The 60,948-nt window shown below is 46.3% G+C and overlaps 2 protein-coding genes across 2 annotated transcripts; one reads left to right on the forward strand and one right to left on the reverse strand.

The window, feature by feature from the left end:
* Nucleotides 1-4,360: 4,360 nt before the first annotated feature.
* Nucleotides 4,361-42,467, reverse strand: LOC132807918 (zinc finger protein 208-like). Its single transcript, XM_060821840.1, has 6 exons — nucleotides 42,459-42,467; nucleotides 38,069-38,804; nucleotides 35,983-35,990; nucleotides 26,599-27,386; nucleotides 18,306-18,678; nucleotides 4,361-6,020 (listed from the first exon to the last, which is right to left on the reverse strand). Exons 1-6 carry the CDS (start codon nucleotides 42,465-42,467, stop codon nucleotides 4,809-4,811), a joined length of 3,126 nt encoding a protein of 1,041 aa, XP_060677823.1. The 3' UTR covers nucleotides 4,361-4,808.
* A 9,588-nt stretch (nucleotides 42,468-52,055) lies between these two features.
* On the forward strand, nucleotides 52,056-52,745 carry LOC132807919 (gastrula zinc finger protein XlCGF49.1-like; the record flags this gene model as incomplete). Its single annotated transcript, XM_060821841.1, has 1 exon — nucleotides 52,056-52,745. A coding segment is annotated over exon 1 (543 nt), but the record flags the coding sequence as incomplete, so codon positions are not given.
* Nucleotides 52,746-60,948: the final 8,203 nt, after the last annotated feature.

A 60,948-nucleotide genomic window follows, 5' to 3' on the forward strand; every position in this document is an offset into this window, starting at 1 on the left:
TCAGTATTCTTCCTGCCACACCAGTGTCCAAAATCTTTCAAGCAAACAAAAGCAAACATGTCTTCTCGATGTGAATGGCTGCTGATATTAAAGTCCCAGTGAATCAAGTGGCTCTGCCAGAAGTTGATGTATCTTTTGGGTTCAGATTTCTTTCCCCATGTCTTCCTGCAAATAAAATCACAAAATAATTGATCACAGTCAGTCCAGTCAAATGAACATAACATCGGTGACAATTCCTGTAGATTGCCAGATACCTGCTGATCATATATTATCCATGACACAAAAACCCGAAAACCCTCATGCAGCCAGGTAGCGTGAAGTATATATTAAGAGGAAAACTTCATTTAGGTGACAATGACCTGGAACAACCTTCCTACAAAGGGGCTGGAAATGGAGCCGAGTCAAGGTTTTGAAAATGACATGTCAAGGATCCTTCAGAAAAGAAAGCCAGTAAAGTTGCTGAATGACTTCCTGCTGACCTATTAAATAAAAATTATTACAAGAAATACAGGATGTAATTCCATTACAACATTAGGTGAACATTCATAGCCATGCAGCCTGTACAACAGTGAATATCAGATATACACTATATGAAGCAATCATAAAATCCCTGCAGTGCAGAAAAGGCCATTTGGCCCATTGAATCCATTGGGTGTAGGAGTTGGGAGGTCACGGTGCAGCTGTCTAGGACACTGGTTAGGCCGCTTTTGAAATATTGCATTCGATTCTGGTTTCCCTGCTATAGGACAGGAAGGATGTTGTAAAACTTGAAAGGGTGAAGGACAGATTGATAAGGATGTCGCCAGTGTTGGTTAATTTGTGGTATAAGGAGAGGCTGAATAGGATGGGGCTGTTGCCCCTGGAGTGTCGGGGCTGAGGGTGACCGGGTAGAGGTTCATACAATCCTGAAGGGTGGGTAGAGTAAATAGGCCAGAGTGGTGGTGGAGGCTGGTACAATTACAGCATTTAAAAGGCACCTGGATGGGTGTGTGAATAGGAAGGGTTTGGAGGGATATGGGCCAAATGCTGGCAAATGGGTCACTAGACTTATATAGGATAGCATGGATGTGTTGGATCAAAAAGTCTATTTCCGTGTTGTATATTTCTATGTCTATTAGATAACAGACGTTTTATTTCTGTTGATGAAAGTATTGTTATAAGTCATAGCTGGGTACTAATACTTAGATGTAAGGGAGTGGGAATTCCACAAGTAGGGCATGATAAGAATCCTGGGAGACTCCAATTCTGGTTTACTATCTAATGAACAACCTTTAAGCATGAGCACCAAATGTGCATTTATGTCTAATTTTGTTTCATTTTTCTTGTTTTATCCCCTGCTATTGTTAAAGTACAGATTTGACATGGCCTAGGGAAGCCCTTATGGACTCAGACCCGTAAGCCTCTCTTTCTTGGTTCGTCCCAAAGATCATACTCTTTGGAAGTCTGGAATAAAAACCTCTTACAGACAGTTTAGTTTAATCTTAGTCATCCCCTTTATTCACTAGTAGCATCACTGTTACAATGTAACACTGATACCCAAACGCTAAACTAACTAGGTTCTAATAACCTAGGAGTGTAGGGTAGCAGCTCTTCAAGTGCCCCAGCAGGCTCCTCCAATGTACTGATACAAAGTGGCTTCCTTTATACAAAAGTTTATAAAAACATTGCATGTTCTTAATTAGACAGATAACAGTGAAAGACAATAATTCATAAGGAAGAGAAGTTAATTGACAGATCTGTGTGTGCTTGACTGATCACTCCTACAGGCCTTGAGCTATCCATCAGGTGGGAAAAACCTACCCAGCTGAGTTAGGCGTCTGGTGCCGAGATAAGTTCTTATAAAGAAGTGCCAGTCTAAACTAAGTGGGAGATGTCATAAGGTAACCTTGCACAGCTCGCATGTCTGATACAATAATTTTTTATTTCAAAAATATATTCATAAAATAATTTGATGGTCTGTACAGTTGGTCATGCCATACATATGTAAACATTTACATACAAAGATCAGAATTTATCATTTTTATATACAGGTCTGTACATTTTTCAATCATATGCCCATATATTTAGCTGAGGTGTCAGCAGAGCCCAAATGACTGCATGGGCCCCCTGTTCTTCATTAGGCAGGCAGACGTTACACAGTGGTCTTTCCCCACTGCGCCTTAGTGGCAGTTGCCCCAAGCTTCAGCGCATCCTTCAACACGTAGTCCTGGACCTTGGAATGTGCCAGTCTGCAACACTCAGTCGGGGTCAACTCCTTCAGCTGGAAGATCAACAGGTTTCAGACCACCCAGAGAGCGTCCTTCACCAAGTTGATGATCCTCCAGGCACAGCTGATATTTGTCTCGGTGTGCGTCCCGGGGAACAGGCCGTAGAGCACGGAGTCCCGCGTCACGGCGCTGCTCGGAACGAACCTCGACAAACACCACTTGCATTCCTCTCCAGACTTCATCTGCGTAGGCACATTCCAGAAGGAGGTGTGTGACAGTCTCGTTCCCCCCCCCCCCCCGCCACCCCAGCAGCCGCTTCGAGGGCAGCGTGCGGTGCGGCAGAGAGTCCGGGCGTGCATAAAGGATCTCACAGGTAGAGTCCTTCTCACCACCAGCCAAGCCATGTCTTGGTGCTGGTTGGAAAGTTCTGGCGATGAGGCATTCTGCCAAATGGCTTTGACAGTCTGCTCAGGGAACCGCTCGATAGGATCCACCCTCTCCTTTTCCAAAGGGTCTCAGGGACACTACGTGCTGACCACTTCCTGATGGACTTGTGGTCAAAGGTGTTTTTCTTCATAAACTTCTCCACGAAGGACAGGTGATACGGAACGGTCCAACTACTCGGAGCGTTCCGCGGCAGCGAGGCCAGGCCCATCCTTCGCAACACCGGGGACAGGTAGAACCTCAGTACGTAGTGACACTTGGTGTTTGCGTACCGGGGATCCACGCACAGCTTGATGCAGCCACACACAAAGGTGGCCATCAGGGTGAGGGTGGCATTGGGTGTATTTTTTCCCCCGTTGCCCAGATCTTTGTACAGCGAGTCCCTTCAGACCCAGTCCATCTTTGATCTCCATATAAACTGGAAGATGGCCCGGGTGACTGCAGCGGCACAGATTCTGGGAATAGGCCAGATCTGTGCCATGTATAATAGCAATGACAGTGCCTCACACCTGATGACCAGGTTTTTTTCCGTGATGGAGAGCGACCGTAGCTTCCATCTGCCCAGTTTCTGCCTCACTTTGCTGATACGCTCCTCCCAAGACTTGGCACGCGCCCCAGCCCCCCCGAAACAAATACCCAGCACCTTCAGGTGGTCGGTCCTGACGGTGAAGGGGATCGAGCATTGGTCGGCCCAGTTCCTGAAGAGCATGGCCTCGCTCTTGCCTCGGTTTACCTTGGCCCCCGAGGCCCATTCGAACTGGTCACAAATGCACATGAGTCTGCGCACGGACAACAGATCCGAGCAGAAAATGGCAACGTCATCCATGTACAGGGAGGCCTTAACCTGCAGGCCCCCGCTGCCAGGAATAGTCACCCCTCTCAGGCTTGCATCCTTCCTGATAGACTTGGCAAATGGCTCTATGCAGCACACAAACAAGGCAGGAGAGAGAGGGCAGCCCTGCCTGACTCCAGATCGGACTGGGAAGCTATCAGATTCCCAGCCATTGATTGAGACTGCACTGATGATGTTGGTGTAGAGCAGTCTGATCCAATTGCAGATTCCCTCCCCAAAGCCCATTTTGGAGAGAACATCTTTCATATACCTGTGTGATATCCTGTCAAAGGCTTTCTCCTGGTCCAGGCTGATCAGGCAAGTGTCCAACCCTCTGTCCTGCTTGTAGGCGATCGTATCCCTGAGGAGTGTGATACTCTCAGTGATCTTCCTGCCTGGCACAGCACAGGTTTGGTCAGGGTGAATCACCGACCCCAGAGCAGACCTGACCCGGTTGGCGATTACCTTTGACAGGATTTTGTAATCCGCATTCAACAGTGAAATTGGTCTCCAATTTTTGAGTTCCTCCCTCTCCCCCTTCCGCTTGTAGATGAAGGTGATGATGCCTTTCCTCATGGATTCACTCATGGTACCTGCTCGAAGCATACTGACATACACCTCCGCAGGTCCTGGCCAATCAAGTCCCACAGAGCGGAATAGAGCTCGACCGGTAAGCCGTAGCTTCTGGGAGTTTTATTCTTTTCGAAGGACTCGAGGGCCTTGGTCAGCTCGTCCAGAGAGTTCAGGTTACCTTCATTGCAACCCAACTTTGTTACAGCTCCAGATCACCTCAGCAAAAAGGTGTTGAAAAAGTAGCTGCTTTTTAAACAGCTCAAGATCAAAGCCCAACCCCCGACTTTCTTTACTATTGGTCACCACTGACTTGTCCCTTTGTAATTGGATCTTTGTTACAGCCTTAACCCGGAGGAAGTATTGCCTCACTCAGCGATTTCAACCCATACCCTGTCTCCAAGTAAGTTTCTCCCCGCCCATCTGCGGGGAGGGAAAGAAGTGGGTGGGAGCAGGTGGAGTCAACTACACTGCTGTAGGTCTGCAGTCACGTGTAGGCCAGACCAGGGAAAGGATGCAGCTGGGACGACTGAGAGAATCCTTTCCCACAACAGCAGTTTCCTTCCCTAAAAAGGATGTGAGTGAATCAGAATGGGGCTTCCCCCCACCCCGCTCGATGGTTTCATTGTTAGATTCTGACCTCCAGATTTCTGACCGAATTCCAAATCCGCGATCTGCTGCGGTGGGATTCAAACCTGGGAGTTCCAGAACTGGGTTGATAGCCCAGTCCATAATGGCACTCGGCAGTCGCTCCTTCAATCCCCCTGTGATGGCACATGAACTCCTTGGTGCCTCCGCAGGGTGGCTGCCCGGGTAAAGCCCTTCCCACACTCGGGGCAGCTGAAGGACCTCTCCCCCGTGTGGACCCGCCGGTGCTTCACCAGGGCGGAGGAATCGCTGAAGGCCTTCCCACATTCGTGACAGCTGAAGGGCTTCTCCCCCGTGTGGACACGCTGGTGCTTCAGCAGGTCGGAGGAATTGCTAAAGGCCTTCCCACACTCGGGGCAGGGAAACGGCCTCTTCCCCGTGTGGACCCGTTGGTGCTTCAGTAGGGTGGAGGAATCGCTGAAGGCATTTCCGCACTCGGGACAGCTGAAGGGCTTCTCCCCGGTGTGGACCCGCTGGTGCGTGCGCAAGTTGCCCTTCTGAGTGAATCCCTTCCCACACTCAGGGCAGCAGAAAGGCTTCTCACCGATGTGGATCCGCTGGTGGATCAGCAGGACGGACATCTGGGTAAAGCCCTTCCCACACTCGGGGCAGCTGAAGGGCCTCTCCCCTGTGTGGACCCGCTGGTGCTTCAGCAGGGTGGAGGAATTGCTGAAGAGCTTGCCGCACTCTGTGCAGGGGAACGGCCTCTCCTGCGTGTGGACCCACTTGTGGGTCTGAAGGGAAGAGGAATCGTTGAAGGCCTTCCCACACTCGGGGCAGCTGAAAGGCTTCTCCCCAGTGTGGACCCGCTGGTGCATACGCAACTTGCCCTCCTGAGTGAATCCCTTCCTGCATTCGGAACAAGTGAATGGCCTCTCCCCAGTGTGGACCCGCCAATGGGTCAGGAGGGTGGAGGAGGTGCTGAAGGCCTTCCCACACACAGTGCAGGAGAACGGCCTCTCCCCCGTGTGGACCCGTCGATGGGTCTGCAGGTCAGAAGAATAACTGAAGTCCTTCCCACAATCAGGGCAGCTGAAGGGCCTCTCCCCTGTGTGGACCCACCGGTGCCTCATAAGGGCAGAGGAATTGCTGAAGGCCTTCCCACACTTGGGGCAGATGAATGGCCTCTCTCCGGTGTGACTGCGCCGATGAATTTCCAGGGCAGATGGAGCACGGAAGCCTTTCCCGCAGTCACCACACTTCCACGATTCCTCCACGGGGTGGGATTCCTCAGGTTTCTCCATGGCCGCAGCTTCAGTTGTACACAAGTGCGTGTAGAGCCCCTCCTCACTGTGAATTCCTCTTTCCAGGCTGTAGAGCTGTTTCTGGCTTCACACTCAAGTGCACTGCAACAGTAGGGTCTCTCATCCAGTCCCACTGATGCTGAAAACGTACTTAAACAGGAACCAAAAAACTTTGCTCCTTCTCACAGAATCACAGTAAAAAATTATTACAGTCTCGATGGATTGAATGACTGTCAGACATTGACGACAAAGTGAGGATTGTAGTTACTGGACAGTCGGTGCTGGAAAAGCACAGCTGGTCAGGCAGCATCCGAAGAGCAGGAAAGTTGACGTTTCAGGCATAAGCCCTTCTTCAGTTAATTTTGAAACTTTTGTCCTCAGATCATCAAATACTCTGTAAAAAGAGATTACAAAAGTCATCAGCGTCAGTCCAGGATAGAAATTCAGAACAAGCAACTCTACTTTTGGGGGAACATTCGTTTCCTTCGTTATTCCGCAAAACTGAAAGCACCATCTCACTCTCCCTCCCGCTCCCCCTCTGTTCTCACATTAACGTCCCTGGGAAGTCGGGGGGGGGGGGGGTGGGGAGCATTAACACCGACACCAGAGAGAAACTGAACATACAGACGTGGCAAATGTTAGTAGAAAGCCAGATTCCGAGAGATAAACAGCACAGAAACAGACCCTTCGGTCAATCTCTTCCATGCCAACCAGATACTCAAAATCAATCTAGTCCCATTTGTCAGCACTTGGTCCATATCCCTCTGAACCCTTCCTATTCAAACACCCATCCAGATGCCTTTTAAATGCCGTAATTGTACCAGCATCCACCATTTCCTCTGGCAGCTCATTCCTTACACGCATCATACTCTGCATGAAAAAGTTGCCCCTTAGATCCCTTTTAAATCTTCCCCCCAACCCTGCCTTAAACCTATTACCCCCTAGTCCTGTACTTCCCCATCCCCAGGAAAAGACCTTGTCTATTTGACCCTATCCCTGCCCCTCATGCTTTTATAAAAAGTCTGTAGTGTCACCCTCCAGACTCTGGCGCGATGGGGAAAACAGCCCCATCCCATCCCTCCGTCCCTCCTCACCCAGGTAATTCAGACACATACCTGAGTTTGCAGAGTGTGCCCCCTCCCTGGAATCACTCCAGTTGCTTCAAGTGAACAGATGTTACCCCCACTCCCTCCCAGGATGAAGAGTTGCCCAGAGGGAGGGAGTTTCACTCTGAAACTGACAGGGCCACTTCCGCGTTGTGACGTCATAGATGAAGCGAGGGGGCGGGGAAAGGCCGACAACAGCTCCGCGCACTGCGCCTGCGCAGCCCTGCAGTTTGCAACAGGGTAATCCCTTCCTTGCAGAGAATTCCCAGAGTGTGGAAGCAGGCCACTCGGCCCAAGGTGTCCATACCGCCCCTCCGAAGGGTAACCCACCTACACCCATCCCCCTACCACTCTGAATAATGCACCTAACGTGCACATCCCTCAACACTACGGGTAATTTAGCTTGGCCAATCCAACCTAACCTGGACAAAGTTAAAAATCAAACACCCAACAGGTTTATTTGGAAGGACTGGTGTTAACAGCGCGGCTCCTTCATCAGGTGATTGTGGAGAATAAGATCACAAGGCACAAAATTCATGGAAAAAACATTACAGCATCCTGCCATTGAAATTACATATTGAACAGACCGGGATGAAGTCTTCCATCATTTCGAATGGGTTGCAGGTATCAATAATATGTAAATCCTAGAACATCCTGCCAATTACGTGTGTGCATGCATGCATGAGGGAGAAAAAAGTCTCTTTCTGTGCTGTATATCTCTGTGTCTATACGATAACAGATGCTTTATTTAGGTTGGTGTAAATATTGTTGTAAATAATAGCTAGTAGTTAGATGTAAGGGAGAGAGTATTCCTCAAGTAGGGCACTATAAGAATCCTGGGAAAGCTCTATTTCTGGTTTACTTCCCAATGAACAAACATTTGGGGGCAGCATGGTGGCTCAGTGGTTAGTACTGCTACCTCACAGCACTAGGGGCCTGGGTTCAATTCCCGCCTCAGGGAGTTTGCACATTCTCCCCGGGTCTGAGCGGATTTCCACCGAGTGCTCCAGTTTCTCCCACAGGCCAAAAATGTGCAGGTCAGGTGAATTGGTCATGCTAAATTTAGATTAGATAACTTACAGTGTGGAAACAGGTCCTTCAGTCCAACAAATCCACCACCGAAGCACAACCCACCCAGACCCATTCTCCTACATTTACCCCTTCACCTAACACTACGGGCAATTTAGCATGGCCAATTCACCTGACCTGCACATTTTTGGTCTGTGGGAGGAAACCGGAGCACCCGGAGGAATCCCACGCAGATACGAGGAGAATGTGCAAACTCCCTGAGGCGGGAATTGAACCCGGGTCTCTGGCACTGTCAGGCAGCAGTGCTATCTACTGTGCTACCGTGCCACCCACGATGCCCATACTGTTAGGTGCATTAGGTAGGGGTAAATGTAGAGAAATGGGTCTGGGTTGGTTACTCTTCGGAGGATCAGTTTGAATTTTTTTGGGTGGAAGGGCCTGTTTCCATACTATAGGAATCTAATCTAATTAAGCAGAAGCACCTATATATTTTTAACTTTGTTTCATTTTTCTTGTTTGATTCCATGCAATGACTACACTCTTGTGTCTGATTGGTTTGAGAGATTGGGAGACTGTTGGTTGGGTCTCAATTGACTGAATGTTTTATTGTTCCAGAAGTATAAAGGGGTGGGGGTGGGGGTGGATGGGGTCAAAGCTTCAGCAGAAATCCAGCAGAGCTGAGAGCAGACCCACATCTTACTAAATTGGAACAGGAAAATCAACAGAAGACAGAAACCAGGACCTGCAATCCAAGCTGACACCAGATTCCCCTGTGATCTGTGCTTTCATTAGCACCTCTCCCATTATCCTGCTTTCCATTTGACGACCCCCTCAATGTTCAGAATCCAATCCTTGTCATCCTGAAGCCATGTCTCTGTGAGGAATCTCAGATCATAATTATTCTCTTCAATGTGTGCAGTTGATTCATTCGCTTTTGTTACAATGCAGCGCACATTCAGACAAACCGTTTTTATTTTCAATTTTTGTGATCTTTAGAATCCAGTTTTGATTGCTGGTATATTTACTCTCGTTGTCCCTTTCTATCATTCTCTGATGTTAATTCTCCAGATCACGACATTGCTCACTGGCCTTGATTTGGATTGGCCAGGCTAAATTGCCCATAGATTGACTACTCTCCAGGAAAAGCAGTTCCTCCTCATCTCTCTCCTAAATCTACTCCCCCTCATGTTGAAGCCTGGTCTCATCTACCAGCAGAAATGACTGGATTGGGTAGGGCCTCATCCCCACAGTTCAATGAATTTCCACTTTCCAGGATGTATTCACTCACTCAGTTGCTGTCTCACACATGAAAGATTTCATTGTAACTTCTTCTGTTCCCAGTCAGGGAAAAACATCTTTGAAAGCTACTCTGAAAGTCCAGTCTTCACAACCACACTTCTGCTTTCACCACGGACGATTACAGTCATACAGCACGGAAACAGACCCTTCAATCCAACTCATCTGTGCCAACAAGTCGTCCTAAATTAATCTAAATCATTTGCCAGCATTTTGCCCATATCCCCCTAAACCCTTCCTCTTCATATTCCCATCCAGATGCCTTTTAAATTTTGTAGGAATTGTATCAGCCTCTACCACCCTCTGTGAAAAAGTTGCTCCTCAGTTCCCTTTCAAATCATTCCCTCTCACCGCAAACATATGCTGCCTAGTTTTGGACTCCCCTAACCTGGGTACTCACCCTATCCTGCCCCTTATAAACATCTATAAGGTCACCCCTCAACCTCCAATGCTCCACGGAAAATATCCCTGGCCTATTTAGCCTCTTCCTGTGTCTCAAACACTCCAACTCTGGCAACAGCCTTGAAAATCCTTTCTGAACACTTTCAAAGTTTCACAACATCTTTCCTGTAGGAGGGAGACCAGAACTGTACACAGTATTCTAAAAGTGGCCTAACCAATGTCCTGTACAGCCACTCCATGACCTCCTAAGACTCACTTTCAAGGAACTATGAACCTGCACTCCAAGGTCTCTCTGTTCTGTGACACTCCCCTTCACTGTGTCAGTCCTGTCTGGATTGCTTGACCAAAATGCAATACCTCACATTTCTCGAAATTAAACTCCATCTGCCACTCCTCAGCCCATTGGCCCATCCGATCAATTCTAATTTACAGCAAACTCTTTTTCCTCTCTAATTCCCTGGAAGCTGAAAATCTCCATCCCACGCAATCTCCCTCCATTCTCACTTTGTTGAACCTATTTCCTGCTGCATCCCATCCTGAAGGATCTGGTTCATGCTAATGAACAGGGGTCACAAAGCTAGTTCCTTTTTTGGACTAAAAGCTTTTCTCTGGCTCAAGGAGACGCTGTTCATGACTTTTTTCAGAGAGGTAATAAACCGGCCAGGTTCTGATCAGTCTGGTTTGAACAGAGATGAAAAGAATTTTGAGAGACCTTTTGCTTATATCTAAACAGATGTGACTTCAGGCCAAATTGGTCATGTTTTAGAAGTGACCTGAGCAGTTTTAGTTCAGTCTTGAACTGGTTGCAAGTTCAACAGGGAGCTGTGTGGAAACTCTCTCTCTCTCTTTCCTGTCTCTCAACTTCAACCTATAAGCATGTGTCCCATTTATAATGGGTTTCAAAGGGAGTTGGCTTATTGGGACTGTTGTGTATATTCAGAACAGCATAACTGAGTCTAGTTGGATAGGCTGAGTTCTGTAGGGGTTCTTAATTCTGATCTTTGTGTTGCATTGTATAATTTTGAGAATACATTTTTGACTGTTTTAAAATCTAGTAGTCAACTGAGCTCATTTACTCCAGATAATTTTCACTAGACACTGACTAAACCAAATTACAAAGTTATGGTCTGGGGCTGCCTGCTTAAAAATGTTTTGAGTGGTCTGGATTAGTCCTTAACACAGGCCCACACACTCACTCAGGGGAGATTTAATGGAAACATACAGAACATTGTAAGGCCTAAACAAAGTGGGCATTGGGAAGACGTTTCCATTAGTGGGAGAGACCAGGAGCTGAAAGGGACTAGAAAAGGGAAGACCTTTTAGAAGGGAGATAAGGAGAAACTTTTCAGCCTGAGACTGGTGAATCCATGGAATTAATTGCCACATGAGGCTGTGGAGGCCAGTTCACTGAGGATATTTAAGACTGAGATAGATAAGTTCTTGAGTATCAAGGGTTACAGGAAGGAAGTGGGAGAATGGGGTTGAGAAACATGTCAGCCACGATTGTGTGGTATGAGCAGACCTGATGGGCTGAATGGCCTATTTTCTGCTCCTCTGTCTTATGGTCTCTTGCTGTCTTGGACACAGAGTGAGAGAATTGGGAGCAGGAGGAGGCCATTTGGTATTTTGAGCATGCACCAGCACCGAACAGATCATAACTAGATATGAATATACCTACATCTAGGTGGATAGGCTGGGACATTTTTCACTGAAGCACAGGAAGTTGAGAGGTTACCTATGAAGTTTATAAAACCAAGAAGGGTGTCAATGAGGTGAGTGGCTGGTGCTGTTTCCTTCAGGTGGGGATTTCAAGATTAGGGAGCAAACTTTTAAGGAGAGAGGAGAAAAATTTTAAAAAAGACATGAGGAACACCTTTTTTTGAAAAAGAGTGGTTTGTGTGTGGAATCAATGTCCTGAGGAAGTGATGGATATAGGTACAGTAATAACATTCAAAAGACATTTGGATAAGTACATGAGTAGGAAAGGTTCAAAGGGATATGAGCCAAACTACGTGGGACTAGTTTAGTTTATAATATAGCCAGCATGGACTAGCTGGACTGAAGTGTCTATTTCTGTGCTGTATGACTCTGCAACTGTTCTGGTCTTAAAACCATTATTTTTGCCTTGCCCCATCACCATCCACTTCTTTGTTGTTCAGAAATCAGATGAACGCAGGCTTGAATATATTCAATGACTGCCTGATCACAGAAAGCCATCCCAACTTCTGAATTCCTGCTAATATACCACTTACCTTGCTGATTGCTTGCTACACCCTGTCTGACAACTGGCAGTGACTGGTGTGGAAGGTTGCTGAGACCCCATTGTACATCCACACATCATTCCTGATGAAGGGCTCGTGACCAAATCACCAACACTCCTGCTCCTCGGATGCTGCCTGACCTGCTGTGTTTTTCCAGCACCACACTTTTCGACTAATCTCCAGCATGTGCAGCCCTCACTTTCTCCACATCCCAGATTATAAGCATCTAAACAATGACCTTTTTTCCGCATTTTCTTCCACAGCAAAGGCAAAATCATCACATTGTGTTAATGCGTTTGCCAATGGAGACAGACCTGAACCAACATTTGCAGAGTCTGTTTCCAGAACCCCCCATTCACCCCATTTCCTTTCAGTTACTGCAAGTCAACAATTGAAGCTCAGAATTTAGAAAAGAAACGGAAAATGGGATGAGAAAAGAGAGTGCCGTACTCACAGATGTTGGACAGAGGAAGGAGGTTGCAATCTGGAGTGAAGTTCAATCTTCATTCAGAGAGAGGAGCAACAACAGCAACTTCCGAAGCTCATGTTCCAACTTCCGCATTCAGACAATAGGGGAGCTCTGATTGGCAGAAGGACCAGTCTCTTTCCGGTCCTCCAGTGCTTCCTATTGGTCCATCAAAAGAAGGGCGCGAGCCGTGTGCGCGGACACAGAGCAGCTGGTGCAATTTTTTCCTGACTCCGAGGAGCATGCGCAGTGCTTGCTGACAGAGAGGCTGGAGATCCTGGGAGCTGGTGTTACTGACAGGTTTGAAGTGTCCAAATGCCAGGAGGAGAAAAAAAGGCTGGAGCCACTTTCTTTTCCCCATCTGTTGCTCGACTTTTTAGCCCTTTTGCATTTGTTTGGCTACTCAACTTTTGTATATCTTTTCCCCAGGGTTGGGGGTCCTAAACTAGAGGGCAAATTGGGGAAATATTTGAGGGAGCTGAAAATGTGTTGCTGGTTAAAGCACAGCAGGCCAGGCAGCATCTCAGGAATAGGAAATTCGACGTTTCGAGCATAAGCCCTTCATCAGGAATGAGGCGAGTTTGCCAAGCAGGCTAAGATAAAAGGTAGGGAGGAAGGACTTGGGGGAGGGGCGATGGAGGTGGGATAGGTGGAAGGAGGTGAAGGTGAGGGTGATAGGCCGGAGTGGGGTGGGGGCGGAGAGGTCAGGAAGGAGATTGCAGGTTAGGAGGGCGGTGCTGAGTTGAGGGAACCGACTGAGACAAGGTGGGGGGAGGGGAAATGAGGAAACTAGAGAATTCTGAGTTCATTCCTTGTGGCTGGAGGGTTCCCAGGCGGAAGATGAGGCGCTCCTCCTCCAGCCGTCGTGTTATGTTCTGCCGGTGCAGGAGTCCAAGGACCTGCATGTCCTCGGTGGAGTGGGAGGGAGAGTTAAAGTGTTGAGCCACGGGGTGGTTGGGTTGGTTGGTCCGGGCGTCCCAGAGGTGTTCTCTGAAGCGTTCCACAAGTAAGCGGCCTGTCTCCCCAATATAGAGGAGGCCACATCGGGTTCAGCGGATGCAATAGATGATATGTGTGGAGGTACAGGTGAATTTGTGGCGGATATGAAAGGATCCCTTGGGGCCTTGGAGGGAAGTGAGTGTGGAGGTGTGGGCGCAAGTTTTACATTTCCTGCGGTTGCAGAGGAAGGTGCCGGGAGTGGAGGTTGGGTTGGTGGGGGGGTGTGGACCTGACGAGGGAGTCACGAAGGGAGTGGTCCTTGCGGAACGCTGATAGGGGAGGGGAGGGAAATCTATCCCTGGTGGTGGTGTCCGTTTGGAGGTGGCGGAAATGACGGCGGATGATACGTTGTATGCGGAGGTTGGTGGGGTGGTAGGTGAGAACCAGTGGGGTTCTGTCTTGGTGGCGGTTGGAGGAGCGGGGCTCAAGGGCGGAGGAGCGGGAAGTGGAGGAGATGCGGTGGAGGGCATCGTGGATCACATCTGGGGGGAATCTGCAGTTCTTGAAGAAGGAGGCCATCTGGGCTGTGTGGTGTTGGAACTGGTCCTCCTGGGAGCAGATGCGACGGAGACGAAGGAATTGGGAATATGGGATGGAGTTTTTACAGGGGGCAGGGTGGGAGGAGGTGTAGTCCAGGTAGCTGTGGGAGTCAGTCGGTTTATAGTAGATGTCTGTGTTGAGTCGGTCGCCCGAGATAGAGATCGAAAGGTCTAGGAAGGGGAGGGAGGAGTCTGAGACAGTCCAGGTGAATTTGAGGTCGGGATGGAAGGTGTTAGTAAAGTTGATGAACTGTTCAACTTCCTCGTGGGAGCACGAGGCAGCGCCGATACAGTCATCGATGTAGCGGAGGAAAAGGTGGGGGGTGGTGCCAGTGTAGTTGCGGAAGATGGACTGTTCCACATATCCTACGAAGAGGCAGGCATAGCTGGGGCCCATGCAGGTGCCCATGGCAACTCCTTTAGTTTGGAGGAAGTGGGAGGATTGAAAGGAGAAGTTATTCAGGGTGAGGACCAGTTCAGTCAGTCGAAGGAGGGTGTCAGTGGAAGGGTACTGGTTGCTGCGGCGGGAAAGGAAGAAGCGGAGGGCTTTGAGTCCTTCGTGATGGGGGATGGAGGTGTACAGGGACTGGATGTCCATAGTGAAAATAAGGCGTTGGGACCGGGGAAGCAAAAATCCTGGAGGAGGTGGAGGGCGTGGGTGGTGTCCCGAACGTAGGTGGGGAGTTCTTGGACTAAAGGGGACAGGACCGTGTCGAGGTATGCGGGGATGAGTTTGGTGGGGCAGGAGCAGGCTGAGACCATGGGTCGGCCGGGGCAGGCCGGTTTGTGGATTTTGGGCAGGAGGTAGAAACGGGCGGTGCGGGGTTGTGGGACTATGAGGTAGGAGGCGGTGGATGGGAGATCCCCTGAGGTGATGAGGTCATGGATGGTCCGGGAGATGATGGTTTGGTGGTGGGAGGTGGGGTCGTGGTCAAGGGGGCGATCCCTTGTCTCAGTCGGTTCCCTCAACTCAGCACCGCCCTCCTAACCTGCAATCTCCTTCCTGACCTCTCCGCCCCCACCCCACTCCGGCCTATCACCCTCACCTTCACCTCCTTCCACCTATCACATCTCCATCGCCCCTCCCCCAAGTCCTTCCTCCCTACCTTTTATCTTAGCCTGCTTGGCAAACTCGCCTCATTCCTGATGAAGGGCTTATGCTCGAAACGTCGAATTTCCTATTCCTGAGATGCTGCCTAACCTGCTGTGCTTTAACCAGCAACACATTTTCAGCTGTGATCTCCAGCATCTGCAGACCTCATTTTTTACTCAAATATTTGAGGGACCTCGAATTAGAAATAAAAACAGTGTGTAAGTTAATTGGCTTCAAGAAATGCCCTCTCTTACACCCCAACAAAAATAGATTGTTCACAGCCGATTGATCACTCAGTGGGAAGAATGTTGTGAAACTTGGAAGGGTTGAGAAACGAGTTATAAGGATGTTGTTAGGGTTCGAGCTCCTGGGAGAGGCTGAATAGGCTGGGGCTGTTTTCCCTGGAGTATTGGAGGCTGAGGGGGTAACCTTATAGAGGTTTATAAAATCATGAGGGGCATAGATAATGTAAATAGACAAGGTATTTCCCTTGGGGTGGAGAGGTCCAGAAGTAGAAGACATTAGTTTTAGGGTGAGAGGGAAAAACGTAAAAGTGTCCTATGGGGCAACTTGTTTCATGCAAAGAGTGGTGCGTGTATTGAATGAGCTGCCAGAGGAAGTGGTACAATTACAACATTTATAAGGCATCTGGATGGGGACATGAACAGGAAGGTTTACAGGGATATGGGCAAAGTGCTGGCAAATGAGACTAGATTAATTTAGGACATCTGGTCAGTCGGGACCGAAGACTTTGTTTCTGTGCTCTATAATTCGATGATTATTTTTCGACATAGTCAGAGCCAATTTACAAGACTAGGAATAGGCCATTCACCCATTACAGCCTGTCCTCAACTGTGGTCTAACTGCACATATTTCAATGCGTCTTTCAAAAGATGTCTGCAGCTTTTTTATGAAATTGAACATGCTTTAATAATGTTTCTGAATATATCACATTAGCTATGCTTAATTTTAAAAATAAGCCATTTCCCAGGTAGAGTCATCACCATCCATTCTCTCTCCCTCTTATCAGTTCCTGAATCCTGGCACCAGACAGACAGTAATATCATCTGGCCTCCTACTGGCAACTGGAGAGAACGGAGACAATCCCTGACCCAATCAGAAGGCTATCCTGAGGGGAATGACCGTCTCCCAGAATAAAGTGTCTGGTTAAGAACCCCCCACCCATCACCACCACCGTGTCTGCAGCCTGGCTTCCAGCTGAATCTGTCTGAGCCGAAGGTCCTCCAGCGTGTGTTTACCCTGGATGATAGCATCCAGAGCCTCCCGCCTTCTGCGAGACAAGTGCCACTCTGTCCTCTCCGATGTGTGTTGTATCACTGCTTAACTGTTTCCAGTGGCTGAGCAGAGGTTGATGGCCAAGTTCAGAATCCATGAGGATAACCTTGGGTGACCCCACTACACCCTACACTCTCTCACACTCACACAGACCCTCTCTCATACACATGGTCTCTCTCAGACACACACAAATCCACACACCCTCTCACAGGCTCATACTCCATTATACACACTCACACTACTCTCTCATGCACGCACATACATACAAGTCCATGGGATGAATTTGCATTTGCAGTGTTATATTTGCAGATAGATTCAATGTGTGCTTTTTGTGGAAACATTGGCAGGCAGTTAATGAAGGCAATCAATCCATGTCATATTTTATCAACTCGTACTTTGGAAATAGAACCAGTCTGATTCAAGATTGGGATACAGACAGACCGAACCTCTCACCTTTCATGCATTGTCTGAGCTGAGATGTCACCTATTTTTATAAAAGCTAAAGTCATCTTGAGAACATGAATTAAAAGTAGTTCTGAGATTTACATACTAATGAACAGAAACCTGCAACCCATTCTAAAAGATGGAAGACTTAACAGCATTCTTGGTTTGTTCAATATATCATTTCAGTTGCATGACACTGATCTTTTGCTATAAATTCTGTGTCTTCTGATCCTGCTCCACAGCTACCCGATGAAGGAGCAGCGCTCTGAAAGCTAGTGCTTCCAAATAAACCTGTTGGACTATAACCTGGTGTTGTGAGATTTTAACTTTGTGCACACCAATCCAACACTGACACCTCCACAACATTTCTAGTGAACACAGCCCACACTTCCACCAGGAAACTTTACAATGCTGATAAAACAACGCAATACCTGCATTCCTAACAAATTTACAATTTCTAATGATACTAGCTACTCATTCACTGCTCCATCTGATACATGACATTGGAAACTTAGTGCAGGAGGCTGAAAGAAATGAACAGCTTTAAAACAAAAACCTCTTGGAGCTCAAAAGCTTTCAATGAGAGTCTGAGCCCGGTGGTAAGTTCAGGTAACCCTTTATTGCAACCCAACTTTGTTACTGCTTCAGATTCCCCCAACAAAAAGGTGTAGAAAAAGTATCTTGTTTTTTAAAACAGGTCAAGGTCAAAGTGCACACACTTCTCCCCCCGCCCCCTCACCCCAACTTTCTTTACTATTTGTCAGCACAGAGCTGTCCTTTTGTTATTGGATCCTTGGTATAGCCATAAACTAGAAGAAGTATTGCCTCATGCACCAATTTAAACCCATATCTTGTCTCCAAGTAGGTTTCTCCCCCCTCATTGGCTGGAAATGGAGTGGGGGGTGGTGGCGGTGGTGGTGGTGTTGGCGGGGGAAAGAGAAGGAGTACGGAATATCGACCAGACAGCTGTGGGTCTGGAGTCACGTGTATGCCAGCCCGGGTAAAGGATGCACTGGGACGAGTGAGTGAATCCGTTCCCACAACAGCAGTTTCCTTCCCTAAAAAGGTTGTGAGTGAATCAGATGGGGGTTCCCCCTCCCCTCCCTGACAATTGTTTCGTTGTTAGATTCTGAACTCCAGATTTCTAACCGAATTCCAATTCCGCCATCTGCCTTGGCAGCTCCCGGAACTGGGCTGATAGTCCAGTCGATAAAGGCACTCAGCCATCACTGCTTTAAACCCCCTGTGATGGCATGTGAACTCTCTGGTGTCTCCGCAGGTGGGAGGAGCGGCTAAACCTCTTCCCGCACTGATAGCAGGTGAACGGCCTCTCCCCTGTGTGGACCCGCTGGTGCCTCAGCAGGTCAGAGGCCTGGGTAAAGCCCTTCCTGCACTCTGGGTAGCTGAAGGGCCTCTCCCCCGTGTGGACCCGCTGGTGCTTCAGTCTGTCAGAGGAACTGTTGAAGGCCTTCCGGCACTCTGTGCAGGGGAATGGTCTCTCCCCCGTGTGGATCCGCTGGTGGGTCAGCAGAGCGAAGGAATTGCTGAAGCCCTTCCCACATTCGGTGCAGAGGAACAGCCTCTCCCCAGTGTGGACCTGCCGGTGGGCCAACAGGGTGGAGGCCTGGGTAAAGCCCTTCCCGCATGCGGAGCACCTGAAGGGCTGCTCCCCCGTGTGGACCTGCCGGTGCCTCACCAGGTCGGAGGAATTGCTGAAGGCCTTCCCGCAGTCTGTGCAGGGGAATGGCCTCTCCCCGGTGTGACTGCGCCGATGAGTCTCCAGAGCAGATGGAAACGGAAGCCTTTCCCACAGTCTCCACACTTCCACGGTTTCTCCATGGGGCAGGATTCTTCGGGTTTCTCCATGGCCGAAGCTTCAGCCACACACAACACGTGTAGAGCTCTTCCCCTCCGTGAATTCCTCTTCCCAGGCCTTATAACTATTTCAGGCTCCACACTCAGTGCACTCCAACAGTTGGGTCTCTCATCCAGTCCCACTGATGCTGAAAACGGACTGAAACAGGAACCAAAAAGCTTTGCTCCTTCTCACAATCAGTCAAAAATTGTTGCGGTCCCGATGGATTGAGTGACTGTCAGACATTGATGTCAAAGTGAGGACTGCAGACGCTGGAGAGTCAGTATCAAAAAGTGCGACGCTGAAAAAGCACAGCAGGTCAGGCAGCATCTGAGGAGCAGGAGAGTCGACATTTTGGGCATAAGTCCTTCATCTGTTGATTTTGAAACTTCTGTCTTCAGATCTTCAAATACTCTGTAAAAAGAGATTACAAAATTCATTACTGTCCGTCCAGAATACAAATTCAGAACAAGCAATTTGTTTGTGTTGTTATTCCACAAAATTGAAAGCACTATCCCACTCTCTCCCGCCCTCCGCTCGAACTCATTCTCCTGAAGGTTTGATTCAGGTTCTGATAGGGGCAGAAAAGCAAAAACGTCAAGACTGACATCTCTGAGTTTTGGATAACTCCACCTGAAATTTAATATCTTTCACAACACTGGGATATTGCTGAGAGTGAGCAGGTCTGATTCTGGGAAGCAAAAAAATGTCAATTCAGGGTGAACCTGCAATGCAGGTTCTTGAAGAACAACCAGGCACAAAATGGTTAACATTCCCAGGAAGTGGGGATGGTGGGGGGGGGGGGGGGGGGGGGGGGGAGAGAGAGAGAGAGAGAGAGAGAGAGAGAGAGAGAGAGAGAGAGAGAGAGAGAGAGAGAGAGAGAGAAAAGCAAAATGAACCATCAAGGCATTGACACCGCCACCAGAGAGACTGAACATACAGACATGACAAACATTCGTGGAAAGCCAGAGTCATTGAGATGGACAGCACAGAAACAGACACTTCAGTCAAATTCTTCTCTGCCCAAACAGATATCCAAAATTAATCTTGTCCCATTTGCCAACGCTTTACCCATATCCCATTGAACCCTTCCTTTTCATACACTCATGCTGATGACTTTTAAATGTTGTCATTGTACCAGCCTTCACCACGTCCTTTGGCAGCTCATTCCATACGTGCACCATACATCCTCTGCGTGAAAATGTTGTCCCTTAGGTCTCTTTGCAGTCTCCCTCCCCCTGCCCTCACCTTGAATCTATTATCCTCGAGTTCTGGACTCTCCATCCCAAGGAAAAGACCTTATCTATTTACCCAATCCATGTCCCTCATGATTTTAGGAAAGTCTATCAGGTTACCCCTCACATTCTGACGCACTCGGGAAAACAGCAACACCCTATCCTTCCAACCCTCCTTACCCGGGTAATTAAGACACATATCTGAGTTTGCAGAGTCTGCTCCCTCCCTGGGTTCACTCCAGTTGCTACAAGTGAACAAATTTCCTCCCCCTCCACTCCCTTCCTGAACAGTTAACAAAAATCCTTTCTCTTCAGAGAACCCTCACTGTTCTAACAAGTCCACACCAACCTCCGAATGGCAACCTCACCACACCCATTCCCCTACTCCTATTGCTCTACATTTACCCCCGGACTAATACATCTAACCTGCACATCCCTGGGCACTGTGGGTAATTTAGCACCACCTATCCACCCTAACCTGCACATCCCTGGGCACTATGCGTAATTTGGCCTGGCCAATCAAACCTTACCTGGACAAAGTTAAAAATCACACAACACCAGGTTATCGTCCAACGGGTTTATTTGGAAGCACTAGCAAAGGAGCAGCGCTCCAAATATCAGGTGGTTGTGGAGTGTAAAATCATAAGACACAGAATTTCTGGAAAAACATTACAGTGTCCTGGCATTGAAATGATATTTTGAACAAACCTGGATCGTTAAGTCTTTCATCTTTTACAATGGACTGTAGAAATCATTAATATGTAAATCTCAGAACTTCCTGTAAGGCACCTTCCCAGGATAACTTTGAGGCTTTATAACAAAAGGAGACACCTCAGCTCAAACAATGCATTAAAGGTGTGAGGTCAGAATCTGTCTGTATCCCAGTCTAGAGTCAGACCGGTTCTATTTCCAATGTGAAATTTATAAAATATTACATGTATTAACTGCCTGCAGATTGTGCATTTTTTGAGGAAAATAGAATGCATATGCAAATATCCTTCTGCAAACACAAATTCACCCCCGTGGACTTGTGCATGTGTGTGTATGAGAGAGAGAGAAAAAGTCTGTTTCCATGCTGTATATCTCTGTCAATTTGACAACAGATACTTTTTTTTCTGTTGGTATAAATATTGTTGTAAATCATAGTGGGTACTAATAGCTCGATGTAAGGGAGAGAGAATTCCTCAAATAAGGCACTGTAGGAATCCTGGGAAAGTCGTATTTCTGGTTTACTTCCTATTGAACAATATTAAGCACAAGCACCTACTTATTTCTAATTTTGGTTCACAGTTCTTGTGTTATTCCCTGCTATGACTGCACTCGGTGTCTGGATGGTTAACAGGCTGGGAGATTGTGGGTCTGGATGGTTAACAGGCTGGGAGATTGGGGGTCTGGATGGTTAACAGGCTGGGAGATTGGGGGTCTGGATGGTTAACAGGTTGGGAGATTGGGGGTCTGGTTGGTTAACAGGCTGGGAGATTGGGGGTCTGGATTGACTTATTGTTCCAGAAGATGTTTAAAAAAACAGGGGGGTCAAAGCATCAGCAGAGATCCAGGAGGGGTGAGAAATCAGGACCTGAAATCTGAGCTGATACCAGATTACTCTGTGATCAGTGCTTTGATTACCTGTGCTAACCCTCTACCTTTATCTTGCTTTCCATTTGATCACCTCCTCAATATTGAGGATCCAATCCTTGTCATCCTGCAACTATATCTCTGTAAGGAGCCCCATATTTTAATTATTCCCTTCAATGTGTGCAGTCAATTCATTCGCTTTTGTTGCAATGCAGCACACATTCAGACATACCATTTTTAGATTCAATTTTTGTGATCTTTAGAATCCAGTTTTGATTACCGGTACATTTACTCTCCATGTCTTTCTGTCATTTTCGGATGTTCATTTTTCACATCACTGTATTGCTCACTGGCCTTGATTTGGATTGGCCATGCTAAATTGCCCATAATGTCCAGAGATGTGCAGGTTAGGTGGGTTAGCCATGGGAAATGCAGGGTTAGAGTTTCATAGTAATACAAGCAGGAGTAGGCCATTTGGCCCGTCGAGCCTGCTTCGCCTTTCATTTAGATCATGACTGATCTCTCCAATGTCTCAGCTTCCCCTCCCTGCATTGTCCCAACTACCCTTAATACCTTTACCATGCAAAAACCCATCTAACTGTGTCCTGAATATACTTAATTAAGCTGCCTCTACTGCTTCCCTGGGCAGAGAATTACATAGATTCACTATTCTCTGGGAAAAACAGTTCCTCCTCATCTACTCCAATTAATCTTGAGGTCTGGTCTCACCCACCAACAGAAATGACTGGATAGGGTAGGGTTTCATCCCCACAGTGCAATGAAATCCCACATTCCACCAAAATCTCAGATGTACTCACTCACTCAGGTGCTGTCTCATAAATGAAAGATTTCATTGTAACTTCTTCTGCTCCCAGTAAGGACAAAACATCTTTGAAGGCTGCTCTGAAAGTCCAGTCTTCATAATGGTACTTCTGGTTTCACCAAAGACCCAGAGAGTCATACAGCACAGAAACAGGCCCTTCTGTCCAACTCGTATGTGCCGCTCAGATATCCTAACTTAATCTAGTCCCAGTTGCCAGCATTTGGCCCATATCCCTCTAAATACTTCGCATTCTTGTACCCATCCAGATGCCTTTTAAATGCTGTAATTGTATCAGGCTCCACCTCTTCCTACGACAGCTCATTCAATACATGCACCACCTTCTGTGTGAAACAAGTTGCCTTTCATGTCCCTTTTAAATCATTCCCCTCTCACCTCAAACATATGCTCTCTAGTTCTGCATTCACCCTATCCACGCCCCTTATAAACATCTATAAGGTCACCCCTGAGCATCTGACGCTCCAGGAAAATATCCCTGACCGATTCAGCCTCTCTCTGTAGATCAAACCCTCCAACTCTGGCAACAGCCTTTTAAGTCTTTTCTGACTCCTTTCAAAGTTTCACACCATATTTCCTGTAGCAGGGAGACCAGAACTGAATGCAGTATTTTAAAAGTGGCCTAACCAATGTCCTGTACAGCCACAACATGACCCCCCAACTCCAATACTCAATGCTCTGACTAACAAAAGAAAGCATTCAAAATGCCTTCTTCACTATTCTGTCTACCTGAGACTGCACTTTCAGGGTTTCTTTGTTCTGAAACACTCTCTTAACTGTCCTGCCTGGATTGCCTTACCAAAATGCAAACATCACATTTCCCTGAATTAATCTCCATTTGCCACTCCCTGGCCCATTGCCCCATCCAATCAATTCTAATTTATAGCAAACTCTCTGTAATTCTTATTCCTGGAAATTCACAATGTCCATCCCACACACACCCTCCATTCTCACTTTGTTGAACCTAATCCCAGCTGTACTTCATCCTGAAGGGTCTGGTTCATGCTGATCAACAGGGCCACACTCAGGGGAATCTAACTGAAACAAACATAATACTCAATGGCCTGGACGAGTTGATGTTGGGAAGATGTTTCCATTGGAAGGAGAGACTAGCAGCCGAGGGCACAGCCTTAGAGTAAAGGGAAGGCCTTTCAGAACGGGGATTAGGAGAAATTCCTTTAGCCATGGAGTGGTGAACTGTTGGAATTCATTGCCACAGAAGGCTGTGGAGACCAGGTAACTGAGGATATTTAACACTGAGACAGAAACAGTTCTTGAGTATCAAGGGGATCGAGGGGTTAACCATCCAGATACTTATCAGCCGCGATTGAATGGTCTGGGCAGACCCAGTGGGCTGAATGGCTTAATTTCTACTCCTATGAATAGGAAAGGTTCAGAGATATATAGGCCAAACAAGGTAAGACTAGTTTAGTTTATGAATATAGTCAGCATGAAATTAAGTATCTGTTTCTGTGCTGTACGATTCTGTAACTTCTTAAAACCATTTCTTCTGTTCCCTCATAACCATCCACTTCATTGTTGTTCAAAGATCAGATGAACTCATCCTTGAATATATTCAATGACCCCCTAACCGTAGGAAAGCCCTACCCCACTTCTGAACTTAATTCCTCTTGCTAATACACCACTTGCCCTGCTGACTGCTTAGTGCACCTGTCTGACAACTGGTATTGACTGGTGTAGAAAGACACTGAAGCCTCTTTGTACATCCACATAACATTCCTGATAAACGGCTCGTGTCCAAAACGTCGACTCTCCTGGTCCTCGGATGGTGCCTGACCCGCTTTTCGTTTCCAGGGCCACACTTGTCAATTTTGATCTCCAGCATCTGCACTCCTCACTTTCTCCATATCCCAAAATATCACCATTCAAACAATGCACCTCCTTTCTGCTTTTGTTTTCCCACAGCAAAGGCTATATTATCACATTGTGGTCATGCATTTGCCACGTATTTGCCAATTGAGACACAGATCTGGACAAACATTTCTAGACAAAAAAGTGAGTACTGCTGATGCCGGAGATTAGAGAGTGTGGTGCTGGAAAAGCACGCAGGTCAGGCAGCATCCGAGCAGCAGGAAAATTCCTGATGAAGGACTTTTGCCCGAAACGTCGATTTTCCTCCTCCTCGGATACAGCCTGACCTGCTATGATTTTCCAGCACCACACTCTCGATCAATGTTTCTACACTCTGTCCCCCTCCCTGAATTCACTCCCTTTCTTTTCAGTTGCTGCAAGTCAACAATTGAACGCCAGAATGAAACAAACGGTGGTGAGAAAAGAGAGTGCTGTACTCACAGATGTTGGACAGAGGAAGGAAGTTGCAGTTTGGGGTAAAGCTCAATCTTCATTCAGAGAGACAGGAGCAGCAGCACCTGCTTCAGAAGATCATTGTCCAACTTCCGCATTCAGACAATAGTGGTGCTCTGATTGGCAGGAGGACAAGACACCTTCCGGTCCTCCCGAGGTTCCTATTGGTCCATCAAAAGTAGGTTATGAGTCGTTTGTGCGTACAACCAGGAGCATGTATAGCCTTTTGCTGACACCAGCGAACATGCGCAGTGCTTGCTGACACCGAGGTGCATGCGCATTATGCTCTTCAGAGATGCTTACGTTCCTGACAGGTTTGAAGTGTCCAAATGCCGACCACAAACTGGAGGGCATAAGTTCAGGTTGAGTGTGGAAAGATGAGGGATGAAAAAGTGTTGCTGGAAAAGCGCAGCAGGTCAGGCAGTATCCAAGGAGCAGGAGAATCGATGTTTCGGGCATGAGCCCTTCTTCAGGAATCAGGAGGGAAAAATCTTTAGGAAAGATGAGGGACCAAAGGATTATAAAAAACGTGTGACATTTAATTTGCCTCAAGAAATGCCAGAACTAGAGGACATTAGTTTAGGATGAGTGGGGGGAAAGTTTAAAATGGACCTAAGGGGTAACTTGGCTCAGGACTGGGAGACAGACAGACTTGAACCTCACACCTTTCTTGCATTGTCTGAGCTGAGATGTCACCTAATTTTATAAAATCTTAAGTCATCGGGAGAACGTGACTTAAAAGTAGTTCTGGGTTATACATGTTAATGAACCGAAACTGCAACCCATTCTAAAAGAAGAAAGACTAAATTGCAACTGGACTTGTTCAGGAAATCAACTGCACGACACTGTAATGTTTTGCGATAAATTCTATGTCTTACGATCCTGCTCAACAGCTACCCGATGAAGGAGCAGCACTCCGAAAGCTAGCGCTTCCAAATAAATCTGTTGTTACTGTAACCTGGAGTTGTGTAGATTTTAACTTTATCCACCTCAGTCCAACACCAGCAACTCCACATCATTTCTAATTAACACAGCCCACACCTCCTGGTGCTGCCAGTAAACTTTACAATGCCGATAAATTGACACAGTACCTGCACTCCTGAAATATTTGCAATTTCCAACAATACTCATTCACTGCTCCAACTGATACATGACACTGGAAACTTAGTGCAGGAGGCTGAAAGAAATCAACAGGTTTAAAACAAAAACCATTTGAAGCTCAAAGCCTTCAATGAGAGTCTCAGCCTGGCGGTAAGTTCAGGTAACCCTTTATTGTCACCCAGCTTGGTTACAGCTTCAGATTCCCCCCAGCAAAAAGGCGTAGAAAAAGTAGCTTTTTATTTGAAAACAGCTCAAGGTCAAAGCGCACACACTCCCTTTCTTAGCCTGTAGGAAGTATTGCCTCACTCAGCAATTTCAATGTATACTCTGTATCCAGGTAGGTTTCTCCCTGTTCATTTGCTGGGGAGAGGGAGGGGCCTAGTGGGGGGGAGAACGGGTGGGGGGCGGTTTTGCAGTGTAGGGTCAACCATCAGCCAGACAGGGTAAAGGTTGCAGCTGGGACGACTGAGCGAATCCTTTCCCACAATGGTAGCCTCCTTCCCAAAAAATGACGTGAGTCAATCAGATGGGGGGTTCCCCCCGCACCCCCCACCTCACTCCTCCTCCCCCCAACTCCCACTCAAAATTGGCTTCATCGTTAGACTTGGAACTCCAGATTACTGACTGAATTATTCCAATTTTACCATCTGCCTGGGCAGGATTCAAACCCAGGAGGCCCCGGAACTGGGTTAATACTCCAGTCGATAATGGCACTCAGCCGTCAATCCTTCAATACCCCTGCTATGGCACGTGAACTTGCTGGTGTCTCTGCAGCTGGGAGGAGCAGGTAAACACCTTACTGCACCTCGGGCAACTGAAGGGCCTCTCCCCCATGTGGACCTGCTGGTGTTTCTGAAGTGTGATGGCCTGGGTAAAGCACTTCCCGCACTCAGGACAACAAAAGGGCCTCTCCCCCGTGTGGATCCGCTGGTGGGTCTGGAGGTTGGAGGCCCGGGCAAAGCCCTTCCCGCACTCGGGGCACCTGAAGGGCCTCTCCCCAGTGTGGGACCGCTGGTGTCTCAGCCGGGCAGAGGCCTGGGTAAAGCACTTCCCACATTCACAGCAGCTGAAGGGCCTCTCCCCCGTGTGGACCCGCTGGTGGGTCTGCAGGGTGGAGGAATCGCTGAAGCCTTTACCGCACTCTGGGCAGCTGAAGAGCTGCTCCCCTGTGTGGAGCCGCTGGTGGATCAGCAGGGCAGAGGCCTGGGTAAAGGCCTTCCTGCACTCGGAGCAACTGAAGGGTCTCTCCCCTGTGTGGACCCGCCGGTGGGTCAGCAGGTGGGAGGAATCACTGAAGGCCTTCCCGCAGTCGGGGCAGGAGAGTGGTCTCTCCCGCTTGTGGATTCGCTGGTGCCTCAGCAGGGCGAAGGAATTGCTGAAGGCCTTCCCACACTCTGGGCAGCTGAAAGGCCTCTCCCCCGTGTGGACCCGCCGATGGGTCAGCAGGGCGGATGCCTGGGTAAAGCCCTTCCTGCACTCGGGGCAGCTGAAAGGCCTCTCACCGGTGTGACTGCGCCGATGAGTCTCCAGAGCAGACGGGGCACAGAAGCCTTTCCCACAGTCGCTACACTTCCACGGTTTCTTTACGGAGCTGGATTCCTCAGGTTTCTCCATGACCGAAACTTCAGCCGCACACAAGCGTGGGTACAGCCCCACCCTGCCGTGAATTCCTCTTTCTAGGCCGTATAACTGTTTCAGGCTCCACACTCACTGCGATGCAATGTAGGGTCTCTCATCCAGTCCCACGGATTCTGAAAATGTACTCAAGCAGGAAGCTGGAGAGTCAAGAGTTCAAAAGTGTGACGCTGGAAAAGCACTGTAGGTCAGGCAGCATCTGAGGAGCAGAAGGTTCAATGCTTCGGGCATAAGGCCTTCATCTGTTGATTTTGAAATTTCCATCTTCAGATCTTCAAATACTCTGTAAAAAGAGATTACAAAAGTCATCACACTCAGTGCAGGGTAACAATTCTGAACAAGCAATTCTACTTTCTGCAGAATATACTTTTCTTTTGTTATTCCACAAAATTGAAAGCACCATCCCACTCTCTCTCCCCCTCTGTTCTCATTCTCCTCAAGGTGCTGATTCAGGATCTTACAGATGCAACCAACAGAGACAGAGAGATGTACAGCATGGAAACAGACCCGAACCCAGTGAAAAGACTTTGTCTATTTATCCTAAACATGCCCCTCATAGACCTTTCAAGTTTCACAACATATTTTCATTGAAAGGAGACCAGAATTGCACGCAATATCCCAAAAGTGGCCTAACCAATTTCTGTACAGCCGCAACATGACCTCCCAAGAGTTCAAAATTAACATGAAAGAAGTCTTTGATAAGCATTTGATACTTAAACTTTGACAAGGCACTGATAAATGTATCCAACAATCTTGAAGGAAGGGACGATAGAAATTGTGGAAGCCATAATTTATCAGTCTTCCATGGACTTGGAGGAGGTGCCAGACGACTGGAGAACTGCAAACATTGCAGCCTGGTTTATGTAAAGCTAATCTCAGCAATTATAGAGTCATAGAGATATTCAGCATGGAAACAGACCCTTCGGTCCAACCCGTCCATGCCGACCAGATATCCCAACCCAATCTAGTCCCACCTGCCAGTTTAAATTTGGTGGAGAAGCTTCCAGTAATACTGATTCTGGTCAAAATTAGTAGTCACATGGAGAAAGGTGGATTGATTAGGAAGAGTCTGCGAGGGATTTCTGACGGGGACACTGCATTTAACAAATTTGTTGAAGGTTTGTGAACACGTTACAGGCTTGACGAGGATAACACTTCTGCTCTCCTCTTTGTTATCCATACTGGCTTCTTGGGGAGCCTGGTACCACGATAGCCTTGACATTATTCTGAATGGCATGCATTTGAGGCAATTAAAGCACCAAAGTGTGACTTCAGATTACTAGGCTACATTGGTGTCTCGGTTTTGCTATCCTATCTTTCCCATAAAGGCTGACACTGACTGTGAGCAGGAGTCTGCTGGGCACCACCTTCATTAATCAAAAAGGGAAAGAGCTATTGATTTAGCACCTCAGTAAATCTTGAGGCAGTCTTGGCTCCTATGCACATGTTGGGATGCATGCAAGGAGATGTTTATATTTTGCTTCTGTACTTAGAATTCATAAATTGAAGCCAATGTACATTTTAAAAATCTTCAAGATTAAAAGTACAGAGGAGATCAATATTATACAACAATCCCACAACCCCGTCCCAAGACAACATGTGCCTGACCCTCACAAAGCTGGCGGCTGGTTGCCCGGGCAACCCGAGAGCTCCTTCCCCGGTGAAGTAAACACTGGGCCTGTGGGGCTTTTATTCGCGGCCTGCGGCCTCCCCCTAGGAGTTTATAAACTCCCCAGTCTCCCTCCTCCCGCGGTTCCCAATCCTACCCTGTCTCACTGTCTCCTCTCCCCGGGGGCAGGAGCCAGGTCTTGGCGCTCGGACCTGGCGACCTCCCCGGGATGTTTCTGAAACCTGGTCCTGTTCTGAAGAAGGATCCCCGGACCCGAAACACGTCCTCACATTTCTCTCAACACGAGCTGCCGGACCTGCTCAGCTTTTCCAGCGGTTTCTGTTCTTGTTCCTTCAGCTGCCGGCGCCATTCCTCTCCCACACTCAGTCACACTGTCTTTGTCCGGCCGCGGGACCTACACTGCACATGCGCCAACACGCAGCGGGCGTGGTCCAGATAACGTCATCAACAACTGAGGGAGCGTGGTTGGGGAGCCCTCCAACCAATAGGGGACAATGGGGGTTGGTTTTCCCCGCCCCTAGCCTCCTGAAAGGTGGGTTTCTTTTTAATTTCCAGCCTGTTCAGGAATGTTACTCCAGACCTTTGGAAAGCTGAAACATCGGGAAACTTCCAGACACAAACAAAGGGATTTTAAAAAATGAATAGAAATAGGTAAGGTCAATTACGAAAGAAGCCTAGTATAAAATATCAAAAGCTTCTATTGGTATGCCAAAGGGAACAGAGGCTCTAAAGTAAATGTTGGTTCCTTGGAAGATAAACCAGGTGAGTTAATAAGGGGAACACTGAAATGACAGAGCTGCTAAATCAATACTTTCCCTCAGTTTTCACGTTGCAGGACAGCAGTACCGTTCGTATTGGAACGAGCAAGTCAAAGGCTCGAACTTAAAACAATCAACGTCGATAGGTACACTATTAGGATTGAGGGCAAACAAATCCCCTGGGCCTGATGGCCTACCTCCTAGGGTACTAAAGCAAGTGATGGCGGAGATTGTGGATTCATTAGTTACAATATTCCAAAATTCCCGAGAAATGAGAAAGATTCATTAAGTTTATTTAATACAGAGATAGGCAGGTTCTTGATTGTCGAGGTGATCAAAGGACCTGGGGAGAAAGCGGGAGAATGGAGTTAGAAACGTTTCAGCCATGATTGAATGGCTTCGTTTCTGCTCCTATATCTTAGGATATTATGGTTCCAGTGGATTGGAAAAATGCTAATGTAATGCCTGTATTCAGAAAGGGAGACAGGCAATATGTGAAAAGTTGCAGACCAGTTAGTTTAACATCTGTTATTGGGAAGGTGTTAGCGTCAATTATCAAGGAAGCAATATCAGGACGTTTGAAAAGTCAAAACTCTATCCATCAGAGTCAGCGTGGTTTTATGAAAGACAAATCAGATTTGACTAAGTTCTTCATAGATGTAACAAGTGGATAATAGGGATCATGTAGATGTAATATGTCTGGCTTTTCAGAAGGCATTTGCTAAAGTGCCACTCAAAGCATTAATTCGCAAGGTTAGATCATGTGGGACATGGGGTGATTTATCAGCTTGGATAGGTGACTGGCTGATGGGCAGAAGACAGACAGTCTGAATTGATGACTTTTTTTTCTGGATGGCAAGATGTAACTAGTGAGGTGCACAGGGTTGGGTCCTTGGACCCCAGTTATTTACAATCTACATTAGTGACTTGGATACAGGGATAAAAGGCTCATTTGCCAAATTTGTAGATGACACATAAATAGACAGGATGGTAAGTTGCAATGAGGAAATACAATCCTTTCAAATGGATCTAGATAGGTTAGGAGAGTGGGTCAAAATGTGGCATATGGAGTTTAAGGTGGATAAGTGTGAGGTCATGCATTTTGGTCAAAAAAACACAGCAAAGCAACCTTTTTTCTAATAGAGGGTTTGGGATGATCTGGTGCAGAGAGATCTGGGTATCCTCATTAATGAGTCGCAGAAAACTAGCATGCAGGTACAGTAGATAAGAAAGAAAGTGAATGCAGCATTTGCTTTTATTGCTAAAGAAATAGAACATAAAGGGAAGGAAGTGTTGCTGCAACCAAACATAGCATTGCTGAAACTGCACCTGGAGGATTGTGCCCAGTTTTAAACTCATTTCCCCTTATATGGTTATGGTAGGGGATTTAACTTTCCAACAGGACTGCCCTAGGTTTAAGGGTTTAGATGGAGACGAATTTGTTAAGCGTGTTCAAGAAAGATTTCTGATTTAGTATGTGGATATACCTATGGAGAAGGTGCAAAACTTGACCTACTCTTGGGAAATAAGGCAGGACAGCTGACTGAGGTGTCAGTGGGGGTGCACTTTGGGGCCAGCGACCATAATTACATTAATTTTAAAATAGTGATGGAAAAGGATAGACCAGATCTAAAAGTTGAAATTCTAAATTGGCGAATGTCTCATTTTAACGTAATAGGCAAGAACTTTCAAAAGCTGTTTGGTGGCAGATGTTTGCAGGTAAAGAGACGGCTGGAAAATGGGAAGCCTTCAGAAATGAGATAAAGAGAGTCCAGAGAAAGTATATTCCTGTTAGGGTGAAAGGAATGTCTGGTAGGTGTAGGGAATGTTGGATGACTGGAGAAATTGAGTATTTGGTGAAGAAAAAGAAGGAAGCATAGGTCAGGTATAGACAGGATAGATTGTGTGAATCCTTAGAAGAGTATAAAGGTAGTATGAGTATACTTAAAAGGGAAGTCAGGAGGACAAAAACTGGATATGAGATAACTTTGACAAATAGGGTTAAGGAGAACCCAAAGGGTTTTTACAAATACATTAAGGACAAAAGGGTCACTAGGGAGAGAATAGGGCACACCAAAGATGAGCAAGGCAGTCAATGTGTGGAACTACAGGAGATGGGGAGATACTAAGCGAGTATTTTGCATCAATGTTTACTCTGAAGAAGGACATGAAAAATATAAAATGTAGGGAAATAGATTATAACATCTTGAAAAATGTCCATATTACAGAGGAGGTGGTGCTGGATATCTTGAAACATGAAGATGGATAAATCTCCAGGATCTGATCAGATGTACCCGAGAACTCTGTGGGAGGCTACGGGAAGTGATTGTTGGGCCCCTTGCTAAAATATTTGTATAATTGATAGTCACAGGAGAGGTGTCGGAAAACTGGAGGTTGGTTAACGTTGGTACCACTAGTTAAGAACGTTGATAAGGAAAAGCCTGGGAACCTGACATCGGTGGTGGACAGGTTGTTGGAGTGAAACCTGAGAGACAGGATTTACACATATTTGGAAAGGCAAGGACTGATTAGGGAGAGGTGGCATGGCTTTGTGCATGGGAAATCATGTGTCACAAACTTGATTGAGTGCTTTGAAGAAGTAACAAGGAAGATTGATGAGGGCAGCAATGGACGTGATCTATATGGACTTCAGTAAGGTGTTTGACAAGGTTCCCCGAGGGAGACATGTTAGCAAGGTTAGATCTTATGGAATACAGAGAGAACTAGACATTTGGATACAGAACTGGCTCAAAGTTAGAAGATGGTGGTGGAGGTTTATTTTTTAAACTGGAGGCTTATGACCAGTGGAGTGCCACAACGATCGGTGCTAGGTCCACTACTTTTTGTATTTTTAATGCAAATGACTTGGATGTGAACATAGGATGTATAGTTAGTAGGTTTGCTGATGACACCAAAATTGGAGGTGCAGTGAACAATGAGGAAGGTTACCTCAGATTATAATGGGATCTTGATCAGATGTACCAATGGGCTGAGGAGTGGCAGATGGAGTTTAATTTTGATGAATGCGAGGTGCTGCATTTTGGAAAAACAAATCAGAGCAGCACATCTACACTTAATGGTAAGGTTCGAGGGAGTGTTGTTGAACAAAGAGACCTTGGAATGCAGGTTCACAGCTCTTTGAAAGTGGAGTTGCAGGTAGATAGGATAGTGAAGGTGTTTGATATACTTTCCTTTATTGGTCAGAGTATTGAGTATAGGATTTGAGAGGTCATGTTGTGGCTGTACAGGAGAATGTTTAGGCCACTTTTGGAATAAGTGTACAATTCCGGCATCCTTCCTCTTGGAAGGATGTTGTATAACTTGAAAGGGTTCAGAAAAGATTTACAAGGATGTTGTCAGGGTGGAGGATTTGAGCTACAGGGAGAAGTTGACTCGGCTGAGGCTGTTCTCCCTGGAGTGGAGGTGGCTGAGGGGTGACCTGAAAGGTTTATAAAATCATGAAAATCACGGATAGGGCGAATAGCCAAGGTCTTTTCCCCCCATGGTGGAGGAGTCCAAAACTAGAAGGTATAAGTTTAAGATGAAAGGGGGAACGATTTAAAAAGAAACTGGGGGCAACGTTTTCACGCAGAAGGTAGAGCATGTATGAAATGAGCAGCCAGAGGTAGTGATGGAGGTGGGTACAATTACAACATTTAAAAGGTGTCTAGATGAATAGTTCGGATTTAGAGGAATATGGAGCAAATGCTGGAACTTGGGACTGGGTCAGATTGGAACATCTGGTCGGCATGGATGAGTTGAACTGAAGTGTCTGTTTCTGTGCGGTGTGACTCTAGAAGGCTATAACTGCTATGACCGAAACTAGACCTTTTACTGATAATCTTCCTGCTGGATTTTTTTTAGTGCACCCAGTTTCAGTCGATTTCTGGTCAGTAAAATTGGCATATCTCCTGCATCCTAGAAATTCTGAAAAATAAAAATAAATAATTCTCCCTCTGAATGGTACAATCCTCCCCTTTCCTTTTCCCCTCTCCACCTTCGTCCCCCTCTGAATAGTATAATCCTTCACTCCCCCACAGCCATTTAGGGTACAATTCTCCAAAGTCTCAATGGTACAATCCTTTCCACACCACCCCGAATGAATGGTACAATCCTCTCTCTGAGCTGGGATTCCCCAATCCATTTCTGTTACACATTTCCGAAGCCTTTCCCATTTTGAAAACAGTCTCTGTTTCTGGTCTCCCACCAAAGTGCATAACCTCAGACTTTACCACATTGGTCAGAGAAGGGGCAGATGGAATACATTCTCCTGGCGTGTCCCAGCATTCTCAGCATGGACCCTTTTGGAACTCCAAAGACCCCTTTATGCCAACTCTCTACCTTCTGCCAGTCAGCCAATCCTCTATCCGCGCCAGTACCTTGCTCCTACACCAGGGACTCATCTTATTTAGCAGCCTCCTGCACGGCACCTTGTCAAAGGCCTTCTGGAAATCCAAATCGCTCACGTCCACTGGCTCTCCCTTTGTCTAACTTACTCATTACCTGCTAAAAGATTCCTAATAGATTTGTCAGACATGACCTCCTCTTGTCAAAGCCATGCAGACTCGGTCCTGTTTTAACATGCACCTCCGCATACTTCCCACTCTCACCCTTCATAAAACCCTGTTAGGTTTACCCATTTTTACCATAAATACACTGTTCTATTCTTTAAAATGAATTCGAGTTTAAAGATTTCATATTATGTATGTACACTACCTTTGCCCCTCGTAATATTTTATCCTTCTAAAAAAGACCTTCTAAAAAGATTAGCACAAGGTATGAAACTGACTGTGTGACTGCATCAAGTAAAGGAGATGGTAAGAATGAGAAAGGAGCAGCTAAATATCTAAACCTACCCATGCAACGGTCAAGAAGGCACAACAACGCCTTTTCTTCCTCAAGATGCTCAAGAAATTCAGCATGTCCATAATGACACTCACCAACATTTACAGATACACCACAGAAAGCCATGTATCTGGGTGCATCTCGCCCTGCTGCGGCAACTGCTCTGCCCAGGACCAGAAGAAACTACAGAAGGTTGTGTGCACAGCACGGTCCATCACAGAAGCCAACCTCCCATCATGAAATCCATGTATACTTCTCGTTGTCGTGGAAAGGCTACCAACCTCAAAGACCCCTCCCACCCCGGGAATGATCTCCTGCACCATCTTCTGTCAGGCAGAAGAAACAGAAGCTTGAACACATGTACCAACAGGTTCAAGAATAGCTTCTTTCCTGCCATTATTAGCCTGCTGAATGGAGCTCTCCAATTTGAAATCTAATGTTGACCTTGCTTCTGCGCACCTCCTGTGCAGCTGTAACCCTGTACACCTCACTCTGTCTAAGCGCAGTATGACCTGCATGTCCTCGTTTGCTCGGATCTGACTGTACTGCTGATAAAACAACTCTCACAGAGGGCATTCCCTTAGCCTCAAACCCCTTCAATATCTCTGACAAGGCGGAATGGTGCCTGGAACCAGACAGGTCCCCTGAAGTTACCACACTCAAAATACCACCAGCAATGACCAAATATGGGGACAACAGCCCAGCCCGCTGGAGGTCTCCGGGTTACCACCTGGACAAATATAAAGGGTGTTTTTACCCGGCCTACAACCTCTCCCATGAGCCCCCAGCCCTGACCATTGCTGACACCAGCCCACATGGGCCACCTGCAGGATCCATCTGTTTGAAACACACACAGCCACCTGGATGGGAGGCTGGCTGCAGCCGGTGCACTGACTCCCTGCCCCTAACTCCCACACACGCCGATCCACTGCAGAAGACAGCATTTTAAACCAACGGGTCCTCAACAGGATCACCCAGAATACCCCCTTCCTCACCAGCTGGACAGGGACCCAGACACTCCATCTCCAGACCGACAATGGCACCTATTTTATCTGTGGCCACAAAGCCTACCCCTGGCTGCTGTTGTCCTGGACTGGGAGCTACAATGTTGGGTATGAGGTACCATTCATTTATCACTCCCAGTCCCCTCCCTTTCCAAAGCCCATGCCACGCAGCAGACGAGCCCTCCCTGCCACTGAAGCAGCTCCCTACCTGATGTCACCCCACTCTGCAACCTTACAGTGACAGGTAGAAGCCCGCAAACTTGCTGAGACAGTACAGGAGGTGGCAAACTCCACAGCAGACGCACTCGCCCAGCTGAATGTGGAGGCTGTTGCCATCTGTACTGTGCCTCTGGAGAACAGGATGGCCCTGGACTACCTACTCACTGTGAAAGAGGGCACGCGCAGAGCCTGACTGCAGGGACCGAGAGCCCTCATCGCTATCATTGCCGGGCTTAGAGTGCTAGCCATGACTGTGCTGTTCATGCCTATGTACAATTCTGTCCCCCTCACCACTCAGCTAGCACAGGTCCACTAGGAGAACATCCCTGCCCCTAAAGTAGCCTCTCCTGAACCAGATTCGGACACTGAGAGCTATCTGTCTGAAACCATCACCCCCACCCGACAATCTCCCTGAGTCCAGCTACATTGTCCCTTCTCGTCCCTCCCCTAAGCAAAACAAAAAGAAATGGTGGGGTGGGGGTGGCGGGGGTGAAGAGATCGTGGAAAAAGATCTGCCACTCTGCCAACCCACAAAAGCAAAATTGGCCAAACTGTACCGAAAACACCCAGAATGCCCATGCAGGCTCACAAGCTAAACCAGACAGCACACACGGACAAAGGAATACACTTCAACCTCACTAACAATGACAGAGCACCACAGGTATCTCAAAGCCCCAAGGGCAGTTCCACAACCCAACAATACCAAAGCCACACAAACAGCAGGTCAGACAGAGAGGCACCAGCAAGGATTTCTAGTGAAGGCAGCCCACACCTCCCAGTGCTGCCAGTAACCTTTACAATGCTGATGAAATGACGCAGTACATGCACTCATGAAAAATTTACAATTTCTAATGATACTAGCTACTTATTCACTGCTTCACTACATTGGAAACTTAGTGCAGGAGGTTGAAATGAAATGAGCAGCTTTAAAACAGAAACCTCTTGGAACTCAAAACTTTCTATGAAATTCTGAGCCCAGCAGTAAGTGGGCTGCCTTCACTAGAAATGATGTGGAGGAGCCAGAGATGGACTGGGTTGGATCAAGTTAAAAAAAAAATCACACATCAGGTTATAGTGGTTTATTTGGAAGCACTAGCTTTTGAAACGCTGCTCCTTCATCAGGAAGCTGTGGAGCAGGATCATAAGACAGAATTTATAGCAAAAGATCACAGGAGAGTGCAACTGATCGGATATATTGAACAAACCTAGATTGTTGTTAAGTCTTTTGTCTTTTAGAATAGGTTGCAAGTTTTAATTCATTAATGTGTAAATCCCAGAAAGTCTTTGAAGTCAGATTCTCGAGATGACTTAAGGTTTTATATAAATAGGTTTCATCTCAGGTCAGACAACAACAAAATGTGTGAGGTTTGAGTCGATCTGTATCCCAATCTTGAATCAGACTGGTTCTATTTTTAAAGTAGGAATTTACAAATATTACATGTATCAACTGCCTGCAGGTCGTGTGCTTTTTGATCAAAATTGAATGTACTGCAAATGCAAATTCACCCCATAGACCTTTATCGAGACCCAACTTTATTACAGCTTCAGATCCCCCCAGCAAAAAGACATAGAAAAAGTAGCTTATTTTTTTAAAAAACAGTTCAAGTTCAAAGCGTACACAGTTCCCCCCATCCCCAACTGTCTTTACTATTGGTCAGCACTGAGTAATCCCTTTGTAATTGGGTCCTTGGTACAGCCTTAAGCCGCAGGAAGTATTGCCTCACTCAGCAATTTCAACCCAGACCCTGTATCCAACCAAGTTTCTCCCTGTTCATTTCTGCAGGTCGGGGAGTTAACCAGACTGCTGTGGGTCTGGAGTCACATGTAGGCCACCCAGATAAAGGATGCAGCTGGGACAACTGAGTGAATCTTTTCCCACAACGGCAGTTTCCTTTCCTAAAAAGGGCATGAGTGAATCAGATGGGGGTTCTCACGCCCCTGCCCCCAAAAAATGGTTTCATTGTTAGATTCCGAACTCCAGACTTCTGACCGAATTCCAATTCCGCCATCTGCCACGACGGGATTCAAACCAGGGGTCCAGTCGATAATGGGACTCTGCCATTGCTCCTTCAATCCCCTGCCATGGCATGTGAACTCGCTGGTGCCTCTGCAGGTGGGAAGAGCGGGTGAATCCCTTCCCACATAGAGAGCAGGTGAATGGCCACTTCCCACTGTGGACCCGCTGGTGGGCCAGCAGGGTGGAGGTCTGTGTAAAGCCCTTCCCACACTCAGGGCAGCTGAAGGGTCTCTCCCCAGTGTGGACCCGCTGGTGCTTCAGTCTGTCGGATGAATTGCTGAAGGCTTTCCCGCACTCGGGGCAGGTGAAGGGCCTCTCCCCGGTGTGGACTCGTTGGTGGGTCAGCAAGGTGGAGGCGTGGGTAAAGCCCTTCCCGCACTCGGGGCAGCTGAAGGGCTTCTCCCCTGTGTGGACCCGCTGGTGCTTTAGCTTGTCGGAGGAATTGCTGAAGGCCTTCCCACACTCAGGGCAGCTGAAGGGCTTCTCCCCTGTGTGGACCCGTTGGTGCTTTAGCCTGTCGGAGGAATTGCTGAAGGCCTTCCCACACTCAGGGCAGCTGAAAGGCTTCTCCCCAATGTGCCCCCGCTGATGCCTCAGCAGGGCGGAGGAATTGCTGAAGGCCTTCCCGCACTTGGAGCAAAGAAACGGCCTCTCCCCAGTGTGGACCCGCCGGTGGGTTAGCAGACTGGAGGCCTGGGTAAAGCCCTTCCCACATTTGGGACAGCTGAAGGGTCTCTCCCCCGTGTGGACCCGTTGGTGCTTCAGCAGGTCAGAGGAATTGCTGAAGGTCTTACCACACTCTGTGCAGAGGAACGGCCTCTCCCCGGTGTGAGTGCGCCGATGAGTCTCCAGGGCAGACGGGAAATGGAAACTTTTCCCACAGTCACCACACTTACATGGTTTCTCGACGGGTCAGGATCCCTCAGGTTTCTCCATGGCCAAAACTTCAGCTGCACACAAACATGTGTCGAGCCCCTCCCTGCCATGAATTCCTCTTTCCAGGTCATATAACTCTTTCTGGCTCCACACTCAGTGCACTGCAACAGTAGGGTCTCTCATCCAGTCCCACTGATTCTGAAAACATATAGAAACAGGAACCAAAAAGCTTTGCTCCTTCTCACAGAATCACAGTCGAAAATTGTTGTGTTCCCAATGGATTGAGTGACTGTCAGACATTGATGTCAAAGTGAGGACTGCAGACACTGGACACTCAGTGTCGAAAAGTGCGGCGCTGGAAAAGCGCAGCAGGTCAGGCAGCATCTGAAGAGCAGGAGAGTCAATATTTCAAGCTTAAGCCCTTCATCTGTTGACTTTGAAACTTCTGTCTTCCGATCTTCAAATACTCTGTAAAAAAAGATTTCAAAAGTCATCACTGTCAGTCCAGGGTAGAAATTCAGAACAAGCAACTCTACTTTCTGCAGAACATTCTTTTCTTTTGTTATTCCACAAAATTGAAAGCATCCTCTCTCTCTCTCTCTCTCTCTCTCTCTCCCCTTCTGTTCTCACTCCACTCTAATCCTCCTGAAGGTGCTGATTCAGGATCTTACAGGAGCAGAAAAGCAAAAATGTCAAGACTGACATCTCTCTGAATTTTGGATAGCTCCTCCTGAAAATTAGTTTCTTTCCCAACATTGGAATACTGCTGAGAGTGAGCAGGTCTGATTTTGGGAAGCAAAAACTGTCAATTCAGGATGAACCTACAATGCAGCTTCTTGAAGAACAACGAGACTCGAAATGGTTAACGTCCCCAGGAAGGGGAAGAAAATGAGACATCAAGGTATTGACACCGACACCAGAGAGAAAGTGAACATGCCGACCAGATATCCAGAATCAATCTAGGCCTATTTGCCAGCACTTGGCCTATATTTCTTTAACCCCTTCCTATTCATATACCCATCCAGATAGCCTTTAAATGTTGTGATAGTACCAGCCTCCACCACTTCCTCCAGCAGCTTGTTCCTTACACACACAGCCCTCTGAATGAAAAAGTTGCTCCTTACGTCCCTTTTAAACCTTCTATTCCCCAGCCCACCCTGAACCTATTACCCTTACATTCTGGAGTATCCCATCTCAAGGAAAAGACCTTGATTATTTACCCTATCCATGCCCCTCATGATTTTATCAACTTCAGCCCCCAGCGCACAAGGGGAAAACAGCCTCAGTCTGCTTGACCTCTCCCTATCACTCAAACCCTGGCAACATTCTTGTAAATCCTTTCTGAACCCTTTCAAGTTTCACAATATCCTTCTGATAGGAGTGAGACCAGAACTGCATACAACATTCCAAAAGTGGCCATGGTTCTGCTGAACAATGGCAATTTAATTCCAAAATATTAATTTCTTCATGAGAAGGGAATAAATGGCCATGTAGCTGTAAGAGGTCTCCTGCAGAAGAGTGTAGAACTGAGTGAGAGAACTTTCCATTAAAATGGAGAGGAACAGAGGTGATTCTGTGACTGGGGACTTAAATCTAAAGCAAGGAAATTACAACAGCAGAGGCACAAGCAGGCCACAACAAATGAGGGAACATTATTGAAAGAAATGACAAACATTTAAAGAGCAGCTGGAGGAACTGCAACAGTTGTCCATTCCTGTCTGAAAAAATAAAACACAGAAGGTGGCACGGCTAACAAGGGACATGATGGATAGGACTAGACCCAAAGGAGTGGCGTACAAATTGACTAAAAATAAAGTAGCAGATCTGAAGACTGGCAGCAGTTCAGGTTTCAACAAAAGGATTGATCAAAAAGGGGAAAATGGGGTATGTGAAGACAAAAAAAGATTAGAGAAAACAATAACAACTAGAACAGGCAAAGTTCTCATGTGAACAAAGAGATGGCAGATCAATTAACCACACATGTTGCTTCTATCATCACAAAGGAGGACACAGGTAACATCCCCAAAATGTTGGGGAACACATGGTCTACTGAGAGCAGAACTGAAGGAAATGAGTAGATGTGGGGAAATGGTGTTGGGGAAATTGATGGGATTAAAAGTTTACAAATCCCGGTGCTGGTAACCCACACCCCTAACTATGGTCCAAGGTCATGCAATTGGCAAATCTTGAGCTAATCTTAGCAGAACTATTAAATGGTAAGGTCCTACAGAGTGTTGCTGAACAAAGTGACCTTGGAGTGCAGGTTCATAGCTCCTTGAAAGTAGAGTCGCAAATAGATAGGATAGTGAAGGTGGTGTTTGGTATGCTTTCCTTTATCGGTCAGAGTATTGGGTACAAGAGTTGGGAGGTCATGTTGCGGCTGTACATGACACTGGTTAGGTCACTTTTGGAATATTGCATGCAATTCTGGTCCCCTTCCTATCAGAAGAATGTGTGAACCTTGAAAGGGTTCAGAAAAGATTTACAAGAATTATGCCAGGGTTGAGGGATTTGAGCTATAGGGAGAAGTTAAACAGGCTGGCGGTTTTCCATGGAGAGTTGGACGCTAAGAGGTGACCTTATAAAAGTTCATAAAATGATGAGGTGCACGGGTAGAATAAATAGACAAAGTCTCCTCCCTGGGGTGGGGGAGTCGATAACTATAGAACATAGGTTTAGGATGGGAGGGGAAAATTTTAAAGGAGACCTAAGGGGCAACTTTTTCACACAGAGAGTGGTAAGTGTATGGAATGAGCTGCCGGAGGAAGTGGAGGAGGCTGGTGCAATTGTAACATTTAAAAGGCATCTGGATGGGTATATGAACAGGAAGGGTTTGGAGGGATATGGGCCGGGTGCTGGCTCAAGTTATCCCTCCTCCTGAAGAGAATTTCAAATCCATCTTCATCGCGTCTTTCCTCCACTCCTGGCGTTCTCTTTTCCCAGTCTACAAACTGAAAATAACATCAACACATCAATGCTCTCCTGGTCACTGCGATCTTGGAAGTACCCAGTTTCTGTTCCAGAGCCACAAATGATCAGATTTATTCACCTCAAATTCACAGTCCGCCTTCGTGTCATTCCAGATCTCTCTCTCTCTCTCCCACTCCCTTTTCCTGTGTTAATGACACACAGACCAGGCTCAGGGCCAGGTCTCTCAGAGTGAAATGAGGACATTCTAGTTGAATGACACCAACTGTCATTTCTCTCCCGGAAGTGACGTTGATGATGCCCTCACCAAGATGGCCGTCCGTGCTCCCCGCCCCAAGTCAACATGCGCCTTATCCTTACAATGATGGCGCCCTGTTGCCCAGGCAACACGACAGCTCCTTCGGTGGTGAAGTGGGACTGGGGAGGTTTTATTCGCGCCTCCCCCTAGGAGTTTATAAACTCCCCAGTCTCCCTCCTCCCGCGGTTCCCAATCCTACCCTGTCTCACTGTCTCCTCTCCCCGGGAGCAGGAGCCAGGTCTTGGCGCTCGGGCCTGGCGACCTCCCCGGGATGTTTCTGAAACCTGGTCCTGTTCTGAAGAAGGATCACCGGACCCGAAACACGTCCTCACATTTCTCTCAACACGAGCTGCCGGACCTGCTCAGCTTTTCCAGCGGTTTCTGTTCTTGTTCCTTCAGCCGCCGGCGCCATTCCTCTCCCGCACTCAGTAACGTTGCCTCACCGCACGCATGCGCACTGCCAGGGCCCCATAGAGAGATTTCTCGATCGCATGGCATCGTGGGAATTGAAGGCGCCATTAATGTCATGAAATCCAGTTTCACATATGCCCTCTTAACTGTCCTATTCACGTGTTAATGAAGTACACGTCAGGGGCAAATATTTCATCGATTTTAGATTTATACATTTTGTGGAACACTACAGGTGTTTAACTCTAAACTCTAGTTCCAATTCAGTGTCGGTATAATCGCTCTTCATCTGTGCTCAAATAAGCACCGAATCAATGCTCTCCATCTGACCCTTCTTAACGTTGATTTTCTTTAGTTTGCAGATTCCAACCCTCTGTTTCAATAATTTATTGAAATCTACTTCTGGTACATGGGCGTCACTGGCTGGCCAGCATTTGGTTCTCCTTGAGAATGTGGTGGTGAGCTGCCTTCTTGAACTGTTGCAGTCCACATCCTGTACAGTGACCCACAACATCTTGAGGGAAGAAATTCCAGGATTTGGACCAGTGACACTGAAGGAACAGTAATACATTTCCAAGTCAAGATGGTGAGTGGCTTGGAGGGGTACTTGCAAGAGGTTGTGTTCCCATGTATCTGTTTTCCTGGTCCTTCTAGATGGAAGTGGTTGTTAGTTTGAAAGGCAATTTGTAAGGTGCTTTGATAAATTTTTGCAGTGCATCTTGTAGATACTAGACACTACTGCTTCTGAACAGTGGATATAGTACCAATCAAGCAGGTAACATTGACCTGGATGGTATGAAGCATTTCAAATACAGTTGAAGCTGCAACCCCATCAAAGCTAGTGGGGAGTATTCCATTACACTGCTGACTTGTGGCTTGTAGAAGTTGGAACACGTTTTGGAGAGTCAGGAGGTGAGTTACTCACTGCAGTATTTCTGGCCTCTGACCTGCTCTTGGAGCCACTGTGTATTTATGGTTCGTCTAGTTGAGTTTCTGTTCAATGCTAAACCCCAAGGATGTTGATCATGGGGTATTTAGTGACAGTAACATTGTTGATATCACAGGTCAGTGATCAGATTATCTCTTTTGGGGATGAGTCATTCTGTGACATTTGCATGGCATTCATGTTACTTGCCACTCATCGGCCCATTGGATATGGTTAAGATCTTGTAGCATTTCAAACTGAACTGCTTCAGTTTGTGAGGAGTTGTTTATAGTGCTGAACATCTGTAATTATTGCGACATCTCCACTTCTGAACTTATGATGGAGGAAGGTCATAGATGAAGATGGTTCAGCCTGTGAACTCCTGCAGAGTTGTCTGGAAGCCGAGATGACTGACCTCCACAAACCATAGCCATCTTTCCATGTGCTAGGTATGACTTAACAATTAAGACATACAAAACTAAATGAAGGAATAGGTATGAGACAACCCTCTTCAGGGTGTCTCCAGTGCAGGTTTTTCTGTTCTCGAAACAATCTGATAAATGTTGACATTCATCAGCCTTTTGATCTTGGCAGTTTCCTTGCTTGCCAACATTTGTTTCACGTTAGCAAGTTGAATTCTTCTGCATTTTTCAGGAAAATGTTTTACAGAAGGTAACATTCTTAATATCTGTGTAATATTCCGTGAGAAAACTGTCTATAGTCCACCAGTTGGAGAGAATTTCTCTGAAAAGGTTTGTCAAATGCCCTGCTTCCACAAGATCCAGTGTTCCCAAAGTTGAAGTACTTTTAACAGCCCCTTTATATTTTCCAGAATTCCCATGATAGGAGACATGTGCCACTTGTACCCACCACAAATCTCCTGAAACTGGGTGCATCACAAAAGTCCAGCAGGAAGATTATGAGTAAAATGGTCTGGTTTCAATCACAGAGTTATAGCCATCTAGAGACACACTACAGGAAAACAGATCCTTTGGTTCAACTCACCCATGCTGACCAGATGTCCCAAGCTCCAGCCTTTGGCCCATATCCCTCGCAGATGCCTTTTAAATATTGTAATTGTACCCATCTCCACCACTTCCCTAGCAGGCAGGCAGGCAGGCAGGCGCGCGCGCACGCACACACACACACACACACACACCCCTCTGCATAAAAAGATTGTCCTTGAGGTCACTTATTCCCTTCTTGCTATCCACAGAACTTCCTCTCTGTTCCCCACCACCTCAGCACCTCCTGTCCATTCCCACCCTGCCACCCACAGTGCCCCATGTCCATTTCCCTCTCCCCACCCCTGCCCCCCATCCACCCTCTCTCTCCCCCTCACCCTCCGCTCTCCATCTCACTGTTCCCTGTCTATTCTCTCTCTCCACCAACTCTCTGCTGCCCATTCTTCCACTGCCCCCACCGTCTCCTTGCTACTCATTCTCTCTCTCCACCCACCCTTTGTCGCCGTCTATTCTCTGTCTCTCCTCACATTCTGACCCCATATCATCCTCTCTCCTGTTTCCCCCACCCCCCAACACTCTAACCCCACATTCTGTGGGTCCCCTATGCTCTGCCGTGCAGGCCTTTCTCCCCCCCCAAGTCCTCCTCCTCTCCCTCACCTTCTGCTCCACCGTCCATTCTCTCTCTCTGTTCTCCACAGCTCCACCCAGACCCCGTCCATTCTCTCTCTATTCTCCCCAGCCCCCGTCCATTCTCTTTCTGTTCTCCCCACCCCCACCCTCGAGCCCCCATCAATGAGAGGAAGGAATCTGGTTGGTGGCAGGGAGGAGGAGGAGCTAGAAAGATAGGGAGCTTATTTGAAATTGAGTTGTGTTGAGTCCTCCCAACTCTACGCAGCCCGGGCAGAAGATGGGATGTTGTTCCTCCAATTTGCAGTTTGATTTATTGTGGTAAGGGAGGAGGCCAAAGATGGTTATGTCAGAAAGGAAGTGGGAAGGGGAATTAAAATGGCTGGTGACTGGGAGGTCCGGTCAGCCTCTGCGGGCCCAGGTATGATGCTCGGTGAACTGTTCCCCAAGCCTCCCCAATGTAGAGAAGTCCACAACTGGCAAACACATGGGAAATGCAGTACCACAATGTAAAATTATAGCCTCTGCTGTGACAAAAAGCAGAAAGGAGGTGTATTCTTTAAATGGTGATGTATTGGGATGTGGATCAAGTGAGGACTGCAGATGCTGGAGATCAGAGTCAAAAAGTGTGGCACTGGAAAAGCACAGCCGGTCAGGCAGCATTCAAGGAGTAGGAGAGTTGACGCTTTGGGCATGAGCCCTTCATCAGGAATGATGTGTGAATGTACAAAGGGGTCTCAGCGTCCTCCTACACCAGTCAGTACCAGTTCTCAGACAGGTGCAGCAAGCAATCAGCTAGGCAAGTGGTATATTAACAGGAGGAATTGAGTTCAGAAGTGGGGATGTTTTACTGCAGTTAGGGGTCATTGAATGTATTCAAGGCTGACCTCATCTGATTTTTGAACAACAAAGAAGTGGATGTTTATGGGGGAAGGCAAGGAAATGGATTTAGAACAGTTTCAATCCAACTAGTCCATGCTAACTACGTTCTCAAAGTAAATTAGTCCCAGCTGCCTGTGTTTGGCCCATATCCATCCAAACATTTCCTATTCATGTACTTGTCCAAATTTCTTTGAAACATTGTTATGGTACCAGCATCCTTCCTCTGGACATTTATTCCACACACAAACCACGCTCTGTGTTTTTTTTAAAAAAACTGATGCCCCTCATGTCTTTTTAAAATCACCTCATCTGTACTCTTCATGATTTTATAAACCTCTATAAGGTCACCTCACAACCTGCTGTGCTCCAGTGAAAAAGTCCCAGCCTATCAACTTAGGTGTAGTTAGATTCATATCCAGTTATGATCTATTCAATGCTGGTGCAGGCTCGAAAGACCAAATGGCCGACTTCTGTTCCCAGTTCTCTTACTGTGTCCAGGACAGAAAGAGACTATAAGTCATAGGTGCATAAAGTAGGCCATTCAGCCCATCAAGTCTGTTCATACCATTCAATTGTGGCTCATAGGTTTCTCAATCCCATTCTCTTGCTTTCTCTTCATAACCGTCAATCCCCTTGGTACTCAAGAACATGTGTCTCAGTCTTAAATATACTCCATGACCTAGCCTCTGCAACCTTCTGTGGCAACGAATTCCATAGATTCACCACTATATGGCTGAAGAGTTTTATATTTATCTGTGTTCTAAAAGGCCTTCTCTTTACTCTGGTCCGAGTCTCTCCTACCAATGGAAATATTTTCCCAACGTTCACTGTGTCCAGACCATTCAGTATTCTGTGTGTTTCAATTAGATCTCTCCTGAGTGTGGGCATGTTAGTCAGCATGAAGCAGACCCTTCAGGATGAGGTACAGCAGGGATTAGGTTCGGCAAATGGAAAGAGAGTATGTGGGATGAAGATTTTCAGCTTCTAGGGAATAGGAGAGGAAAGAGAATTCATTATATATTAGAATTGTTCAGGTGGGCCAACGGGCTGAGGAGTGGCAGATGGAGTTTAATTTAGAGAAATGAGAGGTGCTGCATTTTGCAGCTTTATAAGACATTGTTTTAGGCCGCTTTTGGAATACTGTGTTCAGTTCTGGTCTTCCTGCTACAGCAAAGAGGTTGTGAAACTTTGGAAGTGGTTGGAGAAGATTTACAAGGCTGTTGCCATGCTTGTGACCTACAGTGAGAGGCTGACGAGGCGAGGGATATTTTCCCTGGAGAATTGGAGCCTATGGGGTAATCTTATAGATGTTTATGAGGGGCATGGATAAGGTAAATACCCAAGCATTTTTTCCCAGGGTAGGGGAGTCCAAAACTAGAGGGCATATGTTTGAGGTGAGAGGGGAATGATTTAAAAGGAACGTGACCAGCAAGGTTTTCATGCAGAGGATGGTGCATGTGTGTAACGAACTACCAGATAATGACAACATTTAAAAGGCATCTGGATAGGTACATGAATAGGAAGGATTTAGAGGGATATGGGCCAAATGTGACTAGGTTAACTTAGGATATTTGGTTGGCATGACAAGCTGTGCCGAAGGGTCTACTCTAATCAGCTTTGCTGAAAGCAGAAGAGTCAGAGCACTTTCAGAGCAGCTTTCAAAGATGTTTTGCCCTTACTGGGAGCAGTAGACAATAGGTGCCTGCACCACCATTCAATATGATCATGGTTGATCATCCTTAATCAGTATCCTGTTCCTGCCTTATCTCCATAACCCTTGATTCCACTATCCTTGAGAGCTCAATCCAACTCTTTCGTAAATGAATCCAGACACTGGGTCTCCACTGCCCTCTGGGGCAGAGCATTTCACACAGCCACCACTCTCTGGGTGAAGAAGTTTCTCCTCATCTCTGTCCTAAATGATCTACCCCGTATTTTTAAGCTGTGTCCTCTGGTTTGGCACTCACCCATCAGTGGAAACATGTTTCCTGCCTCCAGAGTGTCCAATCCTTTTAATGCTCTTATATGTCTCAATCAGATCCCCTCTCAGTCTTCTAAACTCAAGGGTATATAAGCCCAGTCGCTCCAGTCTTTCAGTGTAAGTTAGTCCCGCCATTCCAGGAATTGACCTCGTGAACCTATGCTGCACTCCCTCAATGGCCAGAATGTTCTTCCTCAAATTTGAAGACCAGAACTGCACACAATACTCCAGGTGTGGTCTCACCAGGGCCCTGTACAGGTGCAGAAGAACCTCTTTGCTTCTACACTCAATCCCTCTTGTTATGAAGACCAGCATGCTATTAATCTTCTACAGTAACCTACTGTACCTGCATGCTTACCTTCATTGACTGGTGTACAAGAACACCCTTCTTTGTACTGCCCCTTTACCTAAATTGATTCCATTTAAGTAGTAATCTGCCTTCCTGTTCTTGCCACCAAAGTGGATAACCATACATTTATCCACATCAAACTGCATCTGCCATGTATCTGACCACTCACCTAACCTGTCCAGATCACCCTGTAATCTCCTAACATCCTCATCATATTTCACCCTGCCACCCAGCTTAGTATTATCAGCAAATTTGCTAATGTTATTACTAATACCATCTTCTATATCATTAATATATATTGTAAAAAGCTACGGTCCCAGCACTGATCCCTGCCGTACCCCACTGGTCACTGCCTGCCATTCCGAAATGGAGCCGTTTATCACTACTCACTGTTTCCTGTCAGCCAACCAACTTTCAATCCAAGTTAGTACTTTGCCCCCAATACCATGCACCGTAACTTTGCTCACTAACCTCATATGTGGGACTTTATCAAAAGCTTTCTGGAAGTCCAGGTACACTACATCTACTGGATCTCCCTCGTCCATTTTCAGAGTTACATCCTCAAAAAATTCCAGAAGATTAGTCAAGCATGATTTCCCCTTCATATATCCATGCTGGCTCTGATCTATCCTGTTACTATTATCCAGATGTGTCATAATTTCATGCTTTATAATAGACTCCAGCATCTTTCCCACCACTGATGTCAGACAACTGGTCTATAATTTCCTGCTTTCTCTCTCCCACCTTTCTTAAAAAGTGGTACAACATTAGCCACCCTCGAATCCGCAGGAACTGATCCCAAATCTATCGAACTCTGGAAAATAATCACCAATGCATCCACAATTTCTTGAGCCACCTCCTTCAGTATCCTAGGATGGAGACCATCAGGCCCCAGGGACTTATCAACCTTCAGACCTAACAGTCTCTCCAACACCAATTCCTGGCAAATATAAATTCCCTTAAGTTCAGGTCCTTCAGCCACTGTCAACTCAGGGAGATTGCTTGTGTCTTCCTCAGTGATCACAGATCTGAGGTACCAATTCAATTCTTCTGCCATTTCTTTGTTCCCTGTAATATTCCCTTGTTTCTGTCTTCAAGGCCCCAATTTTAGTCTTAACCACTTTTTTTGCCTTTCACATACCTAAAAAAGCTTTTACAATCCTCCTTTATATTTTTGGCCAGTTTACCTTCGTACCTCATTTTTTTCTCTGTGTATTTCCTTCTTAGTAATCCTCTGTTGTTCTTTAAAACCTTCCCAGTCCTCCGTTTTCCCATTTATCTTTGTTATGTTATACTTTTTCTCTTTTAACTTCGTATGTTTCTTAACTTCCCTCGTCAGCCACGGACACCCATGCCTCCTCCTAGGATCTTTCTTCCTTTTTGGAATGAACTGATCCTGCATCTTCTGCATTATACACAGAAATATCTGCCATTGTTCCCCAACTGTCATCCCTGCTAAGGTATTGCATCATTGAACTTTGGCCAGCTCCTCCCTCACAGCTCCATAGTTCCCTTTCTTCAACAGAAATATTGTCACTTCTGATTGTACCCTCTCCCTCTCAAATTGCAGATTGAAGCTTATTGTATTATGGTCATTACTTTCCAATGGCTCCTTCACTCCAAGGTCCCTAATCAATTCTGGCTCGTTGCACAGAACAAGTTACAGTGAAATCTTTAATTTGTGGGACAGCAACTGAGTGAATGAGTACATCCAGAATTTTAGTGGAAAGTGGGAATTCATCGCACTGTGGGGATGAAGTGTTTTCAGGTTTACCGGCAGTAAGTACAGTGTGCTGAGTGGGGAGCTGAGTGAAGGGTTTTAAACTGCTCATGTCTTTCAGCCTCCAACATTGTATTTCCACTGCTGTACATCAGAAGAAGTGAATCAGTCACTGTTATCATTAGAAACCTTACAGTTTTCAGTACCGCGAGTATTGCATTGTTTCCTGAGCATTTTAAAGTTTACTGACAGCAGCGGGATTTGGGCCGTATTCACTGGAAACATTAAGCAGACAGATACCACACATACCAGAGCGCAGGGTGGGACTTGTCTTTTGATTTGGTGGAAAGTGGAAGGTGGGAGTTCTGCGCGCTGTGATCCTGAACAAACACGACTGCAGTGAATCATTCAATCTCTACAGTGTGGGAGTAGGCCATTCAACCCCTCTGAAAAGCATGCCATCCAGACGCACGCCCACCAGCTCCCTGCCCTGTCGAGTAGTTTCTGCTGGCGAATAAGACTCGGCCATAAAATTAGGGGGAGTAGATTTAAGGTAGAGATTAGGAGGAGCTGTTTTTTTGCCCCAGAGAGTAGTTAATCTGTGAAGGGTGAGGGTGGATTGGCCATGCTAAATTGCCCCATAGAGTCCAAGGATGTGCAGATTAGGGTGGATTCGCCATGTTACATTACCCATAGTGCCCAGGTATGTGCAGGTGAGGTCTACTCGGGGGGTAAATATCGGGCAGGAGGGGAAAGGGAATGGATGTGGATGGTTACCCTTCAGAGGGTGTGGTCCCATTGGGCTGGGTGACCTGCTTCTACATTGTGCGGATTCTCTGAAGGGAAAGGATTTTTGCAAACTGTGCAGTGCAGTGCGGGCCGTCAATCCGGAGCAGGCGCAGTGCGGAATCGCCGTTCGCCCCGCCCCTTCGTCGCGTCACGCCCCGTCTCGGAGGCCGTCGCTCGACACTTGCTCCTCCCACTGTCCCGGCCGCACTCCACCTCTCGCTCCACCCAGTCGCCCCGCCCCTGACCCAAGGCGTCTCTTCGCCCTGTCGCTCCTCCCCTTCCTGCCTCTCCCGCACCGCCTCGACCCTTCGACGACGTCACAACGCGGAAGTGGCTCTGCTCTTTCAGAGTAAAACCCTTTCGCTGGACAACTCTTCAATCTAAGCGGGAGACAATCTGTTCACTGGTAGCAACTGGAGTGAGTCCAGGGAGGGAGCAGACTCTGGAAACTCAGGTATGTGTCTTCATTGCCCGGGTGAGGAGGGACGGAAGGATAGCCCGCGCCAGAATCTTACGGGTAACCTGATAGACTTTTATAAAATCATGAGGAGTATGGATAGAGTCTTTTCCTTGGGGTGGGGGAGTCCAGAACTAGAGGGTGATTGGTTTAGGGTGAGAGCGGCGGGGGAGGTGGCGTGGAGATTTAAAAGAGACCTAAGGAGGCAACTTTTTCACAAGGTTTGGGCGGGTGTGAATGTGTGTACAGAATGACCTGCCAGAGAAAGTAGTGGAGGCTGGTACAATTACAGCATTTAATAGGCATCTCGCGGGTGAATCAAGACGAACGGTTCAGAGGGAAAGGGAACACGTGCTGGCAAATGTGTCTAGATTAATTTAGGATATCTGGTCAGCACAGAAGAGTTTGACTGAAGTGCCTGTGTCTGTTTCTGTGTGTGTATCTCTATGACTCTGGCTTTCCGCTAACATTTGCCACGTCTGTATGTTCAGTTTCTCTCTCTGGTGTCGGTGTTAATACCTTGATGCCTCATTATGCTCCCTTTCCCGGGGATATTAACCATTTCTTGAGATTGTTCCTCAAGAAGCTGCATTGCAGGTTCATCCTGAATTGGCACACTTTATTTTGCTTTCCAAATCAGACCTGCTCACTCTCAGCATTATGCCAATGACGTGAAAGATATTAACTTTCAGGTGGAGTTTCAGAAAGAAAAGCTTTGACATTTTTGCTTTTATGCTCCTGTAAGATCCTGAATCAGCACCTTCAGGAGAATTAGTTAAATGGAGTGAGAACAGAGGGGGAGAGAGAGAATGGGATGGCGCTTTCAGTTTTGTGGAATAATAAAAGAAAAGAATGTTCACCAGAAAGCAGAATTGCTTGTTCTGAATTTCTACCCTGGACTGACAGTGATGACTTTCATATTCTCTTTTTACAGCGTTTGAAGATCTGAAGACAGAAATTTCAAAACCAACCTACTGTTGCAGTGCACTGAGTGTGGAGCGTGTAACAGCTATACCGCCTGTTAAGAGGAAATCACGGTGCGAAGGGGCTCTAAACGCATTTGTGTGCGGCTGAAGCTTTGGCCATGGAGAAACTTGAGGAATCCCGCCCTGTGGAGAAACCATGGAAGTGTGGTGACTGCGGGAAAGGCTTCCGTGTCCCATCTGCCCTGGAGACTCATCGGCGCAGTCACACCAGAGAAAGGCCCTTCAGCTGCCCTGAGTGTGGAAATGGTTTTACCCAGGCCTCAGCCCTGCGGACTCACCAGCGGGTCCACACAGGGGTGAGGCCGTTCCCGTGTCCCGAGTGCGGGAAGGCCTTCAGCAATTCCTTCAACCTCCAGACCCACAGGCGACTCCACACTGGTGAGAGGCCGTTTTCTTGCTCCAAGTGCAAGAAGGCATTCAGACATTCCTCTTACCTGCTGACCCACTGGCGGGTCCACACGGGGGAGAGGCCCTACAGCTGCCCCGAGTGTGGGAAGGCCTTCAGCAATTCCTCCCACCTGCTGACTCACCAGCGGATCCACACAGGGGAGAGGCCATTCACCTGCCCCAAGTGTGGGAAGGGATTTAGTCAAGTGAGCAACTTGTGGAAGCACCAGCGTCTCCACACTGGGGAGAAGCCCTTCAGCTGCCCCGAGTGCAGGAAGGCCTTCAGCAATTCCACCACTCTGCTGACCCACCGGCGGATCCATATGGGGGAGAGGCCATTCCCCTGCACCGAGTGCGGAAAGGCCTTCAGCAATTCCTCCATCCTGCTGAGACACCATCGGGTTCACACAGGGGAGTGGCCCTTCAGCTGTCCTGAGTGCAGGAAGGGGTTCAGTGATTCCTCCAATCTTCAGACCTACCAGCGGATCCACACTGGGGAGAAGCCTTTCAGCTGCACAGAGTGTGGGAAGGCCTTCATCCGCTCCTCCCACCTGCGGAGGCACCAACGAGTTCACGTGCCATCGCAGGGTGATTGAAGGAGCAACAACCGAGTGCCATGAGGGACTGGACTATCAACCCAGTTCTGGGAACTCCTGAGTTTGAATCCAGCCCATGGCAGATCACGGAATTGGAATTCGGTCTGAAATCTGGGGTTCAGAATCTGATGGTGAAACCGTTTTTGGGGTGGGGGGCCCATCTGATTCTCACATGCTCTTTTTAGGGAAGGAAACTGCCATTGTGGGAAAGGATTCATTCAGTCATCCAGCTGCATCCTTTACCTAGTCCAGCCTTCACGTGACTCCAGACACACAGCTGTGTGGTTAACACTATACTGCTCAGGTAAAAACAATGACTGCAGATGCTGGAAATCAGATTCTGGATTAGTAGTGCTGGAAGAGCACAGTAGTTCAGGCAGCATCCAAAGTGCAGCGAAATCGACGTTTGGGGGAAAAGCCCTTCATCAGGAATAAATCAGCCCTTCCTGATGAAGGGCTTTTGCCCGAAGCATCGATTTCGCTGCACTCTGGATGCTGCCTGAACTGCTGTGCTCTTCCAGCACCACTAATCCAGAAGCTATACTGCTCAGCACCTTCCCGCACACGCACACGCACACGCGCACACACACACCCCCGGCACTTGGCGGGCAGAAACTTACTAGGAGACAGGATATGGGTTGAAATTGCTGAATGAGGCAATACTTCCTCCAGGTTATGGCCGTACCAAGGATCCAATTACAAAGGGACAACTCGGTGATGACCAATAGTAAAGAAAGTGAGGTGGGATGGTGGGGGGGGGGGGGGGGCGGATGTGTGAGGGTGAGGAGCGGAATATGCGTGCTTTGACCTTGAGCTGTTTAAAAAGCAGGTACTTTTTCTACACCTTTTTGCTGGGGAATCTGAAGTTGGGTCACAATAAAGATTACCTGAACTTACCGCAGGCTCAGACTCTCATTGAAAGCTTTGAGCTCTAAGAGGTTTTTTTGTTTTAAAGCTGTTCATTTCTTTCAGCCTTCTGCACTAAGTTTTCAATGTTGTGCATCAGATGGAGCGGTGAATGGATAGCTAGTATCATTAAAAATTGTAAATTTTTCAGGAGTGCAGGTACTGTGTTGTTTCATTGGCATTGTAAAGTTTACTGGCAGCACTAGGAGGTATGGGCTGTGTTCACCAGAAACGATGTGGAGGTGCCAGTATCGGACTGGAGTGGATAAAGTTAAAAATCACACAAGACCAGATTATTATCGAACAGGTTTATTTGGAAGCACTAGCTTTCAGAGCACCGCTCCTTCCACAGGTAACTGTGGAGCAGGATCATAAGACACAGATTTTACAGCAAAATTCAGTGTCATGCAACTGATATCTTTTAGAGTGGGTTGCAGGTTTCGGCTCATTAATATGTAAATCCAAGAACAACATCTAAGTCATGTTCTTGATGACTTATGGTTTTATTTTTTTTTAAAAAAGTGACATCTCCGCTCACACACTACATTAAAGTTGTGAGGTTCGAGTCTGTCAGTATCCCAATCTTGAATCAGACTAATTCTGTTTTTAAAGTAGGAATATATAAAATATTACATGGATTGACTGCGTGTAGATTGTGTGCTTTGTGAGCAAAATTGAAAGTATCTGCAAATGTAATTCTGCCAATAAAATTTCACTCCATAGAAGTGTGTGTGTGTGTAAGAGTGTGTGCATGCTTGGTGAAGTGCAAGTGTGATGGAGTATAAGTCTGAGTGTGAGAGAGTATGAATAAAAGCAAGGGGTTGCATTTTGCTAAAATGAGGAAGGACAGGACTTGTATAGTTCAAACAGAGACATGGGAGAGTTCAGGTACATAGTGATGCAACCTGCAAAGAACTGGTAGACTGGATGGTTAAGAAGGCATTTAGCACCATTGCCACCCAGACCTACCCCCTTCGTATTTCTCATAGCTAATCCACCCTACAGTGCATATCCTCAACAATAAGGGTAATTTAGCATGGCCAATCCAGCCCAACCTAATCTAAAAACTACCTTCTCAAGAACGTAATTTAAATGCAAATTTCTAGGAAAAATGTCCCTCTGACTCAACATTGGAACCCAGAGAGAATTCACACCTATTGGTCGAAAAGCTCTGCATTTGAATGACTTTCTTGAGAAGGCAATTAAAAACAAGTTCTGGAATTAACATGCCAAACAGCAGAAACCCATTCTAAAAGATGAAAGATTTAATTTCAAATTGTTTAATATATCACATCTCCATGGCACTGGACTCCTTTGGCTATAAATTCCATGATCATGATCTCATTCTTCACAACCAACCTGATAAAAGAGCGATGCTCCAAACGTTAGTGTTTCCAAATAAATCTGTTGGTTTATAACCTGGTGTTGTGAGATTTTTAACTTTGTCCATGGGAAACGTGTTGTGGGACTGGTAACAGTTGTTATTTTGTGATTTGTTCCTCCTGAAATTTCTCCTCTGCGCAGACATGGGTGAACAGTCTGTTTTTGTGCTTTGTGCAAGATCAGGCTAGCAGCTTTTAAATCCTTATGTTCAGCAGCACAAGAAAACTGTAGGTCAGCAATCGTATTTCGAGAGTGGTGCTTCCAACTCTGGTAGTCCTGTTGGGTCACCAGAGAGTGAGGGAGAGAAGATGTCACATCTAAAAAGCAAACCAAAAAGTTGTTTTGTTTGTTCTGTCAGTTGAGTTGGTTCTGCACTCGGATGAGACTGGATACTGATTTTAATGGATCAGAATTGAACACTACAATGGAACACCTTAAATTTCAAGAACGTTGAAAGGGCAAATCAAACTATAACCTTGAAGAGATATGCTTCCATTTCTAACCTTGGGTAATCCAAATGAGACAATTTTACTGATCACTCCATTTCAGAGTGTTGCTCTTTCATCAGGTGGTCATGGACAATAAGATCATAATCACAGAATTTATAGCCAAAGGAGGCCACGGTCATGGAGATGTCCTTCACTAAACAATTTTAGATTTAATCTATTCATATTTTAGAATGGGCTTCTGTTCTTTGGTACGTTAATCCCAGCACTTGTTTTAAATTACCTTCAAGAATGTCATTTAAATGCAGAGCTTTTCGAACAACAATGTCAGTCTGACTCGATATTGGGACACAGACAGAATTCACACCTATTGTTAGAAAAGCTCTACATTTAAATGACATTCTGAATTGGCTGATCCTTAACATTGAGAATAGTTACATTGATATATTCAGAAACATTGTTAAAGTCTGAAAGCATGTTCACTTTTTGAAAAGAGCTGCTGAAATCTTTCTGAAACTTGCATTGAAACGTATGTAGTTAGGCCACAGCCAAAAACAGGCTGTAAAGGATGAATGGCCTAGTTTTGTGAAATTGATTCTGACTATGTAGAAATAGAGTTGTAGAGCACAGAAGCAGACCCTTCAGTCCAGACAACCAAATATCCTAAATTAATCTAGTGACCCATTTGCCAGCATTTGGTCTATATCCCTCTGATTCTTTTCTATTCATGTCTCCAACCAGATGCAGTTTTTTTTCTTCTTCAGCTAATTGAAGCTGGAGAAGCCTGATATCTTTAAAGGATTTTCTGAAAAAAACTTTTATTCAAGCTTTGGCTCAGTGGTGGATTTTCTAAAGGTTTGCTGTTGTAGTTTTCGATTTGTCAAAAAAACTTTCAGTTGTTGTTGTCCAAGGCAGAGTAGATATTCATTTAAGATATAATTGAGATATATACATTCTTTACAATGTTTTTCCATCATTACCAGTGATTGTCCATCATTTGGTGCATTGAGCATCATCTTTTTGTGATTCAACAGATATGATTTGAAGTGAATTCTGCAAGATACTTTTGTAATTTTATCTAACTTTGCTTTGTGTTAAAGATTTCCTTTGAGATATTTTAATTGAAATATCACAATGTATAATAATGAAGCAGCTAATTTATTCTGAAATTATTTCAATGAGTTGGTTGATTGCTAAATAATAGCTGCATAACTGTTGAAAATATTGACACCCAGGAAAGCTATTTTGTTTAATATATTTCCTTTGTAAAGATTTTATAAAATGATTGTATTTTCATATGAAATAAAATTTGCAGTGTTTTATTAAATGGTTGAAAGTAACTTTGCACTTAATTGCTCCATTTGGGATTAAACATAGATTATTTTTATCAAAATCATATTCACAATTTATGGTGAGTATTAACAAACAAATGTTGCCATTTGACGTTGAATTGCCTCAAACACAATTTGAAATTCTTGAATGAATTGAATAAGGGGTACACTGTGAATATTTATTGTGCATTTCTGAAATTCTCTGCACTGCCATTGTATTTGGTTAAACAAGATATATATCCCTCCTCATAACTTTGTATTTCTTTGATATTTCATTTGCTATTGCTATTGCCCAAATAACTTCATCAAATGCCAAAATGTTTTTTAGGCTGTGAATTTTCAGTCTGGTAATGTCATTTAGTTGTGAACAATCTGAAGATTAATTTAAATACATATAAGAATGTCAAAGAGATTGTGATAATAGAAAGTCAACATGTAGAATTGCCAATGAAACGTAAACCAAGGCTGCTCTTAATTTGGTACAGACTAAATCGCAATCAAAATGATAAGAATAAATAGAAATAACGGCATTGTGCACAAACTGTTTGTAGTGAGTTCAGAATTTTTCTGATCATTTAATTCTGACACATGCAATGATGGCAGCACCATGATCTATTTTATTTTTGTTCATGGAATGTGAGCATCACTGGCAGAGCCAGTATTTTTCATTATCCCCTCTTTCCTTAAACTTGACTGCGAAGCACACACATTAATATTGGGTGAGGACACAATGAGGTTGAGTTGCAAGGCCTACTGTGGCATAACAAATTTTACTGGCTTACACTGCACTCTGACAAGATAGATTTTGAGAGGAGAGCAAAAATTGGAATTCCTACTTAAATATTGATGGTCCCATTTACATCTCTCAAAAGGATATTGTTTGCTCCATAAATTTGTAATGGCTCTTTTGTTGAATTATTTCCCTGCATCCACATATATCTGGAATCATGTTCTTTTCAAGAATTTTGTATTAACTTTTGCCACTTGCTGGTGCCATCGCCCCTTCAAGATCATTCCAAGTCGTAATAACTTGCTTACTTTCTTAAAAATTAATCTCCCCCCCCCCCGCCCCCCCCAACCCCGCGCGTGCTCCAGCCCAAATCCCTTTTCTTGTAAAGTGGCTGCACTATTTCGAACATGGTCATGCTTTCTCAATATTACCGTGTACTTTTAAGTATGAGATTTCAATGTGTCTTTTTAAATATAAAAATGCCCCTTCAAATGTAGTTATGCCTTTTTACTCGAACCTTTTAAATGTGTTGTGTTTCTCTAAGTGCAATCTTGCCCCTCGATAATGTATATTTACCCCTTTAGATATGACTATGTCTCTGAAAGGGTCATTTCTACTTATTAATAGGGCAACGTCTCTTCGAAATGTAGATTCATTTAGAGATGACTGTGTCATTTTGCATATTAAGATATCCCTTTGAAATGTAATCTTGTCCATTGCAATTTATTTGCAGAAATAGCCCGTTAAATGTCCATGTCCCTTTAAAATGCAGATTTCCCGCTTCAGGGAGCAGCAGTTGTAGCGCGAGGTGGCTGTTGCTTGGTGACGGTGAGGCTCCCCCGGCCCCGCCCATCCCCCCGTGCAGACGTCACGCGGGGGTGAAGGCGGTTGGGAGGAGAAGTCGCTCGAGCGGGGAAGCGGCGGCCGTCAGGAAAATGGCGCCGTGCGGCCCGGGGCAGACCCCCGTCACTGGTCACCGCCGCCTTCCTGGCGCAGCTGCTGTGTCACGGCCACACCGGCCGGCTGTACAGCAGGCAGGAGCCGGTGACCATTCTGGAGGCGGATGTTCCTCAGTCATTGAAGGGACAGGACCTGTTGAGAATGGTTAGTGAAGTGTGTGGTAACTAAACCTTATTAACATGGAGATAGTTTGTAATTTGTCAAAGTATACATTTTATTATTGAGAGTGGTAGAGATGTACAGCACAGAAACAGACCCTTCGGTCCAACCCGTCCATGCCAACCAGATATCCTAAATTAATCCAGTCCCACTTGCCAGCACTTGCCTCATATCCCTCTAAACCCTTCCTATACATATACCCATCCAGATACCTTTTAAATGCTTTAATTGTAGCAGCCTCCACCACTTCCTCTGGCAGCTCATTCCATACACGTACCATCCTCTGCATGGAAACGTTGCCCCTTAGGTACCTTTTATAACTTTCTGCTCTCACCCTGAACCTAGGCCTTCTAGTGCAGACCTTCACCCACTACACGAGGGAAAAGACATAAGAAAGTTGAACAGCCAGACAAGATCAAAAGCCACAAAACATCGAGCCAGATGGGGAAAAAAGTTGTGGGTCTGCATTTTGTTTTTCTCCTATTGATATTTGGACACTTCAAAATCTGTCAATAATATCAGCGTTGCCACTGAGCATATTGCATACGTTCCTCAAGCATTGCACATGTTCCTTGCTTTGGGTGGTGATTGGGAGGTCCGGTCGGCCTCTGCAGACCCAGCTGTGACGCTCGGCGAACCGTTCCCCACGTTTACCCTCTGTCTCCCGAAGACCACAATTGGCAAACACATGGCAAATATAGTACCCCAATGTGAAGTTAGAGCCTTTGCGGTGTTAAAAAAAAGCAGAAAAGAGGTGCATTGTTTAAATGGTGACATTGGGATATGGAGAAAGTGAGGAGAGCAAATGCTGGACATCAGAGTCTAAAAGTGTGGTGCTGGAAATGCTCAGCCAACATTCGATGAGCAGGACAGTTGAAGTTTCGGGCACAGGCCCTTCATCAGGAATGACATGTGGATGTACAAAGGGGCCTCAGCGTCCTTCTACAACTGTCAATGCCAGTTGTCAGGTGCAGCAAGCAATGCAAGTGGTATATTAGCAAGTGGAATTGAGTTCAGAAGCGGAGATGCCTGCCTGCAGTTAGGGGATCATTGAATATATTCAAGGCTGGGTTCATCTGATTTTGAACTACAAAGAGGAGGATGTTTATGGGAGGTGAGAAAATGGCTTTTAAGACCAGTACAGAACAGTTAAAGAGGTCATACAGCATAGAAACAGACCCTTCATAGATGTACAGCATAGAAACAAACCCTTCACTCGAACCTGTCCATGTGGAGCAGATATCCTAACCCAATCTAGTCCCACTTGCCAGCACATGACCCATATCCCTCCAAACCCTTCCTATTCATAAACCCATCCAGATGCTTTTTAAATGTTGCAATTGTACGAGTGTCCACCACTCTCTCTGGCAGCTTACTCCTTAACTGCACCCCACACTGCGTGGAACTCTTATATCTTTCCCCTCTCACTGAAAACCTATGTCTCTCTAGATCCCCCCCCCCCCCAAAAGCCCAAACCATGCACTTCAAAGAATTTAGAAACCTTATCCTTTACGATGGATTCTAGAATTTTACCTACAACTGAGATTAGGCTAATTGGCGAATAATTTTCCATCTTTTGTCTTGGTCCTTTCTTGAACAAAGGACTTACGACAGTGATTTTTCAATCACCTGGGACTTTCCCTGACTCCAGTGATTTTTGAAAGATTACAACCAACACCTCTGATAATTCTTCAGCCACGTCCCGCAGAACGCGAGGATATAGCCATCAGAACCAGGAGATTTCTCAATCTTTAGACCTTTCAGCTTTTTTAGCACTTTCTTTTTTGTAATGGCTACCATACTCAACCCTGTCCCTTCACTCACCTTAATTGTTAGGATGTTACTCATGTCTTCCACTGTGAAGACTGACACAAAGTATTTATTAAGTTCTTCAGCTATTTCCTTATCGCCCAGCACTATCCTTCCTGCATCAATTTGGAGCAGCC

The sequence above is a fragment of the Hemiscyllium ocellatum genome (assembly GCF_020745735.1).
Source record: "Hemiscyllium ocellatum isolate sHemOce1 chromosome 27 unlocalized genomic scaffold, sHemOce1.pat.X.cur. SUPER_27_unloc_27, whole genome shotgun sequence".
NCBI lineage: Eukaryota > Metazoa > Chordata > Chondrichthyes > Orectolobiformes > Hemiscylliidae > Hemiscyllium > Hemiscyllium ocellatum.

Excerpts from the sequence above, each read along its gene's own strand:
- LOC132807918 (XM_060821840.1), bottom strand. Across the intron at positions 18,679-26,598 it reads TGCCCGAGGTGCAGTAAGGT|GCTTCCGTTTCCATCTGCTC; the intron begins GTTTACCTGCTC and ends ACTGTGGGAAAG. Across the intron at positions 6,021-18,305 it reads ACAGACTGAAGCACCAGCGG|CTCTACAGCCTGGAAAGAGG; the intron begins GTCCACACGGGG and ends AGCCAGAAACAG.